The sequence below is a fragment of the Rattus norvegicus genome, chromosome 2, assembly GCF_021556685.1.
Source record: "Rattus norvegicus strain SHRSP/BbbUtx chromosome 2, alternate assembly SHRSP_T2T, whole genome shotgun sequence".
Taxonomy (NCBI): Eukaryota; Metazoa; Chordata; class Mammalia; order Rodentia; family Muridae; genus Rattus; species Rattus norvegicus.
This window is the reverse complement of record NC_141535.1, coordinates 36,300,740-36,364,224: the sequence shown is the minus strand read 5'-3', so window position 1 is coordinate 36,364,224 and position 63,485 is coordinate 36,300,740. Positions and strand designations below refer to the sequence as shown.

At 42.4% G+C, this 63,485-nt stretch overlaps 1 long non-coding RNA gene across 1 annotated transcript; it reads left to right on the top strand.

The window, feature by feature from the left end:
• The first annotated feature begins 11,533 nt into the window (after positions 1-11,533).
• On the top strand, positions 11,534-38,419 carry LOC147996044 (uncharacterized). Its single transcript, XR_015673858.1, has 3 exons — positions 11,534-11,650; positions 36,463-36,619; positions 37,781-38,419. It is a non-coding gene; the product is annotated as an uncharacterized LOC147996044 (long non-coding RNA).
• The last annotated feature ends 25,066 nt before the right edge of the window (positions 38,420-63,485 follow it).

Sequence of the window (63,485 nt, the reverse complement as noted above, 5' to 3'; positions counted from 1 at the left end):
TAACAATCCACCAAAGGGACAGTGTGTGAAAGCCGCTGGCAGAGACATAGCCAGAGTGCATGTCTGAGGATCCGCGCACTCAGAGGGAGAGCTCACGGGAACCGGTTCCGCCACTTTTTTATTTTTACCGCAACAGTCCGTGAACAGGCATCCATCTTAAATGTTTCTGTCTTCTTTATAGAGAATAGATACATTGTTGTCAGCTGTGGGCCCCGGGGATAGGTCCAGATTCAATCTGCCTTTCAGTTCCCCCCGGGATACCAGAGGCACCAGGGACTTATGTTCTGAAATCACAGATGAGCTTTTCTGGGCTTTCTCTGAGGCTGTGTAGTGTACAGTGACCAGCAACAGCAGCACTGAGAACTTGTTTAAAATTCAAATTCCATTCTCACCCACAGCAGTGTGTGCTTCCCCATCACCTCCGGTCACTCTTGAGCTTGACCTTCAGGAATTGGAAGAGACCTACCAAGTGTAGGCTTGACCACCTGACCACCAGACTCCCTTCCAACAAAGGGCAAATGGCCACAGAAGCCCACAGTAAGAATCTATATGGTTTGTCTGTATATATTATATAGTTTGTATACTATATAGTTTGCGTGTATGGAACACACAGCAAAGAGTAGAAAATGCTATGGGGGCTGGGAGATGGCTCAGTTGGTAAAGTGCTCACTATGAGAACGGAAGACTAGAGTTCTTATCTTCAACACTCACATAAGAAATGGAACAGAGTGGAGCATCTGTAATCCCCGTGCCAACAGGATAGAGACAGCGGACCTCTGAGGCTTACTGGCTAACCATCTAGCTCAGTAAGTTCTGGATTCAGTGAGAGTCTCTGTAGCCCCCAAATTAGATAGGAAGCATTTGAGGAAGATATACTGCACCCACCTCCAGCCTCCATGTGCATGTGTATATAAATGCATGCATTCCTGTATACACTCACCCGAACAATGCATGCATTCCTGTATACACTCACCCGAACAATGCATTCGTTCCCGTATACACTCACCCGAACAATGCATGCACACCTGTGCACATACAGTGTATAGGAGTGTGGTGATGGGGAGGCTGCCAAGTTTTAAGTGGCACCCAAATATTTTACCAACCGAAACAGAGGTGTCAGCACACCCGCGCCGTACCACAGACAGCGATGCAAGCTACAAACACTGTGCAGGGACCCCCAGGACCAGCTGCTTGCTGCATATTTCTACCTGCAAAGCTGTCAACACAGCACTTTTGCCAGCTCCTTTTACTTGAGGAAGCCAAAGTCGACCATTTATATGATTCATATCTTTGATTACTAAAACTCGACCAAATCACATGTTTAATAACTTAATAACTGAAATAGTAGTTCTCTACCTCTCTGTCTCTATCTCTCTCTCTCTCTCTGTCTTTCTTTCTGTGTGTGTGTGTGGGGGGGGGCGCAGAATCAAGTATCTTAGGCCCAGGCTTCTCCCACTCCCATCCTCACTTCATCTGTCCTTTTGCTTCTTGGCTGTTTGGGAACAGCTGTTGTGGGTTGATATAAACACACCCCCCACTCCAATTGAATAAATGTCAGGAGAGCAGCAGGAAGCCTATTCTTTCTTTGTTGCATCCTCTTCCCTTCATATCACATCCTAAACCCCGCTATGAACGGCTGCCGATGAATGACAGAACCCACATCTACAGAAGGCATACCTGGAAACTAAGAGATTGCTTTCATTCTCACCAGAGCCCCGGGATGAGGGAGGGTGCAGTCATGAACCCGGAGTGAACCTTTTATTGAAGCAGGGTATCATGGCCTCTAGCTGCTTATGTGATCTTCTTTACAGAGGCCTCCTGGGTGAGTGCAGAGGGGAGAGAGGGTGCTGGGGTAAGGTGCAGGGGAAGGGCAGGTGGTGGGCTTAGCCGCCCTGTAGCCCGGTCCACAGTAGGATGGACTTCACCCTGGATGTTCAGAGGCTGTAATCTGTCAGCTCTGTGGCGTTTCTGAGTGCTACTCCGGCAGGCAGACAGTTAATTGTGTAGCAAAGTCTTTCTCTTCTCCTTGAACGCAGCTTATTTTAGAATTTAACCCTAAAATCTCGGCTTTAGCTACACCCTCAGCATACAAACACTGAAGAAGAATATAGGGAATGAAAGGACAAAATAAATACCATAATTTTTTCGCGCACAAGTTCTAATCAGGAAGCCCAGGGACTGGAGAGGAGACTCAGCACTAAATAACACCTGCTGCTTTTGCAGAGGACCTGCACTCAGTTTTCAGACTTTTCCTGTCTTTCCCAGGTATCCGCGATCACCAGTACATCCCACACTCAGACACACATACGTGCGCGCACTTAAAAATAAAAATAAATCTTAAAAAATAGATCAGAATATCCCCTCTCGCTGGAAAATTAACTAAGCCCTTGAGAGGTGGTCCCTACAGCAGGAAAGGGGTCAGAGCAGCTGTGCTCTTAGCTAGAGCACCGGGATCCGAGTGATGACACATTCCTTCTTCCATTGCTTAATTGATGCCTGTTGACAGCCCGTATAAAGTAAATCCTAGCTTTATGGGTGAAACCGAGCCTCTTCCTATAAACCTCTCCGGTAGTTAAAGAAAGGGCAATCTTTTATGAATAGACCAATCTGTGTTGGCCTTTACCTGGTTAGGAGAATTCATCCTAGTGGTGTGAGTGTGTGATTTTATACAAAACCTCTGTGTGCTTAATAAAGGTCAGTGGAACAGTAGGCAGCCTGTTTCATCCCATTGTGTCCCTGTCTCTCTAGAAATCAGCTTAGCCTCCAAACCTTCCTGACAATACCGGTCTTTGAGGGAGGCTCTGCAACAGAGGTCTGCATAGCAGGGCTGTCCTGCTGTTCTATTTACAGCCATTTTCCTGGGCCACCTCTGGATCCCAGCTATGCACCAGGGTGGTACAGCTGCCCCTGAACTATGGGCAGGATCTGACTCAAGGTTTTGGATAGTATTGGGTTTCCACGGGAATCCCTAAGGTGAAGATCTCTGTAATGCGGGGTCTGGCAAGACTGTTTTGGAAGGAAAGACCCATAACAGTATACAGGTTATAGAGTGGAGGATAATTCTAAAGAAATGGGACACTGGAATAAATCAGTGTGTCAGCTATCTCTCTCCCTACTGTGGCTAAATACCCAACAAGCATGAATTTATGGAGAAAATTTGCTGTGGCTCATGGTTTGAATATATAGTCTACCATGAGGGGAAAATCATGGCCTCAGGAGGGTCTCAACCATAGCAACGGGACCTTGCTTATTTCTTGGCAGATGTGAATAGCCCAGAACAAGGAGATGCCAATTCATGCTTTAATCATTCTAAGACTCTTATCATTGGGATGATTCCACTCAAATTCAGGACAGCCTTTACCCTCTTAGGCAATCCCAGGAGCACTCACACAGACATTCCCCAAAATGTGTCTCCTTGATACTGTAGGCATTTCATAATCCATCAAAGGTGGCAGCTGACCCCCACACCCACAGAATATTTTACAGTGTAAAATTATATTGGGATGGACTTTAGAAAGGGACCCGAGGTGACATGATAGAGTCCTTGTTATTGTGGTAACCATTATTCATATTATACACATGGAATATACACATATTATACACAACATGGGCATAAGTGGAGTCTCTCAATCCATCCTCATAGTAATCAACTGATATAGACATTCTTATTGTCCCTACTTAACCATATGAGTGAAGAGATGTTAAGTAATGTACCTGGGGTCGTGGTATGTTTTAGTGGAGATCAAGAGAGTCTAACCCAGGTTCTGTAAATCTAGCCTCTCTGTTTAACTTTCATTACAAACGAATCTGATTGTCATATTGCAGAGGGCAATCAAGAGCACTGGAAATAACCTACAGTGTTTTAGGGAAAGATTAAGGGAGTCTTTCGACCAATGACTCAATAAGATGTAACTCATCTTTGGTACTTGGGTTTTACTTGGTAGTGTAGGAAATCTAATTGGGGCATTGTCTCCCCCTTTATATCGCAACTCCATTTAAATTATTTTATACAACTCAGGAAGCTTCTAGAGTAGTGGGTTTCTAAAGGCTTTTCACAAAGTGTTAGTATTCTTCTTCATATCTTCTTCATTCTTTGCCTTGACCTCACATCCTCTTCCTCATCTAATCTCATTCTCGTTCCCTCTTTATAACACTATATTCTATTTCCCCATCCTTGGAAGATCATCTCCTCCCTCCCGGTCCCTTACGAGTTACCTAACCACTGTGGATATACTAAGCGAAAACACACACATCTAAAACTTAAAATACGACATACACGTATGTGAGAAGCCACACAGCATTTGTCTTCTTACGTCACTGAGGATGATTGTTTCTAGCTCCATCCATTTATCACAATTTTGTTTTTCTTAACGGATAAATAATATTCCCTTGTATAAATGTACCACATTTTCATCATCTGTGCCTCAGCTGATGGACAACTAGACTGTCTGCAACCTCTGGCTGTAAAGCAACACTGAACATGGATGAGTGAATATCTCTGTAGCACATGCCCTAGAATGTAGAGCTGGACCTTGTGGTAGATGCATTCTCAGCTTCCTAAGGAGCCTCTACAGAGATTTCCATCCGGGCTCTACCAGTTTGCATTCCCACCTGCAACGAATAAGTGTGTTTCTCTTTCCCTAAATTGTTGCCAGCTTCTGTTGTCATTTGTTTTTATTAATCTTGGCCATTCTGACTGGGGCGAGACAGAATCTCGAAGTAGTTTTAATTTGCATTTTTTTCCGATGACTAAAGATGTTGAACATTTTTAAAGAATTTCTCCGGCACCTGTATTTCCTCTTCGAAGATTCTCTCTTTCATTCTAGACCCCATTTCCAACTGCTTTGTTTGTTTCCTTGATGTTTAGTTTTGGGTTCTTAGTGTATTACAGATAATAATCTTTTGCAAGATGTGTAACTGGTAAATGTTTTTCCCATTCTGTAGGCTGTGTTCTCACTCAAATGATGGTGTCCTTTGCTAGACAGAGCTTTTTACTCCTTGGGGTCCTATTTATTGTCAGTCTTAATGGCTGCACTACTGGGGTCCAGTTCATCAAATCCTTTCCCGTGCCAATGAGTTTAAGCCCACTTCCCTATTTTCTCTCCTATTAGATTCAGGATATCTGGCCTTCTGCTGAGATCTTCGATGAATTTGGAGTTGAGTTTTATGCCTGAGGGCAGATATAGATCTATTTTCATCCTTCTGCATGTTGCCATCCAGTTTGACTAGCACCATTTGTTGAAGGTGCTGCTTTTTCTCTGGTGTGCAGTTTTGTTTTTTTTGTAAAAAAAAAAAATCAGGTATTCATAATATGTGGCGATATGGTCAGGTTTTCCGTTCTTTTCCATTGATCCTGATATATTTGAGAGACAGAGAGAGAGAGAGAGAGAGAGAGAGAGAGAGAGAGAGAGAAAGAGAGAAGTTGGCTGGGCATGGTGGCACAATCCTTTAGCTCCAGCATTCAGGAGCAGAGGCAGGTGGATCTTTGTGAGTTTGAGGTCAGCATAGTCTACAGAAAAATAAATAAATGAAAATTAAAGATTTCATTTTTCAATTTCTGTGAAGAATTGTGTTGAATTCTGATGAGGCACTCCACGTGTCTTCTGCAATTATCTGTTCATTGCCTTAAAGTTTTTTTTATGCAAGTCTTTCACGTGCTTGGTTAGAGTTATTCCAAGATGTATATTTTTAAGCTATTCTGAAAGGTAACTATTTTCCTGACTTCTTTCTCTGTTTTTTGTACATATGAAGGTTACTTATTTTTGTGTGTTAATTTTGTATCCTGCTATTTTGTTGAAAAATGTTCATTAGCTGTAGAAGTTTCCTGATGTAATTTTTAGTGTATTTTGTTACGTGTAGCTTTTGCAACCCCGCCTAAACTTCAGGAGACCATACTACCAATCCTGGCCCAAAGAATATTGAATCCACAGATGAAACACACACACACACACACACACACACACACACACACACACACACACACACACATACACACACACACACTGTTCGATTTCAAGCTGAATTCCTGGGCACTACTAATCTACAGAAGCCAGCATGCCCTTCCTGATACTCGTAGATCATCACCTCTCAACCTGCCCTAGCTTCAGTTGTTGAGCTACCTTGAGTCCCAGTTCAATACCCAACCTCCCACCTGTAGAAGTGGGCTTTGGCTGGTCGGTCTGAGATATCACATGGCTGGTTGGCTTTTCTCCCTCTGAAGCATGGTAAAAACTCCTCTGCTCTTTCTCTGTCTCTGTCTCTCTGTCTCTGTCTCTCTGTCTTCTCTCTCTCTCTCTCTCTCTCTCTCTCTCTCTCTCTCTCTCTTTCTCTCTGTCTTTCTGTCTCTCTCCCTCTCTCATCTGCTAACTTGCCTGCGGGGACCAGGAAGTCCTACCTGTTCTGCTCAGAAATTGGTCACTAGTGTCTTTATTAATAGATCAAGAACCAGTTGGAGAACAGGACCTTAACATCAGCCCCCATCCCTTACATTTTTTATGTATAAAATGATGTCATCTGCAAATAAATATACTTTTGAATACTTCCTTTCCTGTTTGTATCTCCTCACTCTACTTCAGTTGTCATATTGCTCTAGCTAAGACTTCAGGTACTAAATTAAATAGGTATGGAGAAAGTGGCTCTGAGCTTTTCCAAAGACAATACTTGCTATGTAATCAAACAGGAGAAATTGAGCTGGTGCCCAACTAGAAACTTCATCCTTTCTGAATAGTTCTGAATAGTGTTCATAGTGTTGAAGGTACTATATACACACTACCAGAAGAGAAAAGTAATCATCAATTTCACCCAGCTATGAACTCTACAGTCTATTGCAGTAACCTGCCTGCAAGAAATACTTGTGCAACAGTGGCACAGACATTATGGGAGTAGCTAATCACATGTAAATGCTATCTTCAAGCCTACTACATGAGATGAAACCCATGCCTGACACTGTTAATGATCCTGAGAATACATAGGTGATGGGCTCTACCATTATTTTATCAAATGTATATAGTAATAAAATGACTCATAAATATATATTTCTATACCCATAGAGCACAGAATTTCTTAGCACTCATCAAAGAAGTTTCTTCTTGGAGTAGATGGCAATTAACAAAGAAGCCCAGAACTGGACAATGTGTAGAAAATAAGAGACCATGGAGCAGTACATCCTAAATGTCTTTATCAAACCCCTCCCTCAAGGCTCCGAGATCTATACAAAAGGGCAGGTGGAAGTTTGACAGAGCAAGAAGTGGTGGATGTCTCCAAGGAAATAAGCGGTCACATGGAGACTGTGACAGCATTTACAAGACCTACACGAATTCAAGCCAGACAAAACTCCAGAGCAAAGAAGGGAGGTGGACACAAAGTCCCATTCCTACCCAAGAAGATACTTACAATTATTATCAGATAGATGAGTGAAAATCCAGTTTCCTTCAATGGAGTGACACTGAGTATATCAATTACCCTACAGGACAGGCCTCATGATCAGGAGTCATTGAGTAACACAAAACTGACTCCATGTTTATTGTTTCATTGTTTTGTTGTTGTTGTTGTTATTGTGGTGGTGGTGGTGGTGGTGATGGTATGTGTGTTTTTTATAATTTGGTGTTTTCCTGGTTTTGGATTTGTTTTCATGGTTTTTTTGTTTTGTTTGAATGATAAATAGAACATGAAGTTGTATGGTAGATGTTGGGAAGATCTGGGAGGGTGTTGGGGAGGGGAAAGGATATGATCAAAATATATTGTAAAAGAAGAAGGAGGAGGAAGAGGAGGAGAAGGAGAAGAAGGAGGAGGAAGAGAAGGAGAAGAAGAAGAAGAAGAAGAAGAAGAAGAAGAAGAAGAAGAAGAAGAAGAAGAAGAAGAAGAAGAAGAAGAAGAAGAAGAAGAAGATGATTTGAAGATTTTCAGGCTATAGGGTTGCCATAGTGGTTAAGTGCTCTTGACCTGGGTTTATTTCCTAGCACCCATATAGCAGTTAACATCCATCTGCAACCCTAGTTCCAGGGGATCTGATACTGGATTCTTGCTTCTGAGGACATTAAGCATAAAATAAAGTAACCTTTTTTTAAAAAAGAATGTATCTTAGAGTTTAATGTGCATAGTGAATCCAATTACCTCATGATCTTTTTAATAATAAGTGTGGGTGCCAGGCTTCTTCAGTCATCCATCACTTCTAGAGAGTAGGGAAATGACCCTTTGGCCTTCTGAACAAAGGCAGCTCCAAGTTCTTCACATTGCACTATCTGCCCTGGCTACTCAGCCCTTCCTGTTGACCCAGAAAGAAGACTACAAAAGTGATGCCCAGGATTTCCAATGTGAAGTTCTCTTCCGGGATCCTGAGAAGGTCTTTGTTCATGTCTCACTCCCTGCCCTCTCATGGTCAGACCCTTCAGGAACAGGTGTGCAGCAAAAGAACATGAGGGCCATTTTGTTAAACACCATTCATTTCATACCCCAAGCCCTCTTCTTCCCAGATCTGTCCTGATTTTTGAAGTCACATCTTACAGTCAATAAGACATTTCCGGACCTCTCTCTTTTGTACTAGTATAATACAAACAGCCCTGGACAGTGATTGCCAGAGTCTTCACATACCTTGTGCAGCATTCAGCAACTCATTAGGCTTAAAGCACAGCTCTTCTTTACTCTGGTGTTGCAATGCCTGTTCAAGTTCACTGTCCGCTCTGTTAGGTGTCAGCGGCTCCGAGTTTCCAGAGAGATTTCTGAATCTCTAGCTCCGGTTGTGGCAGCATGTGTCTGGGTTTCTGTATAAGCCAGGTGAAGCCAGGACACTCCCATTTCCAGGCAGATTTGCAGTCCTGTCAACAGTTTGAAGTGTGGGATTACACTGGAACAGTAAAACTCTCCAGACTGGTAGGCTTTGAGAGCTCAGGTACGAGGCAGGCTATGGGAATGTGTGTGACAGGCACTTTTAATCCCTTCTCCAAAGTGCCAATTTTAACTTCCTCCGCAACATGCAGGGAAATTGTTCTTTCTCAGGGCACAATTGCTTTGTTCAGACAAGGGGCCGTTCACCTTGAGTATTGTCTGCCTGGGAGCCAGGCAATCACATTGGCGAGATGAAGATTTATCTCGTAGCTGGGATGTCTTAACAATCTTTCGAGCACTTCATTACAAGGTTATGCCTCTGCTCCCTTTGCCTCTTGACAGACAGCCTGGGGTTCTCGTGCCTCTGCACATTTGATTTTCGTCTGTTCCCCTGCCATGTCCCTTGTAGAGGTAGGAGTTCCAATTGCTGGTGACAAGGATGTAGACTCAGAAGTCCTTTGGAAGTAGCTGGGTCAAGTCTACACAAATCCATGAAGAGACATGGAAGGCCGGTAGGGATTCTTTCCTCCTTCCACATAGACTGGCCTTCCCTTCTGAGTAAGGAGATGAAACAGTATATAAGGTTCACAGCATTCCAAATGTCCCTTGGTTTAATCAGCCACCCCCAACACACATGGCTCCCACAAGCTGGTAGCAATCGCAGCTCTGTTCTCCCGCTCCCTGCATCTATCAGTTTTGTCTAGAAACTTCTTTCTTCTCCACTTCCTCCTTTTGCCTTCTCCCTGTGTCTGGCACAGCCTCGCCCTTCTTGCCATCTCACTCGGGGCTCTGATTTTTCTCCAGAAAATCTGACCAAATGAATTATAGACGTGATCCACTCTGCAACCCCAGCATGAACATCTTGGTGCATTTCTCCCTTCTGCATCCCAGTGGAAAACCTTTACAAGTGAGAAGTGACTATCACCTCTATAGGTTTGAAACCGCCATAGCAGCCCAAATACACAAGACAGAAACCCTGCATGGAGGGAACATGCATCCCCTGCACCAAGGTTTGTTCTAGCTCTACCTAAAGGGGTCAAGGCTCTCTTCTCTGTTCCTTTTCCGAACATTCCAGGAAGCCAGACTTTTTTGCTTTCTTTTTCCATTTATTTATTTATTTATTTATTTATTTATTTATTTATTTATTCATTCATTCATTCATTCATTCATTCAGTTTACATTCTGATAAGAGCCATCCTCTCCTCCTAACCCTCTCTCATACAGCTTCTGCACTCATACCCGGCTCATGTTCTCCTCTAAGAAGGGGGCCCCTCCTGTGTATCAACCTACCCCGGCACATCAAGCCACTGCAAGAGTGGGCACATCCTTTTCCACTGACAACAGCAAAGGCAGCCCAGATAGGGAACAGGAGCCACAGGCAGGCAACAGAGCCAGGGACTACCCCTGATCCAATGGTTAGAGGACAGTCATAAAGACCAAACTGCGTATCTATTACATATGTGTGGAAGCAGATGGCTAAGTCCAGCCCAAGTATGCTATTGAGTCCGTGGTTCATTTTCTCAGAGCTGCCAAGATTTCAGGTTAGTTGTCTTTGCAGGTCTTCCTGTAGAGTTCCTATCCCCTTCAGGCCTCTCAATCCTTCCCACACCTCATCCTCAAGACTCCTCTAGTTCCATCCAATGTTTGTCTGTGGGTCTCTGCATCTGTTTCAGTCAGTTGCTGGGTGGAGCCTCTCAGAGGACAGCTATGCTAAGCCCCTGTCATGCATGTCAGGAAGCCAGATTTTAAAGGTACAGGCAGAATTGGCTTATTCCAAAATGGAGGATGGCATGTTACCCCAGGGAAGGCAGGACTTGCTGGTATGCTTTTCTCAAGTTGCTGGCTATTGCACGGGTGCCTTGCTTTCACCTCCGGCTGGCTCTGCTTCCTAACGGATGCTCAACTTTGAGCTTTATAGCCCCATCTGCAAAACGGGAATGGCAGCATAGACCACACGTGCTTATTATAGAGCTAGATGAAATGATTTATGCAAAAATATGTAGCACAGAGCACTGGATGCGTTACGAGAATGATTAATTTTTATATTGATCAAATACTACAAATGAGAAGACATTCTGCTTTTGACATGAAGATGCATTTGTCTCCTGTCCTTGGTCACACATAGTCCTTCATCACTATAAATGGAGTAATTCATGAATCAGTTTTTCCTTTCCTACCCCAGATTTTATTTTTGGCCCTTGGTGCTTATATTTTCCAATGCCCTGGATAAACTGGAACTGGCTTCGAACAACTTAACCCCTGGGGAAAGATATTTTTTCTTCAACAACACAAAAAGATTTTTTTTCCTACCCGTAAAGGATTGCAGTAACCTCTATTGTTATGATGTGAACAAATGCTCCCTGTGATGTTTGGTGAAGACTTTGGCCATGAGACTTTAGAACACTCTCCTTTAGCACAAATAACCACGGAGAGCTGATGTCAAACACACAAAATAATTTACATTCTTTCACTTTAACGGACCCACTCTTCTCTGGTGCAGTGTACTTTTTGAGAAATTGCTTCTAACCGTAGACCCAGTTACTAGATAGCTCATACTTGTTCCTCATTAAAAACAAGCAAACGAAACAAAAACGTCTTCAAAGCCCCTGTATATTGACTCATGCCTGTAATTCCACCCTCAAGAAATGGACCCAGACTTCAAGGTCACCTTGGCTCCATGCTGAGGCCGGCCTTGGGCCTTGGAGATCCTATCTCAGAAAACGAAGCAATAACAGCCCCAGCAGCAGCAACTCTGAGGACACTGTCCTGGGCCCTCACTGATGTTCCGGCTGGCAATACGCTTTGGAAGTTCCATTCCCTTTTCCTTGTAAGTGCTTTTGGTTTTAAGAAACTGAGTTTCTCTTTCATTTGTTTGGAATGTGTGGTGGGGATAACAGTGGCCGTGGGTGGTTAGTCCTCATCCTGCTGGCCCACCTTTATTCCTTATGATTTCTCTTTGGTGAAGTTTTCTATTCCAAAAAGAGAGAATGATACTCTTGGCGAATCTCATGCAATCTCACTCAACGTCTATTAAACCCTAGAAAGTCCTTCCCAGTCATTTAAAATATGCAAGCAGAAAGTGCGGTCAGTGTCTCAAGCCCTGTCAAAGCTCTAAGGCAGTTTGATTTGTGGTCGATATCCTGACCACATGGTTCTATAATCAGTGAGCCTTGATTTGATTTGAGTTATTTAAATCAACTACTTTGCTTCAGCAACTTAATTGTTTTGCAATTATGCGTGTGTGTGTGTGTGTGTGTGTGTGTGTGTGTGTGTGTGTGTGTATGAGACAACAAATTAGAGAAGAATTATTGAGTAGGTATTTCAGAAAGAGACTTCACACCCTTCAAAAAATTACAGCTAGACCAAGTGTACACTAAAACTCTGAAAGACATTCCTAGGTTGATCAAGTTGATTGATTCGTCTGCTTAATTTGACCACAATCCCAATCAATTTGATCACATGTCCAGTTTGACTGACAGCTTGTGCATGGTGCTGAATTAACCCTACAGTTTATTCAAAAGGGTCATTGTGAGAACCACACTCTTCTGTTCACGTACTCAATCCAGTGTGTGAACTGAGCGTCTTGCTGTGTTCTGTGTGTTCTGGGAGCAGAGGGGCATTAAGGAATTAAACAGTCTCTGCCCTTGTTGAGTTACACATTGGGCAGAAATAGTGACCAAGAAAGAAAAAAAATCCTCAAAGGTTGACCCTGAGGAGAGTACTTGAAAAGAGAGAGTAAAGAGTTGAGAATACAGGCCATTTAGTGTAGTCTCATGGGGGTGCATCAGCAGAAGTCAACATCTGAACCAAGAAATACTAATACGGTCAACTTGCCATGTTGATCTGTCACCCACCCATTTTCTTCTGGACCACAGCCTGGAAACTTTACTTTCCGATCACTTTCCTTACAGTTTACAGAAAGTGCCTCTAAGGCGGCATCTGCCATCTGCAGAGTTTTCATTTCCGTAAGGATTTATAAATTGCGAAACATGTGCATAGTTTTCTGAAAGCCACAGAAAATATTTTATGATTCCTTTTTTCAGCCAACATATCTTTTCTAGTTTTTTTTTTTCTCTTTTCTCTGTGATTTAAGGGCATCTTTTATTTTCCCAGGAAATAATGGCTATTGTAAACAACTCGAGCAAGTGCCCAGACAAAAGTCTATTCAGAATGTAGGGATGAAACTTCTCACCACAAATTAAGTATTTCTTCCTTCCAAGTCCTACTTCTTGGGTGAACATTTTCATCAAATCCCCCAAACGTTTCTCCAGAATAACAAATATCTTTGAAATCCTGGCAGTTCCAGCCACACACTGCTTCTGTGGAGAGCGTTTGGTTTCCCATCGAAGGTTCCATCCACCCAGTTTGAAGTCAACTCCAGAAAGCACCTGAAGCCGTGGGAGTTTTTCCACAGTTTATTTAGATGACCTGAGATGCTAACTGTATTTGGGAGGTTCTCCAAGGGGAATCTGTGGTTTCATGGAAACATTATAAACTGCCCATGTAGCTTCAGCTTATCTAAGTATAGAAAGACTCAGTTCTGTATGTAGAAGAAGGCAGGCTACTGAAAGTCTTAGTCATTGTTCAGAAATAATATTGCCTGGGATGTGTTTGCATTCTCCATGTACCAAGCATTTCATTAAGACTTTAAAAAGAAAACCTCTTATTTGTCAAACAACACGACTATTTTCACAAATAAGGAAACAGATGTAAAAAATCTGAGATCGCAGAATTAAAACCTGGCGGGATCAGGAAAATAATACAACATTGTCGTCTGTTTCTGAGCTTCTCTGGGACCTCAACCCTTGGAAGGAATTGAGAGGAGGAAGGCAGTGTGGATGGCAGCAGGCTAAGTGGCCAGAAATCCTGGATTCTAGACCAAGGACTGGGTCAAATAAGTCTGGGGCTGCTTCTTGCTCTGCACGCTTTACTTCCCTCATTCATTGAATGACTAGGATGAAATAAGTCATTTTTAAAGACTCAAGTATGATTCAGTTGTTATATTTCTGCCCCTGAATGACAAAGTCCCCACCTTGTTGGTTCCTAAAGCAAATCCCCAAATGGATCCTGCTAGTAGTTAAAAACAAACAAACAAACAAAACCCCCCAAACCTAAAGGAGTCAGAAACAACGAGAACAAAACTAAAACTCATATGGTAGACTTCGCCTCATCAGTGTCTGAGTAGTAAAGAACGTCCATTTGTGAATGTGCGCAACTCATGCTATGCCAAATTCATTGTGAGCCTCTCAGTAAGTTACAGGGCACAGCTCTATGTCCTGACTGTATTTGAAGTGAGTTCTGGAATAGCACACCCCGTAACCATGGTTTGTCCATGGAAATGGCGGCTCACACAGAGTTCCTTTCTACCAGTCACCCTTCTTCCTCTATAGGGTCTAGCCTCTAGATTTTTAATGTTTCCTCCAGCAGTTTTTGTGATTTTATGGAAACTCTACCTGTTAAAATAGCTCTTTTCCCCTTAAAAAAAAGAAAAAAGAAAAATTCTAGCTTTTCTTATAGCCATCTAAAAACTTTTTTGGATGATTAAAAAGCAGATAAACACTGCAGATCAGCTATTTGGAATTGGGACTTTCTAAGGCTGCCTATCTTGTACGGAAGAATTATTACCGTGAAGTTAAGTCAGAATAAAATTTTTGGTGCAATTGAATAGTAAGAATAGATTTTCAAATGCATCTAAGTTGCTTCCAGCTCTATCAGACTCTATTCAACTGTCCTTGAAGGTGTCAACAGGTGACTGGATTTGACCTGATTTCTTCAGGAACAATTGGATTGCTGCTGAGTACTGCAGCTGACTCGGACTCTCACCTTCTCAGTCCAAGTTCGATGGTATGAAAAAAAGATGTGGGCTTGAAAAACATGTAGTGGACCTCAGCTAAGAAGTCATTGGATAATGACTTTGGCCCTACTTCATTTTCTTTTGTTTTGAGAGGGGTTCTTATGTAACCCAGGGTGGCCTCCAATTCACTGCAGAGACACACAAGGCTCTGAACTACTGATCTACCATACTGGGCTCACTAAGCCTCTTTGTAACATTTGCATGCTGTTCTGGAGCAAGGCAGTAAGGTGACTGCCACATGTTGTTCATGAACTGCTCTGTGTTACACCAGAGCCTGTGCTCGGTTTTAAGGCTATAGGGACTAGAAAGAAACGACATAGTCCTTTATCACCCTGGAACAACACTCCTTTTGTGACTTCAGACTGATTGGGGCACCGGAGGACCCACCTTGTGTGCTGCTGAATCCATACAATCTGGGAGACTTTGTCCAAAGTGTAGAGGTGGAGCTTGTGGTCTTGATTTAAGCCAATCAATTCTTAGATTATAGCCAAATGACCACAAATGATTGGTTGAAGAGATATCAAGTGACCTAACCTGGTCCAATCAGAATGAATCTCAGACTTCTAGGACAGCCTTCTGAAGACACTTGCTCTTTCTGCAATCTGAAAGGGTGTCTGCTCTTTCAGTCACCAGAGAACAGAGCACCTGGGTTGGTGTGGGGTTTAAGCCTTCAGTATGGTAGGAGGCTCAGCCAAGAGAGGATGAAGAACAGCTACAGTGGATTATCCAAGCCCAGATTCCAACTGTTGCCGAATCTAACCCTGTGCTGTACTTTATGGTGTTTGTTTGTGTTTTGTTTTGTATTTTTGGTTACAACATAGTTCAGAGTAAATTGTTTAGTGGACCTGAGCAGAAAAAGAGGCTGACTCAAATCTCTTTCATCTCAAAGACATCAGGATCAAGAAAACTGAAGGCTGATTGGAAGAGGAAGCAAAGGAATACAGCAGTATTTGTGGAGCAATGTTCTGTGTAGCTGTAGCCGTTCCTCTCTACACAGAGCACACAAAAAGTGCACACTTTTATCCCCAGAAGGATTCTCACCCCACTGGGTGAAAAGTGAAAGAAAAGGTGGATTCCAGATGCAAGACTCTAAGTAACCAATGCAACTTCTGCGTTTGCAGTGAGCTCATTTCCTGAGTGTCTCTGCTGCCAAACGAGGTGTGCACAACCCTGAGGTAAGCCTGGAGGATGTAAGTCCCCACAGAAGCTACCAGCAACCGGGACCACAGTAGAAAGCTACAGATCCAGGAACTCCTAATTTGCTCGACATGGTTGGTTTTCTTCACAAAGGTCAGAGAGGTCAGAGTTCTGGAAAGAGCAGTGTGAACTAGAAGAGCAGAGAGCCTGCTGGCTGAGATCACCTTGTTGAGCGTCTTCAAGTGTTGACTCTGGGACGCTGTTTGAAGGCCACAGAAAAGCCTCTGCTTTGACCATAGCAAGAATTTTAGATAGCAGAAAAATGAACTACCCAATTGCAGAATACTCTTGAGACAAGGTCTCGTGTAGTCCATGATGGCCTCAGACTCCTTGTATAGCTGAGGATGACACCGAATGCCTGATTCTACTCCTCTCTCTGCCAAGGGTGGGAGTTCCTGGCCACCATGCCTAATTTACATTGCGTTGAGGATCGACCCTAGAGCTGTATACGTGTTAGGCTAGCAACCTAAACTCCTATCCCAGGCTAGCTGCCAACTCATAATCCTCCTGCCTCATTCTTTTCAGTACTTGCCTACTGCTGTGTGTCACCACACCCAGCCCAATAACAATCTCACAGGCTGCCTGACAATCTGAAGCTTTGTCGTATAGCTTCAAATGCAGCACGGTCTTTTATGTAACGGTGATCGCTGCTACCTTGTGTGTCTATTTTGACTTTGCTGTCATCATCTTGACCTTGGTGATAAAGGGTGGTTGAATGTGACCTTGGCATTCAACTTCTGCTATGTCCTCTCATATGTCCTCCAATCCTTCAGAGGGTGGAAAGCTCAGAGCATTTGCTGGCTTCTCTTGTAGCTAAATTTCCTGTTACAATTTAGGTTTCCCCAAGTGGAACCACCCAAGTGAGGTTTGAAAAGTCAATGTGAGATATTATTTCTGTAGCATTTCACATTGCAGGCAAACATACTTGTAAACACATGATTTGGTTTTTTTTAACAGGAAGACTGTACCGTCCTGTCTCTGGCTTCACGGCTATCAAGAGGTGGGCTGTGGGGTGTCTCCTGCTTACCAAAGTGTATATAGCAGGCATGAGTGTACCTTCAGAGTCTCTAGCTTTAGCAGCAATCATGCCCTCCTCCTTCCCTGGGTCACTGCCAGGGCACCATTGAGTAGCCAGCTCCTCTGGTGGGAATCATGGACGCCTCTGCTTTCCTTACTAAGGTCATGGTTTCCCTGTGGCTGTTCTGCATAGGTTTTTAATGCAGCCCATTGCTTTACTGCATGGCCTTATTGCCAGGTCTTTTAATTAGCAAAGGCTTCTAGCACTCCTTTCAGTCTGCTCTCAGTCTTTCTTGTTTTCTGCCACTGAACCCTGACTGGGGCAATCACCAGAATAGAGAGGGACTTGTGAAGAAGACTGCCAGCTTCAAGTACTAAACAAAGAAAATGGAATTCCTGTTTCTTTCCTCACAGACAGACTTCATATTCCATTACAAAGACTAGATAGATGTAAATCAATTGATGGCCAGGAAAGGTGAACCACTTATTGATCAGGGATCAGAGAACTGTAGGAAAGGGAGAGGCTACAGAAAGTGACTCTGATTACCAAACTTAAAACTATATAGGCCTCGGAGAAGAACCTAAGGGAAAGACAGCACTAGAGTTGACATTGATTTCTTTTAAAAATATTTATTTTATGTTATAATGGTGTGTGCATGAGTGCAGATGCCTACAGGAGTTTCAGATCCCCAGAGCTGGAGTTACAGGCAGTGAGCTTCAGGAAATTTCTGGAAACCAGACTTAGGTCCTCTGCAAAAGCAATGCCTGCTCCTCACCACTAGTAACTCCAACCCTGGTAATGATTTCCTGATATGATACCCAAAGTACTGGCCACATAAAGGAAACATAATTAGCTGGACTTGATTAAAATTAAAATTGTCTGCATCCAAGGACACTATCAAAGGAATGAAAAGGTAACCCACGAATGATGGACAATGTCTTTAAGTACTACAGAATGAAGAACTACAATTAGGCAACAACATTTTTAAAGTGATCCCACGACCTGCAGAAAATTTCTCCCAAGAAGACATACAACTGGATGGTGGGCTAACACATAGCCAGTGTCCAGCATCCCTAGTTTGATAGGGAAATGCAAATTTGGCCATAATAAGATACTAGTCCATATTCTTTAAGATGGTGAAAAAGGAACAACAGTAATAATAGTTGGTGAGGATGAGAAATTCAAGTGTATGGGTATCATTTGGTAGGACCGTGTGATGGTGCAGCCCCTTTAAACGATATGGTAGTTACTCAAAAATCTAAATTGCTGTAAAAATCAGCAGTTCTACCCCAAAGGAAAGGATGGCAAGACTTAGCCATTTGTGCAGCGTTCACAGTGGCGTTAGTCACAACAGCCAGAGGGGGAATAGATAAACAAAATATAGACAAATAACGGAGTCCTTTCCTAGCCGACCTTGGGAGTAAATTCTCACACGTACACCACAATCTGGATGAATCTTGGAAAGGTACTAAGCAAAACAAATCCTCACAAGGGGATAAATATCGCAATGAACTGTCCGGAGCAGTCGAACTCACAGAAGCAGAAAGGTTTCTAGAAGTGAAATTATCTCCTCTTACGGTTAATGCCTATTTTTAATGTGTTTGCGTGTGTGGCGGGGGGACCTGCCACAGTGTCTCTCATGGGGTTGTCATGTCTTTGGGTCAGGTACTCCAGACAGTTAAATAAATAGAACCGAGCACTAACGCGTACCAGGGTGGGGAGAAAGTGGTGTGATATAAGATGTGTGGGTAAACACTCCCGTGCTGCTTCAACGCTCTGAGAGGTCTGCTTCTGGCATTCTTGTTGAAGTGTGTTTGCCTCAGAGTGTCTTCCAAGGTCGGTTGCCTAGGCACAAGCTGGTTCTCTGACCTTGTGATAAGATGAAAGGGAAAGATCAAAACAGCCGAGAGTAAAAACACCACGTCCCTGAGCACAGCTAGAGGGAGAAGCCATTTCCAATGGACGGTTACTATTAGTTATCCTACGGCATTTAAAAAAGTGTGTGCCACGAGGATAGGAAACCCCAGCATCGTTGTTTCTGGGTGGTGTCCTCAGTCATTTCTGCTGGATGATGTAAGAGCTCCCATTAATAATGTTAGTTTTGTTCTCCTAGTAAGGTTGTTCGAGTTGTCTTTGCTGGGTATCACAAACCTCCAATTTGATCACGCTTTACTCTCTACCTGCTATTTCCTGGGTTTGCTCTTTTTCTATTGCTTACTATAGAGTTAGAAAATCTAATTATTTGAAACTGAGAATATGCAAAGGTAAGAGGGTATTGTTAGGTAGGCACAGTTTCAGCTGTTGGTCGTTGTGGTTATATAACCATGGAAGTGTTCTGAAGGTGGTCCAGCTGTGTACCTGATGGTAAAAATGGTGATTTTTGTGTTAACATACAGTTTTACTGTTGTGATGGCTATTCCCAGTTGTCAGCTTGACTACATCTGGAATGAACTACAATCCAGAAATGGAGGGAATACCTGGGATCCCGATCTTGAGACTAAAAGATTTAGGCTTTTGATTCAGATCTTGAAGCATAATGGCCATGAAAAGCTTAGGCCCAGGCATGGCTGTCCATGCCTTTTATCTGGGCCATACCTTCTCCTGGAGCAATGGAAGAAGGAAAGCTCTCTTCTTCTTCACCTGCTTTCACTTACTTGCCAGCATATTGTGGGGTGGTGGCTGTGAAAGGTACCCTGATTCCTGGTCGACGTAGATCGAATTCCTGGAAACCTTAATAGGGATGGGAATATCATTCCCAGCCTCCCAGATCAAGGCCTCACTAGCTGCAGCCCCCCACAAACCCCTGTAGAGAGGTTTAAGACAAACTAGTCACGTAGAGCAATACCCCAAGTCCCTCCTGCACACGTGAGGATGTGACCACAAGTCACATAGGGTCAAGACAGATCAGTCATAGAAGCAGGACCACGCCTCCAAATATGTAGACAAGGTCTTCTCAAGCTCTCAGGCCAAACCAATAGGGAGTAACTGCTGTCAGACACTGACCCATCCAAAAACTGTACTTAAGAGTCGTGTTCAGGATTAAAAGTGTACAGGAATTATTCCATTGTCTGAGAGCCTCTGTCATAAGAGCTGTAACACTGCCACTTGGGAAGAGATCTGCTCTCCTGAAATCACCACCAGAAGCTCCCCTGAACCCTTCGCTGGCCAGTCTCCTGCTGGCTCAGACCAGTGAGTAACCAAAGTGGCAGTGGCAGAAAGGAGAAGGATCGGGCAGCTGAGGTGGCAGAAGCAGTCCCCCCCTCCCTGCCTGAGTTCTCTCTCCCCCTCACCCGAACCTGTGCACCTAGCTGGACAAGAGATCTCTGTGGGAGAGCCCCAGGCACCAGGGCCATATAGCATATCTGTTGGAACTTTTCTTTAGGATTCCAGTGTATACAGAAGACTAGCTGAAACACCCAGCCTCATGGGACTGGGCAACTATTAGATACTTGGACTTCCCATTCATAGCTGCCCATTGGGTTATCTGGACTGTAGACTGTTAGTCTTTCCAATAAATCCCCTTACTATAGAGACATTCTGCCAGTTCTCTGACTCTAGAGAACCCTGACTAATATAACCACAATCGAGAAAATTAGAAGGATCTGCGAGATGGCTTTTCACAAGGAAAAACTGAAAGAGGTCTATGCCTCCATAGGATGTAAGGAAAGGAAGATGTAAGAGAGAAGACAGAAACATAGTGGAGAATCCCCAAGAACTTGAAGACAGGGTTTTGTTATTTATGCCTCACCCCTACATACATTCACACACTAACCCCTGCATGTACTGACACACTAACCCCTACATGCACTCACACACTAATCCCTGCATACACTCACACACTAACCCCTACATGCACTCACACACTAACCCCTACATGCACTCACACACTAACCCCTACATGCATGCGGACAAGAATAACACACATATTCTTTATGCAGCATTAACTTTTTTAATGAGTAATTATGACTCCTCTGTCTAACATGGGTGCCGTATGTTCCAATCAAGGCAGAATTTCATGATCCCATGTGTTCATATTTCAATCTCAGACTCAATCCTCAGCAGGATATTGTTACACAGTTATAATATTAGGTAACAGTGCCATTTGAAAACCAGCATGGAGCAATCGTCCAGGTTAGCTTGTAATGGGCATACCATGTGATTTTATTGCTTTGGTTGTCTCCGTGACATCATAGTAAAAAATCTGATTCCATTATGGGGGATAATCTGCTAGGAAGAAGTGCCAACGATGATTTTAAAAGGGATGATGAGCCCAGGAATACTTTGATTGCAAAGTAATTAATTCCGAGGGGAATCTCTGTGAGAGGAGACAGCTTATCTGGTTGTGAGAGCTTTCATGGTCATGCAGAAGAAAGGGAAGCACAGGTTTTCTTTATTAAATTGGCATCGCATCAGGAAATAAGAGCTAAACTATGATTGATTGTGAATATAATGTGGGTGATGGGAACAGCTGGTCCAGGCATAAATAAGGCAGTCTCGTGCACATATGGCACCGGTTTGTGTACATGCCCGCTGTGGTCCACCTTTTCAAACTGAGACATCTTTTGCAAGACGGGCTGTTTCCTTCAGTCTGAAGCCTGTGGCACTGGGGAGAGAGGGAGTGTCTTCCTGGGCTGTCTTTGAGAGGGAGAAGCACCACATTAGCACAGGAACTTGTAGCATATGAGCGTCTCTAGCTGCAATTCATTAAAGTCACAGCTGTAAACACTAGAGTGAGACAGTGTGAAGTCCAGTGGGCTTGATTGGAAATTGGACTCTGAAGTGTCCAGGCAGAGGCTCTCCAGAGGTTTAAGCCCCTAGATTTCTAATGTAAGACAGAACAACTGGCTTCTCAAAGCACAGAAGATGGGATTTTTTTTTGTTTTAGGCCTTTGACTCTGAACCAAAAAGGATTTGACTGTGAACAAAGCCATAGAGGACAGAGCAGCTTCGATATAGTTGGTAGCAAAAAAGGAATTGTTCTTCCACCTTTAAAAGAACCAGAGTTGTGACAGTGTCTCCCTTCTCCGTGGAGTACTGGTTTTGAGGTGTTCTCAGCCCCCCACAGCAGTCACAGAGAGCTTAGCCATTGGCCTCTAGGCTCTGCTCTTGTCAGCTCACACAAGAAATCTTGGAAAAATACGTTTGTAGGGAGTATTACAGCTGCCCATTGTATAACACTGAGAACAATGTTTTGTTTGGATTCAATGCCTGCCCCTCTCTTAAGGACACAGAACTTTGATCCTTATATCCCCTAGTTTTCTGAGGAAGGGGTTTTAACCAGTGGTGTGGGCTCCTCATCTTCCCTCTCAGCCTGATGTTGACAGTCCACTGGTAAGTCAGCCCACCGCTGACTGTGCATAATTTTCAGGTTATATCCTTGGTGAGTGTGCCTTCTCGGCAGCCTTCCTCTATCTGTGGAGAATTCTCCCACGAATCCCAAGCATCTAGGGTTGCATGTAAATCTTTACCAAGACCATGGTGCTCTGTGGGAACCCTTCTAATGTTGAAGAGGAACGATTACCTGTTTGCTTTTAAGCTCCATTGCTGACACATCTGGGAGCTCCTGATTGTAGAATGCCAAGTCTGATCTTTGAGATGGAACCTTCACCTCATGTCCTGATCCAATGAAATGCAAGCAACTGATTTGGTAGACATTTCTTCCCTCAGAAGTGACCTGTGTCAGTATGCTTCAGGAGGGGCATGGCATAATACATATCTAATTCTTCCATTTTAAGAAATATACCGGAAAACCCCACTTTAGTGTGTAATGGATTTCAAACTATTTATTTCTGTCCAGGTTTTGAAATACGAAGTTCATCTCACATACTGAAGGTACCTTCTAAAGGGCCTTGGAAATGTCCATGGAAATCTGTCAACTGAACAATACATAGAAATATAAGCTTGAATATATCCACCCAATGAGATACAGACAACATTTCAATGTCTAGTTACTTTTCTGTATGCTATGGTTTCTTCTCCATGAAGCTTCTGAAGGAGCCCAATCAGGGAAGATTGGGACTGAGAAAATTGAAAGGACTGCTACTCTTTGGGTCTGGAGTGACCTAGCAGGGATCCATGACATTGTAACATCACCATTGCAGTCATAGAAGCTGCAATTTCCTGCACAGGACATGTGTATGATCAGACACGTCCATATCCTTGAGCTGCCCATCTCAGACCCAGACCCTGTAAGCTGTACTAATACTCAATGGTGAGGGGGAGGGGCTCCTGTGGCTCTGAACCTCCCTGAATATTTACAAACATTTAATGGTTACTGGGGGACAATTTTCTTTAGTGGTGATTGACTACTACAGAGCTCCAGGATCCTGTAGCAACCTAAATAAAATATACTGGGTTACCAAAAGGAAGGAAGGAAGGAAGGAAATAAGGAAGAGGGAAATAAGGAAGGAAGGGAGGGAAGGAGGGAGGGAGGAAAGGAGGAAGAAAAAGATTGAGTGGGAAAAAAGAAAACAGGAACACGAGTGGTGAACATGATAAAAGATGTTTGCATGTAAAATGCCATGATGAAACCTATTTTGTATAATAAACATATTTTAATAAAAAACAAAATTAAAGACAGCAAACAAAAGTCCTAAACTGTACCAGATCTGTAATGCTTTCTGCTATACTGTGAGTTGCCCTCTCCTCTTTTGGTACTAGTCTTTGAAGTGTCAATCTTTTTAATCTTTTAAATTCAATTTATAATTTTTTTCTTTAGTTTCTTTTTGCTTGTGCCTTTGGTGCCATGTCTTTGCAAGCATTGCCTAATCTAAGGACATGAAGACTTATACCTATGTTTCTCTGAAAGTCCTATAATTGTAGCTTTTCCACTTGTTATAGTTGGTATGAGGTAAGGCTTCTGCTGCATTCGTTCCCATCCAGTTGTCTGGCATCAATTGAAGAAGACTATTCTCTCTCCCATGAGTTGTCTTGGCAGCCTTGTCAAAATAAATTCTCTGCTTTTATGTGAGCTTTCTCAAGTCTGTCCAATGGGGTTCTACATATATTTTCTTGTCACTATTTTTTATCTTGATCATTATAAATTTGCAATAAGTTTTGAAATAAAGAAGTAATTTTCTCTAATTCTTTTCCTTCACATGTTTGTTTTAAAATTCCAAGATCTCTAGGCCCCCATAAGTTCAGTGTTTAGTTAATAATTAAACATTATGTTTAATGTTTGGAAGAAAAAAAAACAAGCGATCAAACAAGCAAACAATCCTTCAGTCTCCCAGAGTTCTGTTTATGTGTCAGGACATAATTTCAACAGTTTGGGAGTCTGTGACTCTGCCTTGGTCTTCATTTAAGGCCCGTCAGAGGTTTGAAAGCCACTTGGGTCCTCCCTGAGGACCAACGCAGTCTTGGGAACAGGTGTAATCTCCTAGATTCTGAGAAGTATCTCAGAGCTGGCAAAGCATGCACTCCCATTTGATAGCCACAACATCCCATGCCATGACTTTCCTCATGAGATTTTTGGCTTATCTGTCATTCAACTAAATATTAAATTTTATCTTAGACAGCAAGAAGTAAATCATTTGCCCATAGTTCTGGGTTTTTTTTAAAGATTTATTTATTTATTTTATGTATGTGAGTACACTGTCACTGTCTTCATGCACACCAGAAGAGGGCATTGGATCCCATTACAGATGGTTGTGAGCCACAATGTGGTTGCTGGGAATTGAACTCAGGACCTCTGGAAGAGCAGCCTCTGAGTCATCTCTCCAGCCCTTGTTTTTTATTAAAGAGTCCTTATCCTGTATCAGCTTAAGTTTTAGGTCAGTGAGGTAAAGACAAGCTTTCTGATGTCTGTTCCCCACTCTCCTCTTCTGCTAAGGTGTGGGGAGTGTGGGGTGTTACCTTGAAGGGTAGTTTTGAGCTATGGGCAGAAGGTTGGACTAGGGTAAGTTGAGAGGCCATTAGGCTCATTGATGTTAGTGAGACTAGCTCTGTTTCAGGAGTTAACACTCCTAGGTTGCAAATGTTTTAAGTTACCTTTTAACTATTTAAAAAAAACTGAATTTGATAATTTTGACAGTTATTTTCATTACGGTTATAGAGCAGTCTTTTGGAGTACTGTCACTCATGCTTTCCCTCAACCACAAGCCTTTGAAAGGTACTGCTAAAATACATGTCATAACTGGATTCTTTAATGTCTGAAGAAAATAATGGTGGATATGTAACCTCAGCAAAGAGAGAGGGAAGGAGGGGGGAGAAGAGAGAGGCAGAGACAGAGAGAGCTCAGACACACACATGCACATGCAGAGAGAGAGAGAGAGAGAGAGAGAGAGAGAGAGAGAGAGAGAGAGAGAGAGAGAGAGATAGGGAGGGAGGGAGGGAGGAGGAGGGGGAGGGAGGGAGGGCCTTAGTGACATTCCTGATTATTTGCACCTGGGAGTTGTATATTTCTTAAAGAACTCTCAATATTTCTTTCTAAACATCTACTTTAAAAAGTAACCATTCTAAGATTGTGACAGAGATCCTCTTTAGTATGTACCATGCACAAAATGTCTTATGCTCAGAAGTATGACTTTTTAAAATGAAAAGACATTGTTCTCAGTTAATAACCACATTCTTTTCCTAAAAATCTCTGCGTGTGCTCCACTCCCACCCCCAGCCCCAAAATAAAATGCTTGATGAAGAAAGATTCTTTTGGGTACCTGATGTCTGTGTTATATCTTGACACTGGGTATTTCAGATGACAAAGTAGCCAATCTAATACAAATGGTGATTCTATTAAAAAAACAAAAACAAACAAACAAAACAAACAAAACAAAAAGCAAATTCAAGCCACATAAAGCTTTTGGGATCTCCTAAAAAAGATAAATAGCACTAAATGCTTTTGACATGGATGCGATTTTATTTTGATTTTTAACAATTCTGTGTATGGGTACTGTGCTTGCTTGCTTGTCTCTGCATGACGTGCATGTGGTACCTGTGGAGGACACTGGATCCCCTGGAACAGGAGCTACAGATGGTTGTGAGCTGCCACGTGGGTGCTGGGAATCTAACCTTGGTCTTCTAGAAGAGCAGCATGTGTCAACACTGCACCATTGCTCCAGCCTGAGAACGAAGTCCAGTTCAGAAGGTTAACACTCCAGATGAAGTTTCCTGGTTACAACAGAAGCAGTAGAAGGAGCCTCAATTGTCAGAAGGTCTACATGAGAGTGATCTGTAAGGCATTTTCTCAATTAGTGATCAACGGTAGGAGGGCCCATTGTGGGTGGTGCCGACCCTGGGCTGGTGGTCCTGGGTTCTATAAGAAAGCAAGCTGAGCAAGCCAGGAGAAGCAAGCCAGTAAGCAGCATCCCTCCATGGCCTCTCCGTCAGCTCCTACCTCCAGGTTCCTGCCCTGTTTGAGTTCCTGTCCTGACTTTCTATGGTGATGAACAGCAGTATAGAAGTGTAAGCTGAATAAACTCTTCCCCCCACAACTTTTGTTTAAGGTCCCAGTGTTTCATCGCAGCAATAAACACCCTAACTAAGACAGTAAGTACAAGGGGAGTCCTAGAAAATTAGTGAGTCTTTCTCAAGATAAAATAATGTAGAGAGGTTATAGTGCAGCCCAGTCATGGAGTGTTTGTCCAGCATGGGTGAGACCCAGGCTGCTATCTCCAGGGCTGAATAATGTTTTCACAGATATTTTTATGTATGTGTACAATGAGAGAGGCATATGAGTGCTTTGTACAAAGCCAAGGTCAGATACACCAAGATACTTGAACTTGTTTTTTCTCATGCACACTGGAAGTTAAATATGTAAAATTAATTAGAATTTACAAAAATCTGGGACCTTTGGGAGAACTAATTTACAAATCTGTGCAAGTGACCTAGTGTTGTATTGCCTTACTCTCGTGAAGGGGTTCTTTATATTTTGATTACATTTTTAAAAACCTTAAATAATAATAAAATATTTGACACTTAATAATAAAATATTTTGATACTTAATTGAGTACTTAGTAATAAAATATTTGATATTTTAGCCTATGAGATTGCCAAAAATATTTACTTCAAATAAAGACGGAGAGGCAGCTTGTGAAAATGCAGGGCTTGGCTAGTCATACATCGTACTTTACAAAGGTAGACTTGAGAATGTCTTCCAGGTCGAAAGGTTTGTGCTGAGCACCACACAAAGCCCAGCCCTGTAAGAGTCGATTTCCAAACATGAGGGGCCACAGCCTTTTGGGAAAAGTCAGTGAAAAGGTCCAGCAGTTTCGAATTTAGTGAGTGTATATTCAATATTGAAAATATTATTAAATGGTATGAAAGAACAAAGCATAATTATATCAAGTACACTGTGAGCACACACTGGCCAGGCAAACAGCAGTCATATTGTTAGAAATTAAATTGAAGTATACCTCAAAATGCAGGAATATGAACCAGGAATCCTGATACTTTTTTTTAATTTCAGATTATCAGTGTGAAGGATTTTCGAGAAATTTAATGTACCTATTTATACTGATTTACATTTTCTAGAAGGTTGTACATTTGAAAATAGACTGAATGGCTAGGTCTACTACTGTCATGGTTGCAATTTGTTTTATTGACAGGCTTTCACTGTGTATAGCCCAGGCTTGCCTTAATCTCTTGACTGCCTTCTGAGTGCTGGGACTATAGGCATACAGCTCCACATTTGGCCTGTTTAAATGGCTGGTGTGTGTAGCGCTTATATAATTGTAGTCACTCTTAGCACCTCTTTTAGTCTCCTCGGTATCTTGGTAGATAATCTACCTGACTAGTGGTAGTTATTTATCTCATCCTCGGGCTGCCTGGGCCCTTGGCATATCGGTACATTATCTCTCCTACACGTCTAAGTGTAATAGCTGTAAGGAAAAAGAGATGCTTTAAACGTGGGAACCCAAAGAGCAGAGGGTTGGAGACAACACATATCTCACGAAGATTTAAAGCAGATAGACAAGAGTAACATGAACAGAGTAGGAGGCCCCAACTCTAGTGTCTACAGAAGGTCTAGCCTGCAACCCTGCAGACCATCCATGGCCTCAGGACCACTGGGGGCAAGGGTGAGGGCCGTTGCTGAAAATAGGGCAGTGTCTGAGCATCTGTGCCTCTCTCAGCCTGGGATTCTGAAAGAGGATGAAATCCTACAGAAAACTGGGCTGGCCACGTCACTCGGTTCTCCCCAGGATGGCGCAACATTGGTGCTGCGGAAAGGGTGGAGTCAGAAAGACCTTTCCTCATTCCTCACAACTGTGCCTCTGTGTTCCAACACCTGAGAAGGACCCTTCAGTGCCCTAGGCAGTCATGACAGAAAACACAGAACCCAGAGCCTTCCTGGGAGGAGGGACGGGGGGGGGGGGTTGGGTGGGGGGAGGAGGGGAAGAAGAGGGGGGAAGGAGAGGGAGAGAGGGATGGATAGGGGGTGGGCGCACATCCTCACCTCCTCCCTAGATGCCAGGAGCTGTGTTTACGTCTGCTGAGGCAGACAAGTGGAAGATTCTTCCCTGGGGTTCCCTAAAGAACTCCTTAGAAGATCTCTATATACATCCTGACAGTGCCGTTCGTTCTCCTCTCGGCAACACCCGCAGTTTTCCGTCAGCATTTGAGCATCTTTTCCTTACTTATGAACAGTCATGTGTGTGAGAAACAGAGGCCAATATCCACAAACAGAGGAGAGGAACCCCGAGGAAACAGACAAGGAGACGCGAAACTCTGAGGCTCCTCTTAATTAAAATCCGCAGAGAGATATTGCAACCCTGAAACAGAAGGAGCCGTAAGTATGTTGGGAATTGAAAAAAGAAAAATCACAGCAGAAATGAAGGCTTCTGAAGAACATTCTGGAGTTGAAATTGAGGAAATCTCCTAGAAAAGCCGTGGGGGGGAAAAGAGTCGGAAAATAAGAGGAAGAAAATGAGAAAATTAGAGTTGAGTTGAGGATCTAAGCATTTTACAAAGATAAAATGGGGAGGGAATTATTAAAGAAAGTGTGTAACAATTCCCAGGACTGAGGCCTCACATCTCCAGACATAAAGGATTTGGGCACTCGGCCCAAAAAAGAAGAATTTCAAAAAAGACCCATGTTAATGTGTATCACAGAGAGGGAAAGCAGGGCACATACAAAAGATTGGGCATCAAAGAGACCTAGCACCGGCACCCCACGGAAGGCTGGAAGCAGTGGGCCATGGCTACAAAACCCGAGAAAAAGCCAATTCCAAACCCAGATTCTTAACTCAGCCAAGTTATCAATCGAGTGTGTGGGTAGAATAATCCGTTTTACATTCTTGCATCACATTACATAGCATGTATGGTTTCTCTAAGAACCCCTGGAAGATGCTCTCTGGCACAAACTAAGTTTACTAGGGTTACTTACCTGGGTGACTGAAATGTGGCACTGACCGAAGGTGTGTGGGTGGCTAATCTTGGAAGTTGAATTTTGGGGTTCCCTTCCCAACCTACAGGCAGTTCCACAGAAGAGTCCGCACTCCCCTCCCCCTCCACTGCAATTTCACTGGGTTTCTAACCTTCAGGAGGGGACCCTGTGAGTTTTGCGACTTCCATGAACTTCAATAGTTTCCTGGGTTTTAAGAGTCACACCTCGCTCCAGTGGGGAATGTTTCAATTTTAAAGGAAATCGTTACACAAGAAGAGATCCGGAGCTGGAGTGAAGAAGAGTGTTGAGTCAGCCCAGGGAGGGTACAGGGTTACAACCAAGGACCTCGGGTGCTAGAGGGCAGGGCTCCCGGGATGAAACTGGGATCAGACTAGACCAAGAAATAGATGGTGTGTGACCAAGGGGGCAGGGATCTGACTTAATGTAAAAAGTATGGAGAACTTGTTGCAGAGAAGTTTAAACAGTAGGAAAAAAAATTGCGGAAATTTAAGTAAACGGCAAAGCAGCACAGGGGAGCTCTAATTGGCTTACTATTATACATCTACACAGTCGTAATTATAGAATCTTTCATGTTAAATAAATCAAAGACCCCATTTCTAATCATGTTGGGGCACGATAGTCAGAAAACAGCAACAGCGGAGAATCCATTTAAAAACACAACTAAGCAAAGATTCCCTGGACTCCTATGTTGCGCCCATCCATGGATGTACGGAACAGCAAGGACCGCACAGCCTGATTGGAGAAACCCAAAAGTAATCTATGGTGATCAATGCTTCCAGCAAATTCCCTACAACCTTGCTTACAGGTGTGTCCCGTTTCTTTCTGAAACCTTCGATCCTTTAAGTGGTCGGTGGTTTGCACTTTCTTGGAGGATTCTTAAGTTACCAACGTTTTCACAGCAGAGCTCGTGCGTCTAAGCGCCTGTGCGGTTATGTATTTCCACATTCTTGCTTTATGGAGCTTTCTCACCAGCCAGCCCCCTGAGCCCTTGAGACCCTCCTCATTCTCTACGGTCCAGCTGGGCTGCTGAGCCCGTTCGTCAGCTCGGTCTAGTGAGTTCCCCAGATGCATTGCCCGCCTGAACGTCTACTCACAAGCCTAGTTCAGAGCACAGCTTGCACACCAGCTCTGGAAAAGCCCCGCTCCTCGCCCGCCCGTTTGTACTGTTCCCGTGCTCTCTGTCCCAGCTGGGTTCTCACAACCTTGCACTATCCAGCCAGGCGAGTGTCTCAGATCCCTGCTTGCCGGTGGCATCCTCACACTCCCAGGCTTGGTTCAGGTTGTGCAACCTGCATACCAGACTCAGATCTCCTCCACCTGTCCCGATCTGCACACATTGAAGCCTACCTTGGGCAGGACAGCTTTTGTACCAGCCCATGTAGAAATAGCCAGGAGTCACACGCACAAGCTTTCTCTGTGCGTTGGAATCACCTTTGACTCTTTGAATGAAATTCAACACTGACTGACTGAAAGGTTGATGACTCTTTATACGTAAACTAGAACCAACCTAGCTTGGGCAACAGCAAGAACAGAAGCAACACTCCATGCAACAGGGGCAAGCTAGAATCTCGAATCAGACAGACAACCAAGGGAAAAAAGTTCACATGCCCAGGTCACATCACGAAAAATACAAGCTACCTGAAGGGCTAGGGCCACGTCATCTCTACCTCACTCCACCGGTCCTCTAGAAATGTTCTCCATTGAGAATTACCTAGACAGAGCACAGGATACAGAATTAAACAATTACAACCTTGGAAAGAATCCAAGGAGACTGAAAAGGATGTGAAGCTCAGTGAACTTAGGAATAAATTCTCAAGTGAAGACCAAGAAAACACAAACGTATGAATGGAGCGATGGAGACGACTCAGCGTTTGAAACCAAATACAGTAAAGAAACAGAAAGACTGACAGAAAAACGCAAAATCAAATGAAGATGAAATCGAACACCTCAACAAATCAACCAGAAAACCCAAGGGGAACCCTTACAAGTAGACAGGATCAAGTAGAAGGTAGAATCAGGACCCAAAGAGAAAGGTAGAGGAATTGTACCACCAAACAATGAATGTAATGAGCTTTAAAAACTCATAAAAAAACTATGCCATGATAACAAACAGATCTATGAATTATAGGCATAGAAAAATAAGAATCCTAGGTTAATGACATAGACCAGATCTCCAACAAGGTCATATAAGAAAACGTTGCTGAATTAAGAAAAAAAACAAAAGTGTACAGACGAAGGAAGTATACAGAACATCAGATGGACAGAGTAGGAGGGACTTCCCACGGTGTACTCAACTTAAAATACAGCGTGCACGGAACAAAGAGAGAGGGCACTGAAACCTGCAAGAGGAAAACAGAAAGTCACATCTAAAGGAAAACCCATCAGAATAACCACTGACTTCTCGATGGAAACTTTAAAAGCCTGAAGGGCCTGGAGCAATGTACTTCGAGTTCTAAAAGACAACAGAGGTCAACCTGGACTATTTTACCCAGCCACGAAGGCTGCCATACTGGTGATTGTCGGGAGAGGGAGAGACCAATTGGTTATCCGAGACAGAGTGGTCGGGCTGGAACACACACAAACAACAGAAACAGCAGGTTGTGTCTTTACATCTGGGCAGACAGACACACATATAGTTGTACATGGAGATAATAATCAAAGGAAACGGCTTTGCATTTGTGAGGGGAGGAAGGAGTTGGGGGTGAGGAGAGAGAAAGGGGACAGTAATGTAATTTTATTTTTTTATTTAAAAATGTATTAAAATAAAAATTAGAAAAACCGTTTGTCATAGTTAAAATTTCTCAGGATATAAACAGGTCAAAGGAATTCCTGTCCACCAAACCAGTCCCACATAGAATAGTAGATACTTCACCCTGAAGACAGAACTGGGCATAGACGAGTACAGGAAGGAAACAAAGGAAGCTGTGATGGTTACTGAAACACAAAACAAGACTGAAAGCACAAATAGCAAGAAAGCAACAGAACGGTAGTCATGAACACACTTTTCAACAATAGCCTTCAACAATACTAATGGCCACAATTCCCCAATCAAAGCATACAGGTTAGTTGAGTGGTTTAAGAAACAAAGTCCTCTTCAGTCTCCGTATCGCTGGGTGGTGGGGGTGGGGTTAGGAATCTCAGCTAGGGTCACCCTCGCAGGGTCCCAGGAGCCCCCCCTCCCCAGAAAATTTGGGATTGCAGTCGTGCACTTTATTTTTTTGTTTGTTTGTTTGCTTGCTTTTATTTTTGTGATAGGGATTCTCTGTGTAGTCCTGGCTGTCCTAGAACTCACTTTGTAGTCCATGCTGGCCTTGAACTCACAGAGATCCACCTTCCCCTGCCTCCCAGGTGTTGGGATTTAAGGCGTACGCCACCTAGTCATATGATCTTTAAGATGAAAGTTAAAGCTTTTGTCGAGAATTCTGATATAAAAGTCAATAGCGAATGTTACCAAACTTCACATGGTAAGACAACGTCAATAAAAATTACATCCTCAGTTTCTCAAGGGGGAAAAAGAAAACAAAATGCAAAGGGTGGTTAATCTCTGGCGCTTATTGCTTCTTGCCTACAGATGAAGTCAGCCAGGAGTGTCAGCTTCCTGCCTCCGTGTTTCCTGCTAGAGTGAGCCAAATTCTAAACCAAAAGAAATCCTTCCTTCCTTCCTTCCCTCCTTCCTTCCTTCCCTCCCTCCCTCCCTCCCTCCCTCCTTTCTTTCTTCCTTCCCTCCTTCTTTTTTTTTTTTTCCCCCCCGGAGCTGGGGACCGAACCCAGGGCCTTGTGCTTCCTAGGTAAGCGCTCTACCACTGAGCTAAATCCCCAGCTCCCCCCCTTCCCTCCTTCTTTAAATTTCTTCAGCCAGGTACAGCAGAGAGAAGAGTAACTAATACACAATATGGTATCAATGTCCACAAATTTTGAAATTAAAAATAAAATAGATACATAATACCAGAAACATTGGTGCTCAGTGTACATATACTGAGTGTACATATATGTACGTACATATATGTAGGTAGGTTGGTAGGTTTTGGGTTTTCAGGCTGGGTTTCTCTGTGTCACCCTGGCTGTCCTGGGACTCACTCATGGACCAGGCTAGCATTGAACTTAAAGTTGAGAACATTTCGTAAAACTTTGAAGAGGAAGCTAAGGTCCTCCCCTGTCTCCAAAGGGCTGAGATAACAGTCTTATCCCATGAGGCCCAGCAAGGTCTCTGTATTTTTAACTCAGTCAAAGAAACATGATTTGAAGAAACTAACCATAGAAGGAAAGACCTCTCAGAGAAGTTTTATGCAATAATTGTTCATTTTCAAAAATTATTTTTATGTTTAAATTTAAATAAAATTTCAGTGATAAATAAATTTTTAATAAAAATGAGAAGAAAAATAGCTCATAAGAAACATAATAATAAAATACATTAACACTGTATAACCTGATATAGTCCTCCAAGGCATAAATACACTGAATGGTGAGAAATGAACTAAAACAAACAAACAAGCAAACAAATAAATAAAACTTACATACAACCTAGTATTTCTAGAATCTTCATTGGATTCTATTAGAGAATGCCATTCTGAAAAACAAAGAAAATGGAAACCAGGGTAAAAAATTTAATTATATATTCATATGTGGTAGTAATTTAATTTTGGCATTTCTCTTCTTCATGCATACCCTTACTTTTAATAATAAACAATGACAAAAATGAGAGTGAATGCTGAAGTCACATGGGCTCCAAGATTTAAAATTTAACACATTTCTAAATCATGTACTACTTAAAACTGAACAATATAATTGGATATCTTCTGTCTCTCTCATTCCTTCTCATCGCAATGTTTTGTTAGAAAGTGTAAACCTTTATTTCATACACATGTTTTTCTTGGGTTGTTCATTTGTTTTGAATGTTCCAGTTAGTTTCCACCACAACATCAAGCTTGCATTTCTGTTTCATATTCTATTTAGTTCTTTGGATATTAATCAACTTCCTGTAAGATATTAAATGATTTCATTTCTAAAGTGGTAAAAAAAAAATACGAAGAAAAGGAACAAAGTCCTGGGGCTGGAGAGATGGCTCAGCAGTTAAGCTCTGGTTAAGTGGCTGCTCTTTCAGAGGTCCTAGGTTCAATTCCCAGCACCCACGTGACAGCTCACAACTGTTTGTAATTCCAGTTCCAGGAGATCTGGTACTCTCACATAGACTACATGCAGGCAAACTACTAACGTAAATCAAAATAAAAATAATAGATAGATGGCTGGATTTAAAAAAAAAACCAACAAAATCCATTTTGTGTTGTGTACAAATTCATCTTACCTTCAAGAATAGGCACCACCTTAGAATGGTGGTGGAAAAAATATTCTAAGCAAATGATACCAGGAAACGAGCAGGCATTGCTATTTGAATATCTAAAGGGATAGACTTCTAGCTGAAATTAGTTATAGGAGATGAAGGACATTTTGTTCTGAACACAGGAACAGCTCACCAATAAGACATTATTGTCCTAAACATATTCGCATCAAACGCTGGTATACCCAATGTCATAAGATGTGTACTACTGAGGTTCAAGACAAAGATTAACCACAACTCAGTAATAGCAGGCAATTTCCACATCCTACATCTTCCAGTAGACAGATCTTCTGAACAAAAAACCAACAGCAAAATATTGTAATTAAAGGATATCATACATCGATGGGCCTATCAGATATCTACAGAATATTGCATCCTTTCAACAAATACAGGAGAACTGAAGTGACTCTGTGTAGCTTCTCAGAAGCACAGTGCAGCAAAGCTTAAAATCGACAGCAAAAGAATCTCTTGTAATTACAGGAACTCACAGGGCTCAAACAATACATTCATGACTGAACAGTGTTTCAGTCAAAGAAGAAATCAACAAAGAAAGAAATTCCTGGAAAGTATATGAAAGTGAAAACACAAACTCCTGGGACATATTAAAAGTAGTCCTGAAGACAATTTATAGCTCTAAGTGTCTATATTAAAAAACAAAACACCAGAAAGAGCACAGATAAATGACTTGAGGAAACCCAAGAGTGTGGAGAAACAAGAAGCCAAATCTTAGGTTCTTCTCTGTAATTTATCTAAAATCCATTCTAATTTATCTGCTAAAGAAATATGAACAAAAACCTCAAGTAACTTCTTATTATTCCTTTTATGGAATGTGTGATGTCTTTCTCCTGCTTGCTAGTAAGGCGTACGCCCTAACCCTTTAACTTGTTAAGTACAATGAGAACATTTTCTTTTACACACACACACAACACACACACACACACACACACACACACACACACACACAAAGACAGACACAATCACTAAGACACACAGCTGCACATAGATGCACACACATACACACACAGAAAACAGAGAGAGAGGGAGAGAGAGAGAGAGAGAGAGAGAGAGAGAGAGAGAGAGAGAGAGAGAGAGAGAGAGAAAGGGAGAGAGAATATTTGTCTTTGGGTGGACGAATAGCCAACCAGAGTTAACTATGTCTTGCTTTCTCTCCAAAGAATTTTTAAATTTCTTTGGGACACATTTAAAGATTTGAACAAGTATCTTTCATCTTCAGAAAAGTATCAAAATGTCTCCTAAACTATCAAAGACATAAATCCAGGATCTGAAAAAGAGAAAAACCTCTTTAGAATATAAAACATAGTAAAAAGTTAAATTATACAAACTTGTCTTAGCACAGTGTTATTAGGGCTCCCTGCTTCAGAGAAACTGGCATTGTGTCACAGGGTCCCATTGGAAAAATTAGTGAAATTCTATAGGTTGATTAAAAAAATTTTACCCACCCAGAATTACATGCCCCAAGCAGTGGTGATGTACCCTCACACTCGAATGCATTTTTCAGCTGGTGACATTTATTGGATCTGTATGTGAACTGCCATCGTGGAAAGGATTCAAAGAACTGCAAGACCATTGATTTGATAGTAATTTATTTACGATAAACATAAATATCTACAGCAAATCCAAAGTGTACTTAATCACATCTAGTGCTTTAAATTCCACTCTGAAACCCTTCTTTCCAAAGTCACAACTTGCTCAGTATTTATTTAAAGAGTTGGCACAGCAGCACACTTCGGCAGGGTAGCAAGAACAAAAGAAGCCCTGTGCAGGGAGAGAGGCCCAGGCACTTTGCTGAGAATGTGCCCAGGCTAGGTCCTTCAACTCTGGTGCTAAAAAATTACAAGGGTGCAGGTACATTTACACTCTCCTGCATTTTTCAGCCAGTGACATTTATTGGGTCTGTCTGAACTGCTGCTGTGGAAAGGATTCAAAGGAACTGCCAGACCAGACCTTTGTCCTGAGAAAATGCACATGAAAAGAACGAGCAGATGCTCACACTAACATTCCAAGAGTGTTTGAATGGAAGGAAATCTCCAGGTACACAACTAATGAAGGCTGCTCGGGGAGAGGGCTTGAGAGAATTGGGTCAAAGTGATCAGGGGACATTCTTATAAACTGATTTTGAAGCTAGTTTTGAACGGTGAGAGTTTGACAGAATGGAGGAAGAGGGTACAGTCCTCACTGCTTGGGGTATGTGATTCTGGGTGGGTATAATTTGGGACTTCTAAAGCAAGGCAACGTAACACTAGAAAAGTAATCCAACTGTTATCTGTGAAGGAGAAGGGGCCAGGGTAGCATTTCCTGTTCTCTTTGAATGTCAAGTTCCAGGCTGACCTCAGGACTGACTACAAATTTTTAAGAAAAGAAGAGGGGACTGCACCAGAAAAGAATTATTTCCATTTTGAAGCAGACTACAAAAGAGAAGAGTTAACCCTGAAGGTGCCATGAAAGTAGGCCACCCAGGAGGGATGCCACCTATGAGCACCCAGGGATTGTGGAGTAGAAGGAATGTTCGCATTACTCATAAGGCAGGGTAGAGGTCATTACCCAGCATCCTAGTTAGCTTTAATTCCAACTTGACATAGTCTTAAGTCATCTGAGAGGAAAGCCTTATTTGAGGAGTTGCTTAGATCAATTGGCCCAGGAGGACAAATGTGGAGAACTGTCTTGATTATTAATTGATGTAGGAAGGCCCAGTCCACTGTGGGTGTTACCATCCCTAGGCAGGTGGGTTAGATAGTGTATGAAAGGCAGCTAAGGGTGAGCCAATGAGTGAGCCACCAAGCAGAATTCATTTATTATTTCTCCCTCACTTTTTCTATTGAGCTCTTGCTGTGCTTTCCCTCAGTGATGGACTGGGACCTGGAAGTGTAAACCAAATAGAGACCTTTTCTCCCCTTAATTGCTTTTAGTTTCATCACAGCAACAGAACGGCAATTAGAACATCCATGTACCAGGTGCTGAAGATAAGGTTACCAGTGCTCAGGAAAAGGAATGGGAAGAGGACAGAGGGTGGCAGGGAGACCCCATGAATCTCGGCAATTCTTTCTTAATGCAGGAAGTGTGAGACTCAAGATGAAAGCATAGTAGGCACTTGGGGGACATTAGCTTTTAGAGGATGTGTGTAGATAACACCAAACTGACAAGTGACAATTGACATTTGAATTGGATCTTGTGGATCCATTTGCTGTTTTCTAGGTGAGGAAGATGAGAAATTTGGTCCTGTGAGATAAGCTGGCAAACAAACAAACAAACAAACAAACACCAGAAGTAGAAAAGGAGTAATGCGTTTGAAGAGGCCAAGTTGCACCTTGGAGGAGACTGCCTATGTTGTGGGCAAGTGAGAGAGAAAAGATATTTTGGGAAATATACCCACGAAAAGCCAACCAGCTATCTCAAGGCAGAAGTTCAGGCTGGACCACACCATTGACATATTCAACCCAGTCAAGTGGCCACTGACAACATCGTTTCTCCAGAGTTCTGTATCTGATCAGTTCTACATCTCTGTAGGGAGAAGAAATGGGTCAAGGGCAGCTATGGCTCAAAGGATAATTAATAGATATTCTTTTAAATATTAGCAGGCTTAAATTATAATCTTAATCATATTTATATTTTTAATGAACATATTGGGTGAAATCAATCATAAACACAAGAAAGAAACTTCTACAGAGGTCGGGTGAGCTGTGACTTGGGTCCATTGGGGGTCACTGGCAAATTTAGTCTGCATGATGGATATAGTAAGGGGTTCTCTGTAATTGTTCCTTAAGCTATGTTTGCTTTATGGTGTTTTCTGTATGTTTTTTGCAATAAAATTATAAGTAAGTTTTTCCTAAGAGCAAACCGAGTTCTACGTATGCATGCACCATATATACAGATAGAGAGTTTGATGGAGGGAAACCCAGCAGCGACTGAGCCACAGGGACCCAGAGAGGAGCCAGGTTGTCAGGGATCAGCTGTGGCTCATACTGACTGCTCAGAGCCCTGAACTGAAGGCACAGTGGGACCTGATACGCAAGCCACCCACCCCTATACTCTACTCTAACTACCCAATCACAACCTATACCAATTGCCTCAGGGTCACCTTGCTAGGGAGCCTCAGATCTTCGTATTCTAGTTCGTCAAGGTGACTTTTAATATTAGATGACCTGGAAATATATTCATTGATTCTTCAGTCTGATCAATACAGGTCTATGGCGGGGGGCGAGGTGGGGCCCAACCAACCAAAAAACAACATACCATGCCTTTTTTGTCTTACCAATAATCTATGCATCATGCAGGCCTGACATTGGCTTTCAGAGCACATCTCCAGTTCCTGAGGCATGTTTGTTTTATAGCAAGCAGCTAAGCATTTCAGGCTGTGGGCACTGGTGTCAGGAATACACAAGTTTGGCCAAGACAATGAGCTGGATGATAATAAAGCAATAATCAATGCGGCTGAACAGATACATTCTCAACCCCCATGACAGCTCGGAATATCTAACTCAGGCACCCCTACCCTCAGCCCGAGAGCTTTGCTCACCATCTGCTTTTCCCTGGATAGGGGAAGCATGGTGCCTTGAACAGAGCTTATGCATAAAGAAGCCTGTCAGCCTCTATTAAATATATACAAGTAAAAGTAGCTAAGGTCTCTTTATATAGTGTTCAAAGTCAGGTTGACTACTTTGTATACTGTAGCCCTTTCTTATTGTGCAGATGTGCCAATAAATTTAGCTAAAACATTAAAAAAAAAAGTAGCTAAGGTCACACTGTGTGTGAGTGAGGCTTTTGATATGGTCCCCGTAGTAATTCTGGCTTGTTTTAGGGAGTAGGCTTGAACCTTACTATCTTTGTATGTATATTAACTTCTTGCAGAGGCAGAGAGGGTGTGGTGTGAATAACTAACTAAGGATCAGATACTTTAGGTCAACTAGGCATTCAGAACCGTTCAATGTCACGGCGCACATCAAGTGAAGCCATGATGCTGCTTGGCAGAGAGGAGAGCTGGAGGTAGACTCTTCAAAACTTAGAAAAAAAATGATCTAACAAATTAGCCTGTGCATATTAAATATTCTTATAAAATTGCTTGCTTTGCATTGCTTTTTTTTTTTTTTCTAACTCCTGCACCAAGTTTGTTAGAGACTTAAACTTCCACTTCTTCACGCCCTTTGGGTCATTCCAAATAATGAAGCATAAAGAACAGGCAGATGTTCACAGTTTCCCTGGGGAGGCAGAAAAATCCGCTCACCCTACAGAGGGGACTGGAGATACATCAAAGCACGATGCCAAGCCTAACTCGATAAGCCAGTGAGTTGTGAGTACTTACAGGAATATGAGTGACTCAACTGCATTGCCAAAGAGCTCAACCCAGGAAGGATCATGACTCCCAAAGCTTCATTACTAATGTGCCCTATGTAGCTCGCATCTCTGCTTAAGCGCCTCTTCTCCCCCCACACAGTTGTACCCTGACATAACCCCAGGGAGTCTTGTAGATTTTCTGAACTTCCTGTGCCTCCTAAGTTTCAGTAGCTTCTCCCCCCTATCCACGTGTGTATGCGTGGAGAGCGAGAGAGAGAATACAAGCAGAGATAAACCTTGGGTGGCCATTTACCAATGGTATATATACTATATATATGATATGTAATATGATGTACATGATATATGTGATACATGTGATATGTGTGATATGTGATATATGTGATATATGTGATGTATATGATATATGTGCTATATGTGCTATATATGCTATATGTGATATATATATATATATGTATGTATATGTATATATACCAGTCCAATAATCCAATAATGGTTAGCTATGAGTAGAAAGTCCAAGAGTCCAGTAGGTGCTCAGTCAATAATGCTGGATGTCTCGGCTGGCCTTCTGTATGTGCTGGAATCCTGAGGAAATGGGCTTCAATGCCAGTAAAGGAATGGATGTGTTGGCAAGGCAAGAGCAAGCAGGTGAAGAGCAAAAGCTTCCTTCCTCCATGCCCTTATATAGGCATTCAGCAGAGGCATGGACCCTATTACAGGTATATCCTCCTGCCTCCAGTTTTGTGTAAAAGGTGAGTGTCTTCCTGCCTCATGACTATAATTAAAGGCTTGTGCCTTCCAACCTTAGGCTCCAGATCAAGGCACACCTTTTCCCACCTTAAGATCCAGATCAAAGGTGTATGTCTTTCTCCCTCAAAGGCACAGACTAGAAGTGGATTAGGCTACTTCAATCCAAGCAGAAAGACCTTTCACAAGTGTGCCCTCCATTTCTGGATTGCAGTTCATTCTGGATATAGTAAGCTTGACAACCAAGAGTGGCCATTATAACCATTTACCTTGCTTATTTACAAGAGACTCTTTACCTAGGACATGGAGCTCACCGACTTGACTAGGCCGTCTAGGCATTGAGCTTCAGGGATCCACCTTCTCTTGCCTACTTTACAGCTTAACGGTTCACATTGTCATGCCTGGCTCTCTATGTGAGAACTGGGAGGTTAAAAATCAGTTCTACGTGTTTGTACAGGAAACACTTTACCACCTGGTCTATCTTTCCAGTTCAGCTTCTTGAATCTTAGGAGCTACCCACCCTACACCAGGAGGAAGTGCTTCAATTCAGGAAAAAAAAAGACACCAGAAGTTCAACCAATTAAGAACAAATTTTAAAATATATTAGATGAACAACATCTTACATGTTGTCTTAAGGGGTCAACGGAGAGAAGACAGAGTAATTGGTGTGACATCACATGCCTGTAACGTCAGCAGTTTAAGAGGCTAAAACAGGAGGGTCCAGAGGTAGAGTCCAGTCAGGTACGTATAGTGAGATCCTGTTTCAAAATAAAAGCTAACCAAATGAAGAGTTAAAAAGTTTGGAAACCATGAGAGCATCATTTGCTGATTGATGATTATTATGTAACTTCATTAATTTTTTTTTTACTGAAAACTCAAGTTTCTTAAACTATAAAATGGCAGTGGTTTTCCTGTACTATAATTAGTAATTACGGTTAATTGCACCACACAGCAGTGTTCCTCATCACTCAGCTGACAGTCGGGCTCTAATATTCCATGTTTTAGGTGGACAGCATCAGGGAAAATATCAAGATTATACCTAAAAAGTACCAGAAAGGAGAGAATACACTTGGCAGAGCCGAAGGGACCCTTCCTTCAATGTTTAAGTTTCACCATCAGCAGCCAATAGCATGATGCCTACTTATTGTTACATAGCTTGAGAGCTGAGTCCCCTGCACGCACCTACCTTAATCGGTGTCAGACACTGAGTTTCTAGAAATGTTCTGTTCTCTGAGGCTTTAGGAGATAGGTCAGATGTTGCAAGAAAACACACAGATCCCTCTGTAAGGAAGACCACCTACCCAGCCTTGAAGATCTCCACAGGCTGTATCCTGCAGCTGTTCTTTCGGGATCACCTTGGCCTTTGAGCCAAGGTCACACCATGCTCGAACACCCTCAGCCAGGGTCTGAGTCAGCAATAGGACCTGAAGCCATGTTTTCCCCTGTATGTTTCCCAGCCAATGATGAAAGGAAATGATGGTGGGAGGGCCTAGCTACTCCCACCTTTTCACCCACCTCTGGTTGGAACTCTCGATGGAATAGCTTCTGTTAGAACAACAGATGGTTTGCCCACACTGTGTCAATCTGAGGTTCTCCCTGCCCAACTTTATTTCCTCCTTTTTACTTCACAGCATCAGTCCACGAGAAACCCTTTGCATACAAAATTCTGTCTCAACAGCTATCTGTTTCCTGGCACTGACTGGTCACATTGGCTAGGGCGGGGAGGAGACATTAGTACATGTTTGTGCACCAGAGAGTCAGAGACCAAGAATGGGGCAGAAACTCAGCACAGGTTAAAGAGGGTGAGAGGGGTTATGAGGGCTCGTCGGCTCCAAGAGCTGTGGATGGAAGGAAGAGAACAGCACTGATCCGCTGTGTCTCCTATACTGTGAGCTGGGGACAGAGATGGATATGGGAACCCAGCCAAGAAGCGGAATTGTGCTTTACACGCATGCTCTTCAACCTCACACAATACCAAGTTAGAAATACTAGAAGAGACAATCCGAAGGTGTTAGTCCCCTGCCTAACCCAGTAATGTGAGAGTTTATTCAGCTAGAGGTCTCTGGCATTGGCGTGTATCTGAAAGAGAAGTGTGGCTTGTTTCAACTACCAGGTATCTTTCGCCTTTGGGGATATCTGTCAGTCATGTAGCCTGGCATTCCCATCGTGGAGACAGGGGTGAGACCAACAAAACCATTGAAACCCTTGGACCTAGTGAGTAGTCTGGGGAGAGTAGGTGCCAGAGAAGCAATACTTCCAGGGATGCTGTGGGTGGGGAGAGAAGAGTGGCTCCTGCTTTTCTTACTGGAGTGGGGAGTCCAAATATGGTTTGAATCTGAAGTTCATGTAGACCACATCTGGATAAAGGCACAGTGGTGATGTAATTTGTGAACACGTTAGGCACAGGGAGAAAATTGTGTTCTTTGTTTCCTTGAGCCATTTGGATTTGGGTAGGTCTCTGATATTCATTATTAGATTTCGACTAATACAATACTAGTTGGCCAGATCGATCCTGTGCTGAAACTGGTAATACCCAGGAAAAGCGTTCAGCCGCTAATCAAATACTAATATGAGTTTATGAGACACAGAGCTGGCTGTTGGTAACAGGGATGGCCTAATGTGTCTTTCTTACGGCTTCTAATGAGAAATCAATGACAACCGTGTGTGTGAATCAGAAGTAGCAACTTCTCCTAGGTCTGCCAATGCCTGTAACACCTTATTCTAAATTAGGGCTAGGGTATGCTGTCAAGGGAAGCATCACGACTTTATAAAATGTTGGGTGTTGCAGGGAAATAGCTGGATCTTTCTGGTTCTGAGGAAGGAGGAAAATGTTTTGGAACCTATACCTCCAACACATTACAGTCCACAATGACCTTCCCTCTGATGAGATAAAATCAGTGCTTCCTTTAGAAGCTGAGCAGTAAAAATTGGTGCGTGCAGGGACCTGGGGGAAATGTCATTACCAGAAAAAAAAATTTTTTTTTGTGCAGTATGGCCAAGACAAAGGTGTTTCCCAATGTTCTGCAGGGTGTTTGGATTTATTTAAAAGGAAGGTATCAACTTCTGTTTAACTGCTGAAGTCTGCAGAAACTCTGTGATCTGGAAGTAGGAGGTGTCAAGGCAAGTGTGGATGACTCAAGGGGGCTTGTTAAGAAAGGGGGTTGGTGGATGTTAACCCCCATCTGTATGTGAGGTAGAGGCATTGCTGAAGCTTGAAACCCCAAACTCCAATTGGCTTTCTGCACCTCTCCAGGGTTCTCTAACCTCCATATGCTGCCTCTTGACATTTCACCATTGCATGAACATCCGTGCTCCCGTGTGGTGAAGGTGCCTATGAGGGCTGCAGGACGCAGGGTGTTTTCTTCCCCTTTGGTTGTAAAATGATGTGTACGAAATGCTCGGTGAGGGCGCCTGCTAGAATTTCTCCCTCAAGGATCGTGCTTTATAACCTGTGCATGCACTGCCAAGCACGCACACACACTCCTTCTGAACCCACCACCAAAACTTGACTTAAGGCAATCGGTGTTCAGCTCACTTGCGAAGCCCTGTCACTCTCTGATTGCTTGCTTGCTTGCTTGTGTGCTCTGTGTTACTGTCTCCTGCTCTCTACCACACAGCAGTACTCAGCAGCTCATCAATATGTCTAACAACCACTGTGTGCCTGTCTTAGTTGTTGAGGCCATATGGTGGACAAGGCCAACAGCTATTCAGGGCTCTTCAAGTTGATAGTCTCCAGGTTACTCACAGTCCAATCCAAATCAGTATTCTGCCCCACAACCTCTCTGTATCCACCCACATTCCTCCCTGTCTCTCAGGGGAGAAGTTGTCCCTCTTATCTGGAAAGAGATGGCTCCCGTTCCCTCCTGAATCCTCACGGGGATTTCTTGGCTCTTCATGTCTTAGTTCAATTGTCCATTTTATCAGAGAGCTCTTTTTTTTTTTGCATAGAGATAAGAATGACATATAAGTGAGGGCTACCTACAGGTCAGTCTGTGCCTCCCATAGGCCAGTCTGTGTAGGCTGTGAAGAAGCAAGGTCAGACAGGTGAATGCCTGGTGAGGCTGACACACCAGTGCTTATTAGCACATTAATGCTTGTTATTTTCTCTTGCATGTGATTGATTAACCAGTATACTTGGAAAACTCGAAAAAAGAATTAAACTTTACAACTTATTAGAGCTTCCTTGGAACTCTGCTGAATTTGTACTTCATGAGATTCTGTTAGATGCATACAAGTCTAAATTTGGTTTTTGAAACTAGGGCTTTTTTTCCTTTTATCAGAGCATAATTGCTTATTTCATACCTATATTTCCCCTTAAAGTTTAATCTCAATAGCATGATTGCAAACTAATTTTTAGGAGAAAAATGGACAGACTTTTAGTTCATAAAAGAAGGTAAAACATAGATACATACTTAACTATAAATCTTTCTCAGAGGTTTTTTTGCCATTTATAGCTCAATTTTTATATTTCATGTATTTATATATTTCTTCATGTATTTGCGTATTCATGCTTGGACAACTTACAGGACTCAGTTCTCATCTTCCGTCATCTGGGTCCCACCATTAACTGGACTTCTAATTTTCCATATGGGTCCCACCATTCACTGTTCCCTAATTCTGTCCTTTTTTATGTTGTGAAGTTTTAGATGTAATTCTTTCAAATAGCTTATAACTACTATTTGATTTATATATTAAATGGGCCCCAAAGGCTCCTGTCTTAAAGCTTTAGTTGCCAGCCAGCGAGGCTATTGGGTAGTGGCATAATCATTAAGATTAGTTCTCTTTCTAAATATATTATATTTAATATGTTATATGCTATATATTATGTTATTTTTATATATTGTATAGTATCTGTTATATATAATTCATATATATCACTTGCTTGCTATATATAATTCATATATATATATATGTGTGTGTGTGTGTGTGTGTGTGTGTGTGTGTGTGTCACTTGCTCTCCTGCTCTGTCTCACTAGTCATTGCTAGGAAGTAAACAGTTTCTTTTCTTTTTGCCTATTTTTCCATCTGTATTGTTTGATAGTTTCACACATTTATAGAATGAATCTTGGTCATTTCCATCTCCCGTTCTCCTCACGACTCTCCTTCTCTCTCCCCCCGGCATCCTTCTTAGTCATTCGCCCTTCCTCCTTCATATTTTTTTTCTGTGTACTTGACTTAGTGTGGGTAGGAAATTATTTGGTGAGCAAAGGTAATCTATATGTGGCTCCACTACTGAGGAAAGGGGTACCCTTCTCCCAAAGTTAGTTGAAAGCAGTCTCTCTGAGAGGGGTGGGGGGCCTCATGGGTCCCTCCCTCACCCGCATGAATCTGATGGACCCATTCCATGCAAGTCTTTGGCTGCCCCAAGTTCAGGAGAGTTGATGGCCATGTCTAGAAGACATCGTTTTGCAGCCTCTCCCCATCTTTGACTCTTGTATTCTTTCCAACCTATTGTGTGATGTTCCCTGAGCCTCTAGGGTGTGTGTGTGTGTGTGTGTGTGTGTGTGTGTGTGTGTGTGTGTGTGTGTGTACGAGTGTGTGTGGTAGCCATCCCAGTTAATGCTAAGCACCTTTAGGTAAACAATTTCTATGTCATAGATTCCCACCAGGATATACTGCCTTGCCACAGGCCCCAGTGTAATGGAGCAGACCAATCAGGGACTGAAACTGTGAACTAAATTAACCCTTCCCTTCCTTCAAGTTGATAATCTGGGAGTTTTGTCATAATAATAGGAGGGTGGCAAACACACTGGGATTTGTTTTTAAACACTGGTTAAACCTCATGATAGTTCATGTCTTTTAAAGGGAAGAGTTAATCCACCTGCATTTGATAAGATTTCTGATGTATTTTAATTTATTCCTCTGTTTGTGTTTTTCCTGCTCAGTCTTTTCCTTTTGTTTTGTTTTTAACCTTTTGGATTTAGACTTTTTTTTTTAAATTAGCTTTTGTCTTTTTTTGGGGGGGGGCTTGAAAATTATGTATCTCGGTTTTGTTTGTTCATTCGTTTGTGTTGCTTTTTAAGCATTTAGTACACTCAGCTTAGTGTTAATTGTAGGTTTGTCTTATTTAAGAGCTTGAAATTAATCGATGTTATTATTAAAGCACATTTGAGCTGCTCACAGTAGGGCTTTTTGCTCACTACGTCACCCAGTTCCACCATTCTGATTGGTTTCTTTCCAAAGCTTGCCGGCACTTCTAGCTGATGACACGGGCTTCTGAATTTTGTCAGTACTTCCTTCAAAATGTCTTTTTTTAAAAAATTTTTGCTTCTCCGCTGAATTACTGATAGGATTTCATGGGGTAAAACTGTAGGGTTCTTGTTAGTTCCTTCAGTCTTGTGGTTATTCAACTCTGTTCTTTTTTCCCTGTGTATTGTTGATAAGAAATATGTTACCAGCTTATTGCTTTATAAATCCTACATTTTCTCTGCTTCTTTACGGAGATTTTTCTTGTGATTTGTGCGCACTAAGTTTCGCCACAGTGTAACACACTGTGGATTTGTTTTATTTATCTTGTTTGAGTTCAGTGTACCTCTTCAACCTAAAAATTAAGCATTTTAAAATTCTTTACCCTTTTTCCAAATGTAAGCTTTATCCATTATTTCTGGATCATAGATCAATAAATCATACACCCCTGGCCAAATTTGGTCAGTGCGAATAAAATTTTATAGAGACAAGTCACACCCACTGGATATACAGTGTCTATAGTTGCTTCTGTGTAAATTTAAAGGAGACTAATTAGCTCATTGAAAACCTAAAACATTTACTATTTGCTTTCTTTTCGAGCATGTATGTCAGGCTCTGCTCTAGGCTGTCAGTCTGGAACTTATACCTGTGTCTACTAATCTCCTGTTACACTTGCTCTGGTTTTTACCTCCCTTTATTGCATTCTGGAGAGCCTCTTAAGGCTATATTTGAAATTAATATATTTTCTTTATAATTGTGTATAACCAAATATTTAGTATACCTGAAGAAGTTTTTGTCAGTTATAGTTTTATTTTTAAAGGAATTTAACTAAAATTCTCTTAAAGTAAATGCTTTCCAATTTTATTTTATGTGTATAGATGTTTTGCCTGTGTTTATGCCCGTAAACCACCTATCGCAGTAACTTAGGAGGCCAGAGAAGGTGTTAGGTCTCTGAAACTGGAGCTGCAGATTGGTGTGTGAGCCGCCATGCGGGTGCTGGGAGCGAAACCCAGGTCTTCTGCCTCTTCCCAGCTCTAAGCTTAAATCCTTAAATATTATTTTTTTATCATGGTATCTGTTTATAATTCTCTCAGGCATTTAGAGGTTTTGTTGTTGTTGCTTTGGTTTTTTGACACAGTAGCCCTGACTGTCTTGTAACTCACTGTGTAGACCAGGCTGGCCTCAAACTCAGAGATCTGCCTGCCTCTGTCTCCCAACAGCTGAGATTAAAGGTGTGTGGCACCCCCTCCCACAGAGTTTTCTTCCTGTGTGTGTCTTTGTTTTTCTAAGATGTATTTTATTTTTAATTGTGTAATTGTGTGTGTGTGCACGCGTGTGTGCACGCGTGTGTGTGTGTGTGTCTGTGTGTCTGTGTGTCTGTGTGTGTGTTACGTGCATGTGAGCACTAAGTACCTGAAGATTCCAGAAGAGGGCATCAGATCCCTGGGGCTAGAGCTAACGGCAAGGAGCTTTTCCATTCTTTCCCTTCCTTTCTCCCTGTCACCTTCCCCCATCTTTCATCCTTCCCTCTCTCCTGCTTCCTTCTTTACCCCTCTGTGCTTCCCCTGTATTATTTCCCTCACTTCATTTCATACCCACTCGTTTTACCACAATTCCTATCGGCAGGGAAAATGCTCCCTGGTTTCACCTCTTTATCATTTCCCTTTCTGTCTAACAAAAGATAATAAGCATTTAATACAATGAACACTTTCGTCTTCTGGAGCCCTATACATTTTAGTGCACAGAGGCGGATTTGTGTAGCTATACCCACAATTAGGATATAAAATGACTCCCTTACGTTGTCAAAATTCTTCATCATTTCCTGAAGCTAGATATTTCTTTGTTTACCAAACATTTGTATTAACTTTAGAATTATTTGTATACTCACACATGCATATGTGATGGTCTCTGTGCAGTCTGTTCTCTCTGTTGGCTCGAAGATCATCAAGCTTGGCAGCCTCTACCTGCTAAACCACCTTGCCAGCTTTGTATTAACATCTTCCATTTCATTCTGGGTATCACATATACGTGGGTACCAGCCACAGGGCTAGTAACGTCCATCTCCTGTTTCCATAACTACCTTGTACCTACCATGTTTCCAGTGCCACAGTCTACTTGAGCAAGCAGAACAGCTATCACAGCACAGATAATCATGTAACCTGCTGAACTGGTCAGCACTTCCTAAAGAGTCAGAGCCAATAGGATGTGACATACCTGGGAAGAGATTTGATTTTAGGAGATTGGCTCTGTACCATTCGGGAGGCAAGTCCAAAATCTGCAGGGTGGGCTATCAGGCAAGAGACACGCGGCGGAGTTGACACAAGGCTGTGTCTGCAGAAATCCTCCTTGCCAGAGAGAAATGAGGGGAGCAATCATCTAGCCCTCCGAGTAGCTAGAAGGGGACTATCCACATTATGGAGTACAATTTATTCTATTCAGAGTTCACTAATAATTGTTAATATCATGCAAAACACTCTCACAGAAACATCCAGATAGATTGACAATGTATTCAGGAACATCAGGGTGACTCCCAAGATCGATCATCTCAAATCTAATTCTTGTCATCTTTGTACACATGTCCGTTGTGATAAACTGTACTTAATCTTCAAACAATAACAGTTACAGGATCATATTTTCACATAGCATAATACAACTCGATCCTGATAATATTGAAATACTTTTGCTCTTACAAACGACACAGGGTCAGACTCACTCTCTTTTTTGTTGTTGCTTTTTCTTTTTCTTAAAGTACAAAATTCTTGAAGATTCTTGATATGAGTGATAAAATGCTCACTCTTTAACATATCACAAACTAAAATATTTTGTTCAAAGTTAATAATAATGGCATAGTATTACTTATATAGGTCAGATAATATATGATAATGTATTATCATTATCAAGTAGGCAGAAAACAAATATGTCTGACACACAAAAGTCTTATTTACACCAAAATAAGAAAGAAATACAACAGTCAGAACCCTCATTTCTAGAACTGGGTGCATGGTTTTGACACATAGCTCAACTTGGCCTCAGAGTTTTGGTCCGTGTGTGTGTGTGTGTGTGTGTGTGTGTGTGTGTGTGTGTGTGCCCCCTGATTGCTGGGATTATAGCTGTCTGCCACCATAGCTACATATATGTCCTTTCTTCACAACGCGTCCCATATTCCCTTTACCCCTTGTACTTGGTAGGTTGACAGTTTCATTCCTGGCTGAAGGGTCTGGATCATTGGTAGGTTGGCCAGGACTGCACCATTGTAATTTTCCATTGACTTTAACCCCAGGACATGATCTACTATTAAGGGGTCTGGTGTTTCAGACATAACTCTTCCTTTCCTCTGGGGGGTTTGGGATAGGGGGCGCACAGGAGGCCTACTTCTCCCTAGTAGTGAGGACCATTCACCTCGCCAGAACATAATTCCTTTTCTGTCTGTTGATTTAGAGGCATGGGAGGCCAAGGGGCTGCAAGGCATTTGGAAATTTCAACTCAATAGAATCACTGTTGCGTTCCCTGGCTGGACTGAGACCTGCAGGCCAGCAGAATATAATGGCACAGGTTCAGGAAACAGAAATTGAGTTAGTGGCTCACTAGGGTCACTTTTACTGGAAAACCCATGGAAGAATTAACAATATTTAAAAGCCAGAACAAATGCAATAAACCTTTCTATAACACTGCCGAATCCACAGGAGTGTTAAAGCAGCCTTATTCCAGATGCCAAGTCGATCTGAGCTAGAGGAATGGTTGGATAAAAACTCTACACTATTCATCCTTTCCTTTCGGGACTGTACACAGTACACAGTCAACTTCTAGAAAGAAACACCAGTGGCCTATATTTTAAACTAAAGCATGCGTGTGTGGGCGCAGGCGCACGCGCGCGCACACACACACACACACACACACACACACACACACACACACACACACTTCAGTTTAAAAAAGAAACACAGTCAACTAAATCAATTAATTAAAATGCTATTTGAGCAACCGCCATTCAAGCAACTTCTTAAACCTGTTGTCAGGTGAGATAGATAGATGCTTGCCACTGAAGCTTCTATATGATCTTGGTATTGACTAGGAGTGGACTAGTCAGGCTTCTTAGAACCCACTTATATCTTTTACAATGTCAAAGTCCAGTGTTCTGTTCTGTTCTGTTTTGTTTTCTTCCTTCCCTCCCTCCTTCCTTCCTTCCTTCCTTCCTTCCTTCCTTCCTTCCTTCCTTCCTCTCTCTCTCTCTCTCTCTCCCTCTCTCTTTCTCTCTCTTTCTTTCTTTCTTTCTTTCTTTCCTCCCTTCCTTCCTTCCCTCCTTCCTTCCTTCCTTCCTTTCTTTCCTTCTTGCTTGCCTTTTTCCCTCCTTGCTCTCTTTCTAGTGAAAATTTTCTCACCTATACAAGAGCAGGCTGGGGTTTGTAATAATGCTTAAATAAGAAAGGAAAAGTCCCACGATGTTCACACACTTTCATCAGCTTTCTACAAAGTGTTCAAAGTGAACTTTCCATCACTTCCCCTTAACATATTTTCCCTCCTCTGTCCGTCCTTGGGATCTAATTTGGATCCAATTCACCCAGTCACTTAAGCCCTTAAAACTAGTGGTTATTTTTCCTCTCTCCCTAAAGCTACGCTACGACTCATCAAATTCCATGGTTTGTAGCTTTAAATGTTTGTTGGAAGCCTGTTTATTGGCCTTACTGACGATCTCAAACTCATCAGGTTTTGCTCAGGTGACCTTAAGGGCTCCCAGCCTGTAAACATTGCTTTTAGGCACTCAATGGAGTTGCTGTCTTTGTCATGGGAATATTTCCAAGTGTTGCTCTGCATCCTGTTATTTTGTTTGTCTCTCCTCTTGTTGCCATCCCTTCAGTTGTCTGTAAGCAGAGCAGTGAGAACCATCCTGAAGAGATGGAATTAAGTTGTATTGCCATCAGCTCCTGCCTTCTCTCATCCTGAGGTCAGAAATACTGCAGAGTCCTAGCCCTCCCTCTCCCTAAAGAAGTGGCTCTAAGGACGTTCTGTTTAGGTCTTGACAGCTCCAGACTCTGAACATTGGAGTCATTCTTATTTTACGTGTTGATGCACAGTGAGGTAACTGATAATACTAGACTGAACCTAGTGTATATCCATTCATATTCTCATCCATGTTGAGCCTGAGCAGGACCTGTGGCGACTCCAAGAACGGAACAGCTGTCAATCCTGCACTGGTCCCGTGGTCAAGCCCTGAGAAGAACTGGCTGCTTCAGTTTCTTGTGTTTGGAGAATCTTGAGCCTACCATTATTACACACCTGGTCATCTTGCTGGAGAAATACACAGAGAGACCTGTCATGGAGAGGTCGTACGGAAAGAGTGAGTGTGGGAGAATGAGAGAGAGAGCAAGCCAGGTAGGATCTTGTGACTGACTCCATTAAGGCACTATTCACAAGAGAGAGCTAGCCTGGACGCTCCAGGTTGACAGCACAACAGCTGACATCCCAGCTGACAGCATGAAGGACCTCGGAATGAACCCAGCCATCCACTAAAGGTGAGCAGAGTGCAATGGCCTTTGTTTACAGCCTCCGTTTAGAAGTGGTGATCCTCCCACAGCAATAACTGAATAGCGGAAGCAGGGGTCATTGATTGTGTACGTGGTCTTATTTAATTATTCATTTAGCTGAACTCCACTTCCAGGCATTCAGTGTATTTTTCTGTGGGTTGAACTTAACTATCGATGCAAAACCCCTCTAGTTCACAATCACTACAGGGCTTTGCCTTTTTTTTTTTTTTCAAAAGAGGAGTTCATTTGATGGTTCTTATCAATATCTGAAGCCCCGGAAAACACACACATAACGAGAAGCACAAGCTTCAGGCTATGCATTGCATTGGCTAGATTCCTCCTGGTCTCGTCTTCATTAAAAAGTGCAATTATGTCGGCCTGTAAGGCGGTTCTTCAGGGTCTTGAGTTACATTGATCTGAACGTCCCTTCTTGGGGAATAAGGGAGATATTAGATAGGAGACAGGTGCACTTTTAGTTTGGAAAACTTTTATGAAATAAAAGGGGAAATAAAAGAAGGCTGTCAAATTGAGAATTATCCATCACACTTAAAGATGCTATTATCTGACCTGTCAGCCACAGGGACATTATAGTTTCCCTTCCTTGAAATAGAATTGTCACTGGAAGCAGTTGTATAATTAAGGCTCTTCCCTCCTGGGACTCTTGTGCAAAGTTTGTGGAAGTGACACTGGCTATTTTGAGCCATTCTGCAGTGGGCATGATGCTGAGTGCTGGTAACCCCGGTACCTGGAGATGGTAGTGAAGGGTCAGGAGTTCATGCAAACAACATAGTAAGGTTGAGCCCATCCTAGGCTACACAACCCCCATCTCAATAAACAAATAGATAGATGAATGAATGGATGTCTTTATACCTGTTTGGTGCTCCTTCTCCTTGCGCTGGTGGACCAGAAGAACCGGAAGCCTCTAGGGGATGAGAGAGCCCTAGGACAGAAGGAACTTCGATATCTAAGTCCTGTTGGAGAACAGAGTCTCTTGCCAGCACTCACATGAAAGGTTACACAGGAAAAATAAAACCATGCCGTGCTTGCGCCTTTAAACCTAATGAGGGCAATGGTTCATTTATGTGAAAATCTCATTTATGTGAAAATCTGCTTAGCCTTTTCATAGAAAGAGTTTTACTAGTTTTGAAATCATGGAAGAGAGTTCGTTCATTTTCGTTAGCCTCTGTTGTCACATTTATAAGTAGGGCCAGTGCTCCATACTCTGCAGGCTTTTTGTTACATTAGATGAGTGTGACAGCTATTCTTGGTTGTCAACTTGACTATATCTGGAATGAACTACAATCCAGAAATAGAGGGCACATCTGTGAGGAGATTTTCTGCTTGGTTTGAAGTGGGTGAATCCATTTCTAGTCTGGACCTTTGAGGTAAGAAGACACACAGCTTTAATTACAAATCTTGAGGCAAAAGGACACAACTTCAATCTGGGTCACCCTTTCTGCTGGATGTTGTTACAAATACATGAAGTAGGGAGTTTTGCTCCTTGCCTGCTTGCCCTCACTTTACTTCTGTTCCTTCACTGACATTGGACCCTATTTTTTCAGGGCTCTAGCATATTCAGAAGACCAATCGAGACAATAGCCCAGTGGAACTAAGTAGCTACTAGATTCTTGGACTTTACGTCCACAGCTAGCCATTGTTGGGTTAGCTGGACTGCAAATGGTAAGCCATTCTAATAAATCCACTTTCTCCATGTAGAGAAAGATTCATCCAGTAAGTTCTGTCCAGAGAGAACCCTGACTAATACAATGAGATTTTTTTATGGCACCTCATTGATTGAACATTACAAAGGACCTATTTGGAGCTCTCTGGATGCCTCATCTGGTTGACTTGCCCCGATAACCTAACTGAATTCCCTTAGTGTCCATCTTTCTTTCAGGTGGGGTATGAACTTTTCAGCTGTTAGGAAACAGTTCTGGACCCCTGCTGTCTGACTTCAGAGAACAGATGGCTATCACTAAGCGACCCTGAGTAGAACCGTACAGGACAGCGAGCACAGAGCTGGACACACAGCAAGGATATCATCTCATGTGAATTCCTTCCTGTGTGAGGAGAGAAGGAAAATGAAACACAGATAAATAAATAAAATAAAGGTGCTTGGGAAGCCGTTGATGTACAGAAAGAACACTGACAGAAAGCCTACCCCAGGATGGACCGTACTTAGCTCAGGAAGTGTGGGACTGACAGGCCCATTCAGTCTTCCTCATCTCATTCCGTCTAGTGTGCTTTTTTTTTTTTTTTAAGGCAAACTAGTCTGAGCATCTCACTTGAGATGTAGTTGAAAAGCCGAATGGCCTTTTCAGGTTTGGTCACGAAGCACTTTAGATATCTGAAGTACTTTTAAAAAATTACAGAGCCATAATGAGAAAGCTCAGCTTCCCCCTCCCCAGTCCTACCAGATATTATTAGGTTATCTCCAGAACGGAGCTCGAAGCACTCTTTCAAAGAAGGAGCAGCAATTTTCCCCATTCTAATTGCTACACCGAGAGCAATTTGTCTTCTGGGCTTGGGAGCTACAGAACCGCTTTCTCCGTTCACCTGAAGTTCCATCAAAGCCATATGCTTAATCAATGTTTGCGATGTTTATGGTCGAGTGCTTACTGACAGCAGGTGCAAAGAAAGAGTAAGTCCCCATCTGCATGAAAGTCCTCCTTAAATTCACTGGCATGCTGTTTCTGCTGCAATTTCAGTAGACAGGCGATTTTTCACGGCTCCTTTCGTGAGTTGCTCTCCCTGCGGTAGCTGGCTCCGTTTCCCTACCTGTTGTGTCTAGAAGACGTGGTCTTACTGGCGCCACATGTGGTAGCCCTCAGACTCTGCTTGCCTCGCTCATCAACTCATTTTAGTGCTTGATGCCAATACGCCGGTTCAGAAACAAGATGCTCTCCCCAAGTAGCTTAGAAGCTGTTACTTGCATGTCCCCGAAGCCAAGCCAATGGTAAACTTCCGGGTTGTGCTTTTTTTTTTTTTTTTTTTTTTTTTTTTTTTTTTTGACAACAGCAGAGGCCTTAAAATAGCTTTAGTGACCCTAGGATCCGAGGAGTTTAACCTATAAAAAGGTCATTAATCTTAATGATGATCACCTGTCTAATCAGTGTCAAGGCCTTGGAAACAGGCATTAGGTACTACCTCCTCAGCATCGTCATTGTTTGTTACAGAGAGGAGGGGTGTGGCTTAGCTAACTGCTTCTCATTAGAGAAGGGTGGTTAGGGCACAGCGCATGCTCCAGGGCAGACACTGCTGTCTCACATTGACACCTACATTTCATTTGGCTGTAGATTCCTTAAGGCAAAGGAGTCAGCGTATCATCTACTTCTACTGAGGGGATAAAAAAAAAAAAAAAGAATGAGTGCCTAGGCTCCTGGAAAAACTCCTATTGATTGTCAGGGTCTGGCGTCAGCTCCCATCCTGCTGTCACACACATCCACGGCAAGTCCGCCAAGCACGACTATACAGCCAAGAGTTTCGAAGGTTATATGAAGTTGAGGCATTATTTTACTATGTAGAACTCTTAAAATTTTAGTAGTGCCATGTCTTGACAGCAGGCTTCTTTGAATCCCAGGGAGCCACCATAAAGGCGGCAGAAGTAAGGCACAGCATTAAACGCCAGTTTTGTTTGCTCGTCTTTAAGATGTGGAAAACACACACTGCTTGGAACAGAAGCACCACAGACTGGCTTCCCCGAGGACATGGTGCACATTTTAAGATCTAACCCAGGCGATGATGTCAATGCTTCTTTGCCTCTGTCGTTTCCCCCTCTATCACACATTTTAAAACACTATACCAATGGCTTGCTCAATCCGTTTTAGAAGGCATTCAAGAAAGAGGAAAGAGGGGATGGGATGGAAATCAAGTCCCTCAGAGAGCTCAAAGGCCAAACAATAAGAGAGGGAGAATTAGACAAAAATCACATGAGAAAGAGAAACCTCAGAATAAGGTGCATGAAAACCAGTTCAAGATCAATTGTGTTGGCAGATCAAAGCTCAAACACAGCACAGTGAAGAGTGCTAACTATCACCACAGTAGACTGTGGCACCCATGAGAAGGAAGCGCACATTGCTTCTGTATGGTGCTATGACCAGCTTCCAAGCAAAGTCCAACCAAACTGAGCAGAGCTGATGCGTTTCCCTAAAAGGCTGAGGAAGTGGTTAAACTGGTGCTTTAAAAGGCATTCTAGAGGCGTATGCCAGCAGCAAACCACTGAATTGAGAATAGGACCCCAGTTGAAGGAATCAGAGAAAGAACTGGAAGAGCTTGAATGGGCTTGAGACCCCATATGTACAACAATGCCAAGCAACCAGAGCTTCCAGGGACTAAGCCCCTACCCAAAGACTATACATGGACTGACCCTGGACTCTGACCTCATAGGTAGCAATGAATGGCCTAGTAAGAGCACCAGTGGAAGGGGAAGCCCTTGTTCCTGCCAAGACTGAACCCCCAGTGAACGTGATTGTTGGGGGGAGGGCGGCAAGGGGGGGAGGATGGGGAGGGGAACAACCATAAAGAAGGGGAAGGGGGAGGGGATGTTTGCCCGGAAACCGGGAAAGGGAATAACACTCGAAATGTATATAAGAAATACTCAAGTTAATAAAAAAAAAAAGGCATTCTAGAGAGCACAGCTACCAGAGATTTTAGAGACCTACTCTGTGCGCCTCTTGGAGGAGCCCTTTCACCTACGCAGGTTCACCTACACTGGCAGTCATTTTATAGGAAGATTAATCTGACTGTGCTACAATGAGTGTGACCCTTGCTGTTTACCTGGCAGGAGAGCAAGAAACCTGTTCCTCAGTTTTAATTTAGCAGACTTGAATAAATGCATGGTTGGCTGAGAATCAGGATCATGGTGTGCTGGTAGAAAGTCATGGCAGAAAGACTTGGCAAGAGATGCTGCACAGCTTCGTCTAGACTCTATTTAGAGACCTGCACACGATGGAGGGTGATAGATTGCCCATGCTCCGTCTAGCTACCAGGAGTCTATATTTGCCTCTGAACTAGAACACTTAAAACAATGCTCAAAATATACCAAACTGTCCCTGTGCTGAGTCTCATACACACACACACACACACACACACACACACACACACACACACACACACACACGAAAAGCAAAAGCTTACCAAACAGGACTGCAAAGTCAGATCTTGGAATGCTTCTGATATTGGTTAAGAAAAGTGTGTCTCGTATTAAAGAGAGGACGGAGGCTCATAATTCCTGTTAGTTTACAGTCAATAGAAAAAAAAATCTCTTTCTCAATTCTTAACCAACAGATGGTATGAACAGATAGATAATCATCATGAACAAGTGTGATAAAACAGATGATTCAAGATGCAATTATCATAGGGTCTACCAGCATTGATGTCTCAATGGATGGGCACACCATTTGCCAGCTATGTGATTATCCGTGTCGATAATACTCTATGGGAATTCAATAGCATCTTCCAGTAGAAGACGGGAAAAAAAACCGGGACAGTTTGGCTGTTAATTGAATATTTACATAGGCTAAATAATTATGGTTATTAGGGAATAAGCGCGACAGTAACATACGCAAGGAAACGAGCTATGGAGACATAAGCACGGTCAGTCTTCACTGGACAACTGGCAGGTGTGTCTCAACTATCTTGACTGACAATCTGGTTTCTCATGTTGGTTGCCTCATTGTAACATAACACCTCATAATTGCTTGCTTCATATGAGCGTTCTTTTCCCCTTTTGTTTTTCAGAGAAAGTCCTAGAATTCAATAACTAGGTTGATATGGAACGTAATCTCCATGAGATTTAAGCATCCAGCCCTTCCTGAATCCCATCAGAGGTGTCCCGAGTGATAAAGTTGAGGTGGAGGGGATTTCAAACTAAACCTGAGCCCCAGCTTAATTTCTTTGACTTACCTATCATACAATACTTTCTTCAATAGATTTTTATATCCCACATTTAACAGAGTATCTGCCATCTTCTCACTTCCGGGAAGATGCAGAAATGAAAGGAACAATTAAGCTCACTGATTTAGTCTAACTATGTACGAATTTCTCAGCATGGTTATAGGACTTACCCACGGCTCCTGCAAGTGCTTTGAAATTTTGCTTTATATATTTTACGTGTATGTTATTGTGTACATACAGGTTTAGTGACCTTTTGCCTCTAAATTGAACTCCAAAGGTATATCCCAGCCCCTTCCTGCTCCCTTTATGATGGGATGACTATCTGAGGAAGGAGGTGACACTTTCCATTCCCTGGGTCCTTTGGGCACTGATGAACCATAGAAGGGCAGGCCCTGGTTAGCTGGTCTATCCTGTACATAGGTCTTTTGCCATGGTATATTTCAAGATGTCTCTCCACCTTCTTCTTGTCAGACATGCAGGAAAATTTTTTTTCTCTAATATTCGCTGTGGAATCTTGTCAAGTTCTTGGAGGTAAAACTAGGTGTGGGGTCCATGTCTCAGTCCCTTGGGACTGTTTTTAGCCACCAGGCTTGCCTGGACTGTGCCTCCAGCATCACTGTGGTGACCCTGGCTCCGAGCAGGTTCTGCTCTTAGCCTGCTCTGATATGCCAAGGGTGTGACCACAAATTAGAGTTTTCTTTTTCTTCTGCTTAATTGGATGTCTTGCCATTTATGAAGTATCAGTTTTAATTTCCAATAATGCCTTTTAACCTTGAATTTTGCTTTATTTTATGTTTAAGTAGTTGCAGTATTTTCCTTTTCGGTTAGCGTATATTTTCCCAGTGTCTCACCCTGGATCTTTTTAGTTCTTATGCTTTGGATGTTTTTCTCCTGTCGTATGAATGTACTTTGTTTTATAAACCCCGACTTGTGGTCTTTGACATTTATTTATTTATTTACTTATTTACTTATTTACTATTTTTTCAACACAATGAAAATTGCCTTTATTTTGGTATGTATCCACATTTCAACATTTAGTGGTCCTGAACAGAGTGGGGCACGCAGCAGTGAGCCAGCAGGCCAGGCCCACCGATCTGCAAATGTGGTGACACAGAGCTCCTCCAGGTCCCTGCCTAGGAGCAACAGTGAAACCTGAGTCTGCAGGGTCAGGGTCTCCTGTTCCAGCCATCAGAGATGGTTCCTATCCTCATATATCTGTATCCTAGTCCTCATTCGTCAGTTGGTCTCCCCCAACCCCAACTTCCTCATTCTTTCTCTCTCGCCTTTCTTTTGTTTCTCTTCCCCTGCCCCCTACCAACATCCTCAAATAGTCTCTCATTCTGTAGACTCACTACTCGGCCTGTGCATCTTACTGCATAGCTGTTGGGGAACATATATGTGGCATATGCTGCATATATGGCGGTTACTTCCTAAGCAGCAGAACTGATAAACATAAGGCTAGTTCACATGTGACACAGAAGTGACACATAAACACTCTGTCTTATTCCACCATCCAAAGGAGTCACAGGGCCACTCAAGTTTAAAGGAATGGAAAAACCATGTCAGCGAAGAGTCAAGACCACAAAATAGAAACATGTTGCACAAAGTGTGTGGGAAGATATTGCTGTGACCATGTCTGAAAAGTACAAGCCTCTACACACACACAGATACACACAGACACAGACACACACACACACACACACACACACACACACACACACACACACACACACAGAGAGACAGAAACAGAGACAGCAGGGGAGGGAAGGAGAAGAGAAAAGAGAAAGGGGAATTTTCTCATAGTTTCTTTTCCTTGTTCATTTATTTTATTTGATTTCTAAGAAATGAAAAATGCATATTGGATTATCAGGCTTCAAAGAAAATATTATTTTTGCCTATATTTGGTTGATGAAAAGGCACAGAAACACTATAAATGTCTCCATTCTCACATATCTACTCTTTGTCACGTATTTTAATTTTACATATGATTCAAAATGTATCAGAAGTCATTACCAAGCTTTGGGTCGTTAATGTTCACTAAGATTTTCCTACAGCACTCGGCTTGCTTTTCTTTTCCTTCCTTCCTGTGTCTTCAGTCTCTCTTCTGGGACCATGTTCACTCTGTGTCCTTTAATGTTTCTGTGTCTACTTGTAACAAAATCTGCTATCCCTACCTTCAAATGTAGCTATATCATCTTTGAGGTTCTCTTTTCTGAAGGTGAATTTTTGTTTTGCAGTTATTTCATTTGAAGCAATCATTCTATTATATTTAGATTTTTTTGTATTGTGGAGAGTGTGTCATTTTTAATCTAATCGTCTCTTTCTTGAGTAATTAGGCTCTGCCTTATGTAGTTTCTACTCACACTCCTTTTTCTTTCCAATTTGTTTATTTGCTCCCAGTTTCATAACCATTCACCTTGCGACTTTTTGCTGACTATTTTCCTTGGCATGTCTTAGCTTCTCATAGGAAGTGGTCGATGTTTCCAGATCCCACATGGGCCTATGACTAATTTGTTTCCCTTTAAATTTTCAGTCTATGTTCCTGGCTTGGTGTTTTTTTTTTTTTTTACTATTTATTGGTCAATACATATTTTAATATAGAAATGGTGTGATATATAAGAGAATCTATGCTTGTCTCTGGTAATCAACATGGTGGCTCTGGCTATTCCAAATCATCATAATGCCAACAAAGAGGGAAAGTGAAGTTAGCTCGAGAGAGCGCCATACTGTTCCAACTCACTCACGTTTATTCCTGAAGGGTGACCTCAGGGATTCCAGCCACAGCTGTGGATTTTCATCCGGACTCCTCTTTCATAGTGGGTCCTGCAGTCCAATTTTTATTCCCTCGAAGGCGGTGACGAAGTGTTTGCTTAGCTCTCAGTTGCTTGGATGAATCTGGGGACAAAGACGCACAGCAAAAAGATGCAGGTTGAAGCCAGCCTTAGTTGACTTTCCCCCTAGAAGCACTGACAAATTCTTCACTTTTCTTTTGTTCCCTTGTTCTCTCTGTGTCCCTCAGAACTTACATATCAACCGGTCCAAGGTTAAAAGAAAAATCTCATTTCCGCGACACAAATTTTATGAAGTAGAATTTGAACCCACTTTCTCCTCATTTGATATGAATTGATTAAAAGCAATAGCTGATGATAATAATAAATGTTACAGTTTCATATCATAAGGCTTAATGTAAAACAAAAAGAAACTGGAGATCATCAAAGTGTGTTGCAGGAGGAACTGATGGCCCCTTTAAGTTCCCATTCCATCCTCAGTCACTCATGCAACACCTTCCAACCTAGGTGACCAGAAAAAAAAGTATATTTAAAATTGAAATGGACATTCATGCTTGCCTAGAGTGTGAAAATGGTCAGCTTTCCAACTAATGAAAGGTAAATTCTGTACTGCACGTGGGGAGACCACCGTAGATAATGTTTATGGTTCTGAAAACTAAATGAATATCTTTATCTGAGGAGCATAGCTCCTCTCCGCATACTTTACAATACATTAAGCAACTGTGCCTTGTCTTTCAGACAGCAGACCAGCCATGCATGACTATGAAGGTGATCACGTGATAGCCCTCAGACAATGAAAAGTTGCTGTATTCGGAAAGTTGTCAATTGGATACCATAATATATAAATACAAAAACAGTATATTGAAAAGCCACAGGATAAGGGGAGGTGCGAGCCTAGTGCTGAGATATAGGCACATGACATGATAAGACAAAAAGAAACTGTATCAAAAGATTGGTGGGCACTTGAACCTTGGGATATGGTAGAGAGACATTGTAAACCAGTATAACAACAAGGTTGGTTAGTAAAGAACACAGGCACAGACAGCCTTCCATCCAAGAAATTAAACCAAGGAAAAACTAAGTCCAAAAGTAAAATGTTAAAAGCTAATGGGAAGAAGTGGGCCAGCCTATCCTTGAGCTCTTGAATAATTACTTCTAACAAGGCTAGAAAATTCACAAAAACAAAGTTCATAGACTGGACTACATCAATGCTAAGTAATCTGAACAGCTAAGTGAATCAGGGCAAAGTTACCAGATGAGTAACCTTTGAGAGACGATGTCTACAACATTTTCCAAATGCAAAGCCTAACTAACGTTCAGCAAACACACGGGCGAATAATGTCTTGTTCTGCTCAAATGTTACCAACTGCAGAAGACTTTCTGTCCAAAATATGACTCAGGTTAATTCTCTAGCTCCTTAACTTTTATTGTAACACCTATCAAAATGTATCATTACATGATATAACTATCTGCTCATTTTGTCTCTCACAATAAGTGATAGAGAGAATTTTTCCCTTGCTTCATTCACTGCACTTCCTTAGCATGAGTAGTGGAGTCTGACCCGTAGTAGATACTCATGACATCTATTAGATGAATGGACACACTTCTGAGAATGAGCATGGGTGGGGACAGAATCCCGTGGGAAAACAGCAAGGGATACAAGTAGGTCCTTCTGAAACTGACTTTGAGTTTTTGTTTGTCTGTGGGAGAGATGGGAAACAGATCCTTAAAAATAAAGTTTAAGGTTTGGGCCTGAAATGTTCCCCAAAGATTCATTTTTGTGACGCTTGTTTCCCCATGTAACAATGACCAGAGAAGGGACATTGTGAAGTGACTGGGTCCTGAGTGTTCAAGCATTAATTATTCCCCACAGAAAGGACTATTGATGCTCTGCCTTCTCTCATGACTGACAGCAATGGAACCATTCAAACACCTCCTGAGACCCCAAAATTATGGTCAGAATTAGGTTCGTCCCACTAGTTGTTTTCTCAGCTGTTTGTCACAGCAACAGAGAATTGGCAATCCCTAAAAGCAAGCATAAAAATATTAAATATGCACATAAATTAAAGCCACGGAGAGAAAAGGTATTTTCCCCAGAACATTCTCTGTAAAGGAGTCATGGGCCTTCAGCGTTAGCTGAGAACAAGGAGGAGCCAGTGTAGAGTGGTAAGCTGGGAGTGCCCGCCAGGAGGCCTCTGCATTGGCTTATTTTAATAGCTTTAGAGGAGAGCTGTCCATTTCTCGAGGTTCTTTTCTACCTTGTGAAAAGTAGCCATCGTTATCAGCCGCGTCCCTGCCTCACTAGTTCAATAGCATACTTGAATTGTACATGAATCGGAAAGAGAAGTTAGGAATTAGCTTGCAAATTCCTTTGACTTTTAGAAAGAAACGCTTGTGTTTAGGTTATTGTTACCTGCAGTGAGGAGTCTAATTCTCCTGTGGGCGCATTCAATCTCTAACTGAGAAGTATAC